This window comes from Cupressus sempervirens, chromosome 7 (assembly GCF_028749045.1).
Source record: "Cupressus sempervirens isolate cs-2001-9-10 chromosome 7, ASM2874904v1, whole genome shotgun sequence".
NCBI lineage: Eukaryota > Viridiplantae > Streptophyta > Pinopsida > Cupressales > Cupressaceae > Cupressus > Cupressus sempervirens.
The window spans coordinates 520,820,421-520,892,509 of NC_143124.1; the positions used below are offsets into that span (position 1 = coordinate 520,820,421).

Below are 72,089 nucleotides of genomic sequence, written 5' to 3' on the forward strand. Positions count from 1 at the left end.
TACCTCAGTTGAAATTTTTAATTATAAGTTGATGCAATAACATCCTAGGGAAGTCAGCAATCTTATATGCAGGGGCTTAGGGCTCAGATTTGTGGAGTTATGGTTTGCACAATTGGGGATGTGTTCGAGGCATATTGGGAAACCTTGTCCTAAGTGTACATAGATTTTGGAATTATCATCTTGGAGTTAGAGTCATTTTGGTGACTATCGGTCATGTGTTCCTAATTTACTAGCAGACTTCAGAGATTGTATTCATGAGCTTTGATCCGAGGGAATTGGCATGTGCACTCTTGGATTTGGATCGTTGGATGGAATCTGGACCTATGTCTAAGTGTGTGAACTATTATGTGGTCTTCTGATTATTTATGCATTGTAAACTTGGGGCATGTCCTAAGTATTTAATTATTTCATGTATTTAATGTTTGTTGCCAAGCCGACTTGTGGCTTGAGGGTGTATTTAATGTAAGTTTTTATTTAATGTCTATTATGCTAGGCTAACCTGTGGCTTAGTTTAGTATAAGGAGAGGGTCTTGTGGAGTCTAGAGTCATATCCATCCAGCATGGAGGAAGCAAGGAGTAGCTGAGAGAGTGAAGTTTGTTAACAAAGCTAGTAGTTGCGGCTTGGGAAACAAGTAGGTTGCTTAGTGGCTTGTGATCACAAGTTTAGATTCTTCTTGGAGTTCTCTACTAGATTGTAGATCTGGACTAGCTAGGAGTTGTATCTTGTGAGGTCTTGCAGAATTACTATTGTAATTGCTTATGTATTTGGTCGTACCCCAGAAGGCCTTATAGCTGGACATGTGGGATGTAAATATTATGATTCTATTATGAGAATTGGTGTTATTTTGGATCTAAATATTTGTGTTATTATTTATATTTCGCTCTTTGGTTGATTTTTGGGGGTTAGGACATCTCCTTTGGGGATTCTCCTGCCTTGTACTGCATCATAAGTATATATTGTAACTAAAACTATAGGACCACACAGGCATACTATGGGAAATTATATTTTATGAAGTAGCACCACAACTCATGGCAATGTGTGTAGAGAAACTATATACACTTCAATTTGAAAAGGATCCTAAGAAAAGTTTTGAGCCTATAGTTCGAGATGTGAAAAATAAGGAATATATCTTCTCATTGAGTTGTGAGAATGAGACATGCAATAATGAGGAGCGCCTCAAAACCATTGTCCTTAAAGTTGAAGAAATTGATTTCATTGTTGAGAGCAATTTTCTTCTTTCAAAAATCAAAGAGATGTGCGCTCATGGCAACCATAAATCCTAGAATGGATACAAGAAGTTACAAGCTATATTGTAACACATGATTTATATACATGTGGCACATTTTGTATAAGGTTCTTATGTATAGATCCATGCCAAGGTCTGACATGTACATATTTCAAAAAACATCTTCAAGCTTCAGTTGTCCAAATATTATTTAATGTACTTGAGATTTTGTAAGTATAGTCCTCATGTGGAATACAACCTATATGTTGTTATTATATATGAAACCCTAAAATGGTGTTTCATATTGATGAGTCATAAGGCATTGACACTATTTAGTCATCAAAATTTTGTGCCCTCTCCTACCAACTTGGCCATCAATGTCGTCTCTAGGTTTACAATATGTGCACCTTTATCTAGAGATAAATTATTTTTTTATGGATGGACATGCATTCCCTAACTATCTTTCCTGTATATTTTCCAATAATTTCATGTTTGTTGTAGTTTTTAGAATATATTTGGGATAGAGTTCACAACTATAATTCATAAAAAAATAAGATTTTTTTTGGGTTACTAAATAATTTAGATTTGATTAATAGTTTAAGATATGTTATCAAATGTGCATATTTTAAATTTGTTTTATCTTTAAAATGAAAAACATGGATAATGTCAGCCAAGAACATGACATTGATGTTAGATTAATTGAAAGTAGGAAGAGATATCAAGAATACTATTCCTGACAAAGAGAAGAAATTGTTTCGTGAAGACATGCTAGGAGATTAGAAAATAGCCAACCTTCTCCCCAAGAAATAGAAGTGTTGAGGCAATGAAATCGCATAGCAAGCCAAAATATTGTTCTTGTCATAGAAAAAAATTTGCCTCAAAGCTCTGGCACTGCCCTAGAAAGTCAAGTGGTCAAACCCCAAAATACCATTGCTCAATCCAACTTGGCCAAGAAATAGCCTTCAAAGATATACTAATTTCGTCACAACTTTAAAAAGATTTAGGGAAAGAATAGATGCCCTTTCCAACATGCGCACTTGCAATGTCTGCAAGGAGTCTTGCCCTAGAATGCAATTACAATCATCAAGCACTTATGCAACTTGTAGAAGATGCTTTGGAGAGAAAGGGATTCATCATTTCTCTTTACAGAATAACATGGACCCAAGACAACAACCTTTTAGACTAAAGAGATTGACAAAAATTGGAGAAATGCTTATAGCCAGAATGAACCCAATATTGCAAGTAACCCATGCCCTTTGGGACAATACAGATATAGTGGCCACACAATAAGGTTTGCACAAGATATAAGAATCATTGCAAATCTTCTCCCTCATAGGATAAATGAGCTAGATGTACTAATTATATGAAGGCAACATAGGGAAGGGAACTATTATGATTGTTATGTTTGTAGAGTTCACATTAGAGTTGCACTGGAATACAAAGTGAAGTATGGCCCATATTATAATGATGTTGTAACAAGTGTTGAAAAATTAGCAAGGATCCTAGAAGAAAGAACAGACATTTCAAACATGCTTCATACTATTGAGATTAATGAAGAGACAACAATACGAAACTATGAAATGACATCAAAGAAGACCAAACTGAAAGATGCCCAACACATACTACATAATTAATGGGGAGCCTTCCAAATTGGAAACCAGAACTAGATATTATTAAGCAAATACTTTAGTTGAATGACCAAATATATTCTTTCATTGATTGGCCAATGGGCTATGCTCCACTAAATGAATATAATATTGAGGGATTGCTTGATATGGCATTTCCAACCCTCTTCCCAAATGAAGCTCCTCTACACATGCAACCACACTTAAAATAAGTTAAAATGCATAAGTATAAATTGCACATGATGAGATTCCATGGCCAAATATTTGGTAGACACCCACACTTTTGATATTTAATCTATAATCTAATGATGCGTCGTCATAGCCTGGCACTCGCATCAGTATTTGTAAAAAACATATTGAAGAAAATACACCTATTACCATTGAATACCTTCAAACACACCTAAAGAATATTCCAAATGCACAGTTAGCAAAGGAGGCCATGTGCTTTGGCTCATCCATCAAAGGAACATGACCATATTGGAATCAACGTCATGCAAAGTTAACAAACATGATCAACTAGTTAGGGTCTCCTACTCTTTTCTTCACATTAAGTGTTGCAGACAAAGTAGCCTGATCTTCAATGTTTTCTCTCTAATGGTGTTCTTTCTCGAATGTAGACGAATAACCGATGCCTAGAAAATATCGTCAATAACTCCCATACGACATCATTGTACTTACTTGAACGATTTACTGGTGCAATAGCACCAAGGCCTTCAACTAGGATCGAGCACGTAGGGTGAAAGTATACAAGGACATATGGAGTTCATCAAATCAAATGGATTCTATTGGAGCCAATAATGGCCTTTGGAGGAAATTATACCAATTTAAAAAATAATGATCCTAAGGGTCATAGAACTAATTGCTAATGTAAGGGGGGTCAATCGTACCCAAGGGATATAAAATAAGTTAAGAGGACTTATAATAGTGATATAAAGTCATTTATTAAATTTTGATAGGTTAGAAGTCTCAAAGAGTTGATAAATAACAAGTTGCAAATTCAAAAATCTGAATTGTAACGGTTACCTAGATTTAGGAGGGAAAGTCTTTTTTTTAAATTATTATGCATTTGTTTTCAACTTCTAACCTTTTGGATTAATTTTGGGAAGTTGAAATACATCTTCAAATGCCTTTGTATGGACAGAAAAGCAAGAATAGTGAATATATACATGAGTGTACGACTGGAAGTGGGAGTTTTTGCAATAAAAATAAAAGGTTTTCTCATGAGTTTGGGATCTTGTTGGTTCTTATTGATTGATCTCTGCATTTGTATGGTTGAAGAATATTAATATAGTAATGTTTTAAGTCTCTACATGTTTTATTGATTTTTTTAATACATTAAGAGTATGATCTTTACTAACTGGTGCAAGGAAATCAAGGTTTTAATTAACTAGTTTTGGTAGAACTTTGGATTTTGGGGTCCCTTGCTTGAATGGATTTTTTATTCTCAATAAATGGGCTACTAAGAACATGTAAATTAATGTACTAACATGTTTCATGCAAAGAAACTAAGATTTTTTGGGGTACCCTATAAGTTTTGTGGAATAAAGTGAAGGAAACTTGAGGCTAGCCTATAGCATAAAGAGTTTTGCCTGAATAATCCTATGTTTTTATGATTAGAGAAGTTGTAGTACATCAAGAATGATCAATCAATTGATCCCAGAAGTGATTGGGGTAAGTTGAATGAAGAAACTCTCATTTTAGGGCCTATTTGAGGAGGGTTTTGCAGTTTTCATAGAAAATAAAGTCATAGACTGAAATTGAATGTAGAATCCTTTAATTGGAATCAAAATTCAATACTATCCAAGGTTTGGTATATTGGGGTTAAGTGTTTCTTGTACTTCATTTGTAAAAGTGGTGATTTTTAAGCCTAAAAGGGGGGCCATAGTGATACAGCAAGGACACAATCCAAAACAACCCACCCAAGTTTTTGATATGTTGTAGAGAAACGAAATGGGTGTCTTAAAATGTAATTTATTTTTCAAAATGTTTGGAAAAGTTACGAGAAAATAGAAAAATAGTCCCAATTATATTAATTTGAGCAAAACTACACCTACAAGGAGCAATTTGGAGTTTGAAGAACACTTCAAATTAGGAACAAAAATGTAATTCAAGTCATATGGGGAATTGGGTAAGTGATAGTTTGATTTTTGTCCTCTTGGAGCCATTTAGGTGTCATTAGGCATATTGGGTAAACCTTGTATTTCCCTTATAAATCCATAGAAGTTTGGTTACCCACCACACTCCTCTACATCATTTACAATCTTTCGTGAAAGGTGATTGAAAAATTCCTTGGAGCAAAAGACTGTGGGTATAGGTATGAATGGCAACAAAGAGGTATTGCTTGTGTGCATGGGTTTATTTGGCTCCCCAATGCACCAAATATAGATAAACTTGACTACGAAAACTTGGTTGAAGTTGAAAGGGCTTGGAAATATTTTGACATATATGTTACTGCTTGGAACCCTCATTCTACATCCCACATAGATAAAAAAAAAAATTGTTCTCCACTTAATGACATGTGCTTGTTGACCACAAATGAGATCTTTTCTACAAATCCTTCCCATGATTATGAAGAGTTAGTGAACTGTGTCCAACGACACACAAAATGTGTTGAAAGAACATGTCTTCGCAAGAAAGGGAAGAAAATGGAATGTCTATAGAGCTCCATGGAAAGAACAAAGTACATCTACTCTTATACTTGATGATGGTTGGAAGAAAAAATATGAACCTATCAGAAATGATGAAAGGTTAAACATACACAACCCTGAAATGTTTTTGATATGGAGAGCCAACATAGATTGCCAACCTATTGTTTCACGAGAACTTGTTATAAAATACATTTCTAAGTATGCATCAAAAGTAGAGAGAATATCAGAGACTTGCTCTGAAATGTTGAAGAGAATAGCAACAACGCAATATGCAAACCAACCAACCCTCGTTGCTTTTCAAATATTCATGGCTCAAATTATGGTTGAGCATGACATCGGAGCATAATAAACATGTCACATGCTTTGAAAATTGTCACTTTTCATTATCTCTTAATGTTGGATGAAATATTCCCCTTCGAATAACTAGAACAGCTAATGGGAGCCAGGTCCATCAAAGCTACTCGCAAGCCTACATGAAGCAACCTCCAAAACTAGAAACACTAACATTATTGGAATTTGCAAGATCTTACTCCTACTTAGCAAGCCAAAGCAAATGTAAATGGAAAGAAAGACATGTAAAAGCCATTGTCAATGTGCACCCAAAGTTTTATTCCATTCCAAAGTAGGATTCACAACAATTTGAGACTTTTTTTGGAGTAAACTATTGTTGTACAAACATTTTTGTCATATAGAAACTGATATCGGCCTTAACAAGGAAAAAATCATTGCTAATTCGAAGCGGATGAAAGCAACCAATTATGATGTGTGGCATGTTATTCACAACACCCATGATGAGATATGTTCAAAGAACAATCAGTGTGATAATAAAAAAAACATGTTGGAGTCAATAGATATGAATCAATGGTAGTTACTTTCTCAAATGGGCCCCCACAAACAACAAAGCCACAGATGAACTCGACTTTCTTAGTAGACACGAGTTTGATACCACTTATAGATGGGATTATATTATGGTGTTTTCAACAGTTGCATGAAATTGCAACACAATACATAAACATGAAAAAAAACATCAAACCAAGTTAAACATACGCCACAAAATTCTCTACTTCCTAACTACAAATTATAAAGAGCAAAAGTGGGTTCTCAAGATTATTACTAACCACAATGCATGCCCCTCTATTGAACCATTGCATATGATTATACAAGGAACAGTCGGTGCAAGAAAATCATACTTGATAGCTTGTACCAAACAAGCACTCAGAAACAACTTGGACCAACAAAAACACCCACTCCTAACACTATCCCTATAGGAGTTGCAGTGTTCAACATGCTTCAACAACACATTCAATGCTCAAGATTCTTATTAAAGAAATGCAACCCTTACAAGGTCAGGCATTGGCAACATTCCAAGAAGACTTAAAGGGGATCAAATATATTCTCATTGATGAAATGAGGTTCATAGGCCCAAAGTTGCTTCTCAAAATAGATAGAAAACTTTGTGAAGCATACCCCCACAAGAAACACTTGTGCTTCGATGGTGCATCTATTATTTTGGTTGAAGACCTTGCAAAATTACCTCTTGTGATGGATAGGCCTATGTATGCATCATGTTTGATTGCTAAAATGTTATGGAAACAATTCAAAATAATAGTCACATTACTTAGGAGCGATTTGGAGTTTGAAGAACACTTCAAATTAGGAACAAAAATGTAATTCAAGTCATTTGGGGAATTGGGTAAGTGATAGTTTGATTTTTGTCCTCTTGGAGCCATTTAGGTGTCATTAGGCATATTGGGTAAATCTTGTATTTCCCTTATAAATCCATAGAAGTTTGGTTACCCACCACACTCCTCTACATCATTTACAATCTTTCGTGAAAGGTGATTGAAAAATTCCTTGGAGCAAAAGACTGTGGGTATAGGTATGAATGGCAACAAAGAGGTATTGCTTGTGTGCATGGGTTTATTTGGCTCCCCAATGCACCAAATATAGATAAACTTGACTAGCAAAACTTGGTTGAAGTTGAAAGGGCCCAGAAATATTTTGACATATATGTTACTGCTTGGAACCCTCATTCTACATCCCACATAGATAATAATAAAAATTTTCTCCACTTGATGACCTATGCTTGTTGACCACAAATGAGATCTTTTCTACAAATCCTTCCCAAGATTATGAAGAGTTAGTGAACCGTGTCCAACAACACACAAAATGTGTTGAAAGAACATGTCTTCGCAAGAAAGGGAAGAAAATGGAATGTCTATAGAGCACCATGGAAAGAACAAAGTACATCAACTCTTATACTTGATGATGGTTGGAAGAAAAAATATGACCCTGCCAGAAATGATGACAGGTTAAACATACACAACCCTGAAATGCTTTTGATATGGAGAGCCAACATAGATTGCCAACCTATTGTTTCATGAGAACTTGTTCTAAAATACATTTCTAAGTATGCATGAAAAGTAGAGAGAATATCAAAGACTTGCTCTGAAATGTTGAAGAGAATAGCAACAATGCAACATGCAGACCAACCAACCCTCATCACTTTTCAAATATTCATGGCTCAAATTATGGTTGAGCGTGACATAGGAGCATAAGAAACATGTCACATGCTTCGAAAATTGTCACTTTTCATTTGCAATCAACCATTCACATCTCTTAATGTTGGACGAAATATTCCCCTTCAAATAACTAGAACAGCTAATGGGAGCCAGGTCTATCAAAGCTACTCGCAAGCCTACATGAAGCAACCTCCAAAATTGGAAACACTAACATTATTGGAATTTGCAAGATCTTACTCCTACTCAACAAGCCAAAGCAGATGTAAATGGAAAGAAAGACATGTAAAAGCCATTGTCAATGTGCACCCAAAGTTTTATTCCATTCCAAAGGAGGATTCAAAACAATTTGAAACATTTTTTGGAGTAAGCTATTGTTGTACAAACATTTTTTTCATATAGAAACTGATATTGGCCTTAACAAGGAATCAATAATTGCTAATTGGAAGCGGATGAAAGCAACCAATTATGATGTGTGGCACGTTATTCGCAACACCCATGATGAGATATGTTCAAAGAACAATCAGTGTGATAATATAAAAGACATGTTGGAGTCAATAGATATGAATGAATGGTAGTTACTTTCTCAAATGGGCCCCACAAACAACAAAGCCACAGATGAACTCGACTTTCTTGGTAGACACGAGTTTGATACCACTTATAGATGGGATTATATTATGGTGTTTTCAACAGTTGCATGAAATTGCAACACAATACATAAACATGAAAAAAACATCAAACCAAGTTGAACACATGCCACAGAATTCTCCACTTGCTAACTACAAATTATCAAAGGAGCAAAAGTGGGTTCTCAAGATTATTACTAACCACAATGCATGCCCCTCTATTGAACCATTGCATATGATTATACAAGGAACGGTCGGTGCAAGAAAATTCTACTTGATAGCTTGCATCAAACAAGCACTCAGAAACAACTTGGACCAACAAAAACACCCACTCCTAACACTAGCCCCTATAGGAGTTGTAGTGTTCAACATGCTTCAACAATACATTCAATGCTCAAGATTCTTATTAAAGAAATGCAGCCCTTACAAGGTCAGGGATTGGCAACATTCCAAGAAGACTTAAAGGGGATCAAATATATTCTCATTGATGAAATGAGGTTCATAGGCCCAAAGTTGCTTCTCAAAATAGATAGAAGACTTTGTGAAGCATACCTCCACAAGAAACACTTGTGCTTCAATGGTGCATCTATTATTTTGGTTGAAGACCTTGCACAATTACCTCTTGTGATGGATAGGCCTATATATGCATCATGTTCAATTGCTAAAATGTTATGGAAACAATTCAAAATAATAGTCACATTACAGACAATTTTTCATCAACAAGGAGAGTCTACAACACAAGCATAGTTTTGCAATGTGTTACAAAACATAGGAAACGTCGAACAAAAGTTGGATGATTGGGAGCTCCTAATCACAAGCACAGATAACCACCTCACTTTGATGGAGAATGAACAATTTGAGAAGTCGATGCATTTGTTTGCCACAAATGATTTGGTTGAACTACACAACCTAAAAATGCTAAAATTGTTGGAACCACCTAGTTGCATTGAGTCCTGCAAGAAGCGCTAGAAATATAGCAAAAAATATGGGTGTTGATGAACAACTCGAAAAGCATGTTCTACTATGTAAAGGGCAACATGTCATTCTCACAGCAAACATATGGGCAGAAGCAAGACTTGTCAATGGTGCTCTAGGTGAGGTTATTGATATTGTATACACTCCTACTTCAAAACACCTAATATTCTAATAATGTACATTGTTGTACAATTCGATAATTATAGTAGTCTAGCATGGAACAAAGACAACCCCAGAACAGTACCTATAGCTCTTATTTCATTGGGAACTCGGAGGCAGAGACCTCTCACAATGGCACGGGCCATAACTGTACATAAATCGCAAGGCCTAACATTAGATGAAGAAACTATTGATATTGTTAGCATGGATAGATAAGGGCTAACATTCACTGCAGTGTCTAGAGTCAAATCTTTATATGATATCCACATTAGAACAAGTTTCAGCTATGAAAGATATGCCAAAATTCAAGGAAATTCATATACAATTCCAAGAAGAAGAAGAAAAGAGGCCCACTTGCAACAACTCTCTCTCTCTCTCTCTCTCTCTCTCTCTCTCTCTCTCTCTCTCTACCAAAAATAGAGGTAGTAGATTCTATACTATACGTCATCAAAATTTCCACTCCACATTCACTCTGCAAAAAAATGACAAAGTTACTTTTTTAGTGCCTTATACAATTTATTGCATTATTATTATTTTTGCTTCCTATTGCTTAACATTGATCTTTACAGATCTTATTTTGTAGATATCAATTGCCATTACTACAACTTTTATACCCAAAAAAAAAAAAAAAAATGTGGCAGACCCCAAGAGGTGACGCATTTTCCGCCAAATGTACACAATCCTCTTCACTTATTTTGAAAGAATTGTGGTTGTATTGATCATCACCTCCACATAAATCATTGTTTGGACACAATCTTGCACCAAAAAAAAAGGTGTAATACATCTTACTTAATTTTTGCCTAAATTTTGGTTTTTATGTTTAGAAATTTTAGCAATTGTACTACAAACATTACCTCAAATCACTAACATTTATTTTGTTTTTCCCTCTTCCCTATGTCTACAACAAGTTTGCAAATACAAGATGTTGGTAAAAGATATTCAGTGATAAATTTAAAAAGGAGAATGGAGCAGCAAGGTGACCGACAACGCAAAGCCCTCAAACAAAGCAACAAAGGTTAGCTATATGTTACCTCCAACATTGCAACACAAACTATTATGGTAGTACATATGTGACGAGTCAATGTAGAGTGTGTGAACAGGGCAATATTAAGACACAAGGAAGAAACGGTCACAAGCATGCCCCAAAGACAAACATATTCTACATTACCAGTTTATCCTCTTTCTCGGCAACTTATTTCCTTCCATTCAAACTATAATTTTGTTCAAGCACTCAAACACAATTGGTCAAATGAAAATCTCTCCCTTTGTTATGCTTTCTTCGCATATCTACCTATTGGTGTAACCATTGCACCTTATTTGGTGCAATTGCTAATATAATCAATTTCTTACTCTATGCCTTAACGACACGATGCAAGGCAAGGGAATCCCCAAAGGAGATGTCCTAACCCCCAACAAATAACCACACAGCGGAAAAATAAATAATAACACAAATAGTAAATCCAAAATAATGTCAATTCTCATAATATAATCATAAGATTTAAATCCAACATGCTCTGATGTAAAGCCTTTCAAGTTATGACCAAATACATAAGCAATTACAATGGTAATTCTACAAGATCCCTCGAGATCCAATCCCAACTCTAGCTAGTGCAAATCCACGCTCAAGCAATCTCCTTGTTTCCCAAGCCACAACTACTAACTCTTAAAAGTTCGCTCCTCCACATTCTCTTCTCCAAGATGGATGATTCTTAATGACAAGACAACATCCTCTACTTATACCAAACCAAACCACAAGTTACATTTAATAATGTCACCTATTAAATGATTTTTTTCCTCTTTTCTTCATTTTTTTATTTTATTTTATCTTCTAATTTTTGTCACGCCACAATTTTTCTTTTTGAAAAGCATTTTTTTCCCCCTTTAATTTCTGATGCGTGATGCTCCTGCATCACTTAATCTCTTATCCATAATACAATTCTTAATATAATGAATGCATTATACTTAAAGGCATATGAGGTACATTTGACTTGAGTTAGTAACTCAATATGATATGTGTTATCACAGGTTTCTGAATTTGATTGTGTTTTGCATCAACGTTTCAGATCACTCTGTGATCCATAGCAAAAGATGTATAGCAGAGAATGATACGTCTTCTAACACCAATACGGCAGTATATTTATTCTACATACAATCTTTTCACCATCAAACTCTGCAATTTGAATACTGACCAAAGATTGCTTGGACATCTATGTTCATTGTGCATTCTTCAATCAGCGGCTCGACACCAGGAGTCATGTCCTGAAGGGTGTGACTCCACCATGGAGTCACGTCCCATCGGGTATGTAGCTCTAGGTCACACCCGATGGAATTTGACAAACATTCTTTGCCTTTGTAAACCGTAGACTTAAGTTGCCGGGTTTAATTCTGAACAGTCCCACCAAAGGAGATTGGCTACAAGTTCCTATCTGGGACTACTATAATCAGATCACCTTGTCACATAGCAAATATCACTACAGGAGTCCAAGATGCATCATATTATACTAAATGAGATTAATATAACTCAACAGATATCTGTATCATTTCCTTTGCATGTTATTTGGCAATGAAATGAAGCATAACATGTCAAGAATAGAAAATCCATATCAGATTTGATACAATATCCTACTACAGGATATTTCACAATAATATTAATGAAATAGATAGTATAAAAATGGAATATTCTGCAACAATATTGTATGTTATTGTGACATATACAATAATTATTATATTAATGACAGAGTATCAAAATGAAATATAATGCAAGATTATAGAAATTATTTGCAATATGCTGCAGAGTAAACTCGACCAAATGGTGGAGCATGTGGTAATTAACACCACAAAGTCTATACTACGCAAAGGCTATGTTTAAAGCAAATGGACAAAATTGCCTCTTGTTCTTGAAAATTTGACAAGTGACTTCAACGGCTATGAACAAATTAAATTATGCAGCCAACTGTGAAATACTACAGAACAGTGTTCTCAAGTTACTAATTGTCTCATCCTCTACTAACATTTAGTTGCTTCAAATGGCTAAAAATAAACTGCGTAAAGATTAAATATAAGATCGAACAAGACAGTGTTAACAAGTCGTTAATTCATCCTCATAATAAGCTCATTGATTTTATCCTCACGATTTCCAGCATCTCCACCCTCAATATAATGGTTTCGCTTCATTTCCATGCCACCTGATGGAGCACTGAGCTTAAATGGCCATAAATAGTTGTTTGCCTCTTTAAAATGGGGGCCAAGAGTGGTAATCTCGTGAATGAGATCTTCAATACAGATGATTCCATATTGACCTAGGACCTGTCAACAGCAATTGGTTTTTTAAAAAAGGTGACCAGGGAAATAAACCTATAAAAAGCAGAAAAACATTCAAATACCTTTTCAATAACAGAATTGTCTGTCAACGGAATACGCTGCTTGTCCACCTTCCCATGACCTCTCTTATATATCAGCTCACGGATGCTCTTCAAGTTAGGATAGCTTCAGAAAATTAATAAAAAATTAAGCATTGGCTCAACAAAACAAGACATCTAAAGAAGACTGACTGTTATAACTTCAATTTGCTCGGTAGATGCATCTCACTAACTCTTACCCATAAGTCACATATGGCTCAACCTTACGCAGCATATTCATAGTTGCCTTGTTAACTTTAAGGAAGATTCCATTAAAGATCTACAAAAGAGAAAAGACATGTTGAACTTTGGACACAAAATTGTGCATTTCACAAGTTTAAGAAATTATAGACACAACAATCCAATCATAAAATATATTACCTGCCTCAAACGCAACAGATGTAAAATCTTTTGTGTTTTTGGATGCATGTCATTGATACTAAATTAAGCAACAACAGAAGCCAAGAAAATAATCAGAACTGGGATATATTTTACAATGCCAAAGCATAATTCATCAAATATTTAGAACTTATAGTAAAAACTATGATATGTTCTCTCCTTACCCACGAATCCGAATGACGAACACTAGCTTTGCTTCGGGCTCAACAAAAAAACTTCCTCTTAACTTGGCCTGTCGCTTCAATCTTATTAAATCCCGTTCCTAAAAACATTTTGAGATGTTAAGCATGCATACAAATACAGTATAATTGAGGCCCAGGCATTCAAGCCTATCATATGCAGTGTATATGCTGCATTGTCCACATTCCCACGACCTCTCTTATATATCAGCTCACGGATGCTCTTCAAGTTAGGATAGCTTCAGAAAATTATTAAAAAATTAAGCATGGGCTAAACAAAACGAGACATCTAAAAAAGACTGACTGTTATAACTTCAATTTGCTCGGTAGATGCATCTCACTAACTCTTATTCATAAGTCACATGTGGCTATCGTATGCAGTGGATAGCCTATCATAGGCATTCAAGTCCAAAAACATTGTATAGCCTGCCTATCATATGCAGTGTACATTCCTCTAAACAAGCTAGCAAGAAAACCATCCAATGACAGGTTTAACAAAACAATCACCTGATCCCTGTAGTCCTTAATGTAGTGTTCAGCCCTCTTGAAAATAAGCTTGCGATTTTGGGCATTTCGAGCTTTAGCAACTTCTAATTGTTGTTTCTTGTTCTTTGCCCATTCATCACTTCTTTTCCTCTTCTTAAGCACAGATTCTGGCACGGTCTTTATTTCTACTTCAGCCATTTCTGAAACAACAAATTGATTTCACTCAGCCAATTTGGAACACCTTTAAGTCAATGTTTCCATAGAACTAAGTAAATTACATCTTGAGACATTCTAAACTTAAACACAGTTTTTCCAAATACAAGTTACAAAAATTCTGATAAGCTTTTACAATGCTTAGACAAGCTAATTTAAAAATTTAAAACGGAAATAGAAACATTGTTAAACTTTTGAAATGATACAAAATTTTATAAAATTACTTCAGACAGCTGGATCCAGATATATATATTGAAAATTACAAAGGGTTTAACTAAATGGTTTAACCAAGAACACTCAATATGATTATTAGTATTTAAACTATATGGAGCCAGCTTCTAATACAATGTTTATGAACGTATTGCCACAGCTGTTTCCAGATGTATGTTTTGAAGATTTACCAAAAGTTTACACTCAAATTTGCCAGGAAGCCTAGACAAGGCCAGACCCATCAGTCAAAAAATACAAAAAATTGGCCACGTAAAGAAAGTTCCTGCTGCCCCAAAACTTCAATCTGACTTTAAACGGCTAAAGATATTAATTGTTTTTTATTGCACTTGATGAAAAGGCAGGTTTTTTTCAAAGCTTGTACACTTAATCCCATGAAGTTGTATATCATTTATACATTTGGTTTGCCAAATCAATCCCAAATTTGAAAAACACTGTCATGATAAGACCATTTTGATTTACTTTAAAAGGTTAATATTTATGATAAGACAGTTAACATTGTAATATTAATTACCAGCTGGGTTCTCAACTCCATTAATTTTGTACATTTTGTGTAGTTTGAACTTAAAATAAACTAATAAAGATATACTAATATATATAGTACACCTGAACTGAGTAATGCCGTCAAGGATTTGATTAGACAATAGACATTATAATGTTAATTACCAGCACTGTTCTCAACTCTACTAATTTTGTACATTCTGTGCAATTTGATGTTACTAATAAATATATATATAGTACACCTGAACTGAGCAATGCCAACAAGGAAATGTTAATCCAAACCCCAAATGTCATGCCCCAGCCATGAACAGGAGTAAAAATATCCAAATTGCAGCCTTCAACACCAATTTATTGAAAGGTCACAGTATAACAAAGAAAAACAAGGTCACCAGGAGTCGGGGAGACTTCAAGGTCTCTGATACTGGTACTGGTACTGGTACGGCAATTTTTCAAATAGTAGACAAGGGTACTTGGAAACGGCAAATTTTTTATTTTTATTTTTTTAACAGTTTAAAGAGTCTAATACTAAAAGCAAATACAAAATTTGAAAATAGTAATACAGTAAGACTAAAAGACTAAAGTAAATAATAATAGTAATGTCACATTATAAATTAATAATAGACTCATAGAGTCAGAGATTTCAAAACTCACATGATCACAATATTGTATCTCATAGACATATTTGTTTTTCAAATATTGCATATGATCACCATCATATCAGATTGATAATCACTGAGATTATCATTACAAATTCAAATTTTGAATTCAAAAAAGTATAGTTTGATGCTGAATTGCCGATATGCAAACAAAAATGAACACATTGTACAATTAACAAAAAACAGAAATATCTCTAGTATTAGTATGTCGATGGTACTATCATCTACTCCACAAGGTTGTGATCATCCATCTCAAGATCTTCAGCTATCATGCTCTCCAAAAAATCATCTCTCCAACTCAGGTTCCTCTGATGGTAGTACAACCGGGGGCAAATCATTAAGACCATTTAAAGTTATTAATATATTAAATAAAATATTTTAAATGATTTAATCATTTAAATTGTCGGTGGTCTTAATTTTTGCATTAAAAACATTAAAATGAGGGCTAAAATATATAAAATTATTTAATATTATATTTTATTAGGAGACTTCGAGGAGACTTCACTTTTTGGATTAGGAGACGAGGAGACTTCAGGAGACTTTGTCATGAAGTCTCCAACCTTTTTTGAGGTCTCCAAAGACGCGAAAAGTCTCTGAGATGCGACTTTTAGGGGGGAGACAGGTCTCCCCGTAACCATAAAGAAAACAAATGATTAGCACTCATTTAATTACAAACGGGCAATGATTTGATGACAAGTAAAGATTTAAAGTAGCAATGCATTGGAAGGACATCCCTTAAACTTTAAGGATTATGACCCCCACAATGAAAGATATAAAACAAGGATGCTTTATTTGAGAGAGGATCATATTGACAAGAACTAATCTGCAATTGAGTTATTAGGTTATTTATAAGAATAAGTAAACTACTATTTGAATTAGGAGGCCTATATTATTATCGGCCATATTTATATATATAATTCTAGCAAGTAATAAAATTATTTAATGACCTAATGCATCTTCGTTAAGAGGCATATATCAGGATTTAATTATCAAATTCCTTTAGCAATCTGTTTTGAATTTATCAAAATGTCTTGCAAATAGGAAAGATAACCAGCTTTTTGAATTCGCGAGAGTTAGGACAAGAAATCCTTCATGTATTTTATCAAGTACACCACCTCACAAGATGGACCAGAAATCCTGCTATGCTTGTTGGCCAGCAAGTGAAATGTGTCAAAACTCCTTTCAGTGCTCCTGGGCTTAGTTGAGGAGGACAATGTTGTGAGGTTCTCACACCATCACCCCAAAACTTTGGGGACCCCCTTTTTTTTAATCGCCTTGGACACCTTCAGGCCAATGGAGAGAGGTTTAGCCTTATTCTCACCCACTTTCAACTTGATTTTCCAAAACAACCAATTTCATCCTTAGGCCGAACAATTTTCAAAAGCAACACTTGGTATGATAAAATTGTAAATTTGTACTTAGATGTTTTCTTTTGAAAATTTGGATATAATTGTGTAAATTTGAATAATTTTCAAAAGGGAAATTCTGTTAGACTTGAGTTTTGGAAAATCTTAAATTTTTCTTTGGTGAAAAAATTAATTTTTGTTATGATGAAACCATAGTAACACGGGGACGCGTCCCCCCCCTTTTTGCCCGACGTCTCGGAGACTTCAACGCACCGGAGACTTGGGGACTCCGTCTCCCCGTCCCCAGCGGTGCCACTAGATTCCACCACCTCCACCGAGGATGGGGGACATCCTGCTATTCACTATTTGCAAATTCGACTATTTATGTTTAATGTTCGATGTTCCAATTCAATGCAATGTTTCAAGTATTCACTGTTTTACATCTTTACATCCTATATTGCAATACATATTTTCATAATTAACATTTTTAAATACCATATGCATAGATATATACACTGCTCTTGTCCCCTGCCGCCGTCCCCCCACCGTCCCCCCGCCGTCCCCAAATTAAGGCCCCTTTGTCCCCCCGTCCCGGAAACTTGTCCCCTCGTTTCGCCGTCCCCCCGTCCCCCAGGGTGGTGTAACTATGGATGAAACCAAACTGCAAAACCAATTTTAGACTTTAGAGAAATAATTTTATTTGTGTCAAAAAACTAAAATTGCTTAGCAAAATCGATTTGAATGGAATTGCAAAAAATTGGCTTTAATAGATTAAAATTGCCTTGAAAAATTTTAAGCCTTTAATGAAATTGGTAATTTAATATTGAAAAATGGCTTTTGGTTAGCCAAAATCCAATTTTAATGACGTATTAATTACTAAATCCTCATTAAATGAAAATATTTAACATCCCCAAGGCATTATTTAATTTCTTTTTTGCAATTTGGAACTAATTGGCAATTTAAAAAAACAATTTATTTAGCAAAGTATTTAATTATGGGCCATAATTGTGCATTAATTATTGCTTTTCTTACTCCCAAGCTCCTAGTCGGCCGGCTATGGAAAATAGGAAAGTTGGGTATAAGCGGAGGCCTCTCTCCCCTTTCCTCCTACTTCTCACTCTTCCTCCTCAAGGTGTTGGCGATTTTGGCAAGAGCAGTCCTCTCCATTTTGGGCGAATTTAGACTTGGAGCAGCTCTTCTCTTCCTAGGCGATTTTTTTTTGGGAGGCAGATTTTTTTGCATTTTTGGGCAATTTTGCTTGCAATCAAGCATTTTCAGACCTTGGTGATTTCTCTTGGAGGCAGATTTTTGCATTATTTGGTGATTTTTCTCCTTCTATTAGGGCTGCAGTTTATGCCCCAAGTGACTTTGGAGGGCAAATTGGAGACTTCCCATGCTTAGGCGAACTGATTCGAAGGCAGAACTTTCCACTCTTAGCATTTTTTCAAGGCAGACCTGATTTTTGTGCCATAGGCGATCTATGATGGAGGTCTGATTTTCTCCATTTGGGGACTGTATTTTTCACATCAGACTTACGCGACTTTATTTGGGAGGACATACATGAGGAAAGTCTGATTTTTGTGGACAAATGGTGGACAGTTTCAAGTGTTTAAATTTCTAATTTGCAAGAGGATTTGAAATTCTCAAAGTCTGATCCTAAATTCTAAAAGAGTCAAGATCCGGCTATTGGTAGAGGTGACTTTTAATCATTTAGAGTTGAAAAGGGTCCTTAATCTGACTTCCTTCTTTCATTCTAGTCTAAGGATTGCCTCACTTGGTTCTGCTTGTCTAATTGTCCACCACTTTACCATCCCGTAATAGGGCGACGAGATGGAGGATGTTAGTACAAGCAAGAATCCTAAGGGGACAAACACTAAGAAAGACAGAGGATATGATGCCCAAAACACCTTTCCTCTCGAAAATGAAGCAAATAACTGACACCAATATCGGTATAATAGACATGATACAGGTAAAGGACAGACTAAAGGAAGGACAATCCCCCTTGGCAAAGAAGATATACAGAAGGTGGTTGAACATCACAGCCCAGGCATCGACACTTCCATTACAACCAGAATGAGCGACAACAAAGCAGCACTTGATTTTGAAGACAGCAAAGAAGGAGACATTGATGAGACAAAGCTTGGATCAAGATTGGATGAGTTGGGAAAGGTTGCTATCAAGAAGAAACATTTGAACACCCTTTCCTCCCTCAATGCCTTTATCGGATTTGCAAAAAGAGAATGAGAAGGATCACGGGAAGATACTACAAGCAGCAAACAGCATGGTGAAATCAGCTAAACTCAAGATGAAGTATACACACCTTGTCCTCCCATGGAGGAAGTCAACGAAAGGCTAGCTAAGTTCATTACCTTAGCTAAAAGAATGAAAGAAAAAGGGAGGGTTATATTAGAAGATCATTTAATGTAAGCCCAAGTGGCAATTTCTCTTTCTTCTAGAATAGGACAAGTGTCTATTTTTGGTTAGCCGCCATTTTGGTGCCTTCTCATTGGTCCATTGACGAGGTGGCGTCTTCTCATTGGTCGATCGCGTGGCAACCCTAATTAGGATTTCTAGGATCCAATCTGGATCATCGGTTTTGCCTTTAATATTTATCGTCAGTTGTAATTTTGGCATCTATAAAAGGCCATTTGCTCTCATTTGTAAGGGTCGAAGAAAATTGTTGCATAAGATAATACCAAAATTCGCTATTTCTTTCTCATTGTTGTGACTTGCATGGTGATTAAGGGCCTTTGGTATTATTGCATGGTTTCTACTTCCAAAAAGTTAGAGTAGATTTCTTTTCAAGTTGTTGAAGCAAATTTCATTTCAAGTTGCTAAGTAAAAGTAAAGTAGATGGATAGTTGTATGGTAGCAACAGTAGATGTTTGATAGGGATCAATACTAGACCACTAGCATCCTAGCGGCTTGTTGGGAAGCCTTGTGTGGCAAACTAGTTTAATTTTCCTTTGAATGATTGCACCTGTGGAAGTGAGGCCGCTGGTTAACTTTCATTAGGTTCGATCCCAGTCCATTTGCTAGTCTTCCATCCATAGGAGTAGGAGTAGGATAGCAAGTAATTTAGGACTTAGAATTTAGGAGAAGAGAGTTAGAAAAACACCAATCGTAAGAACCATTCACCCTCCACCACCATCACTTTCCGATCAACATCATCTAGCATTCACACCGAACCACCATCTCCATCATCCCACCAAAACCCAAGTCATCCTCAAATGAATAGCGTAAGGCCGCCTACGTGAATACCAGCAAATCACATCGATAAAACTAAGCGAATATCCACAAGTGTAAGGAACATTAGAGTTATTCTCATATCCCATTAGCATTAACTTTTCAAGAGAGGAATTGTGTGTTTGATACTCTGTATCAGATATTCAATTACTAATATATTATGTAGTGGTACAAAAACTCGCATCAACAGACAGCAAGCACCCAAGGTGGACTGAGCGATGGAATGGACTAGAAATTCTTCCATGCTCTCTCTCAGACTTTTCTTGCTTCTTACCAGAGGGGATATAGTAGATTGGTACCCCTTCATCTTGCCGTTGTGATCTCTATTACACAATTATGACATTATGTGGCTAAGGGGTAGACTTCCTAAACCAAGGTTTATTCCTGGTCAAACCTGATGGAACTCTAAATTTTGCAAATTTAGAGTCCCAAATGCCATGCCAAGGGGAGAATCTTCATATTCACTAAGTGTAATCCTCGTCTTCAAGTATGCCATACAATTATTCAGTTTCAGTTGTATTGTGCATATTGGAACTATTGTTCAAGAAATTTGTTGAACCTAGAAACTGTTGGAAGCATGAATGCTGATGATATTCTTATGGGAGAGTATTGTAGAAACATGATTAGATCATTATCATGATGATATGTTACATTCATAACTGTGTTTGTCATTGATGTCAACATAGCAGTTTTTTGTGGTATCTAATAGAAAAACAACGGAAAGCTCAAGCTAGTACGGACAGATCGTTGAGTACTTTCAATAGTGAGGTTAAAGGCAGATTATACTATGTATCTAGTATACGATTAAGTCTAGAAGAAGTTATGCAAGTTTCGGTGAAAACTGTTCTGAGATAGAGTTTACAAAGGCATGTTCTAGTAAACTCGTTATATCTCTTAGCACAATTGTTATTTTGGTAAGCCGAAGTTAAAGGTGTGACGAAAACATGTTGGTGATGACGTGGACAAGCTCGCTCGTCATAATGTTACGTGTACGGAAAGTTATTCAAGTTGCAAGGCGAAAGATTAATGTTATTGCTAAGTGTAACGTGTTCTTAAAGAAGGTGTAACAGCCAACTCAAGGAATTGTTTATGGATTTGGTATAAAGGAAGGACATTTTCCTTTATCATGTAATCAGTATGAATGAAGGATGTATGGTGGAATGTGAATGATTGAAGAGTGGAAAGCGAATGATTGAAGAGTGGAATGCAAAGTTAAGCAGAGCTGAGCGGAAGTGAAGGAAACTTCATTGTCGAGGTTTTATTGTGTGATCCGAAGTTTGATATTTGGATCCGAGGTTCATGGCCTGGTCTACAAGGTCTGACAGTGATTGCTCTAGTTGACAGGATAGAGGAAAGAAGTTTGAAGTACAATACACACAATTATTCTGCAAGGAATAGTTGAGAGATCAGTTGAACAATGAGTTCAGTGGTCTTGCTCCAGAAGCTATTTAGACAGTGGGTCCTTCTGTCTTCTACAACTCCTAACAGAGACTTTTGAGTATTTGTGAGGTATGCTAGGGGTTATGCCCCTTCCTACATCAAAGTGAAAGATGCAAGGATGCATCAATCTAGTGTAGCAGAGCACTATTGTTTGTCTAGATTGACTGCTGATGCTTCCTATATGGGGGAGTATCTGTGATGGACAAATTCATCTAGGACTCTTGTTGGATGTTGTTTTTGAACAATGTCTTTGGACACTTTAGCTAAGAAAGAATCAGTTGTTGTAGAGCTTGATGGTTGCTGAAACCTTTGACATTGCTGTCAATAGGGGAGAAGTACTGCATGAAAAACAGTTTGAGTACATTGAAGGGAGAAGTTTAGCATGGAAAACAGTTTGGGAGAAGTACAGTTTGGAAGAATGATTGATGAAGAGGATTTGAAAAGAAAGGTTAACAGTCGTTGCAGTTGGTATTCTTGGCACTAGATGTTTTTCATCTATATTGTCATCAATGTCAAAGGGGGATTGTTGGAAGCATGAATGTTGATGATATTCCTATGAGGAAGTATTGTAGAAACATGATTAAAGCATTATCATGATGATATGTTACATTCATGACTGTGTTTGTCATTGATGTCAACATAGCAATTTTCTGTGGTATTTGACAGAAGAACAACGGAAAGATCAAGTTGGTACGGACAGACCATTGAGTACTTTCAATAGCGAGGTTAAAGGGAGATTATACTATGTGTCTAGTATACGAAGGTAACCTCAGAAGCATAAGATATTAAGTCTGGAAGAAGTTATGCAAGTTTCGGTGAAGACTGTTCTGAGAAGAGTTTACAAAGGCATGTTTTGGTAAACTTGTTATATCTCTTAGTGGAGTTATTATTCTGGTAAGCCGAAGTTAAAGGTGTGAAGAAGACATGTTGGTGATGACGTGGACAAGCTCGCTTGTCATAATGTTACGTGTATGGAAAGTTATTCAAGTTGCAAGGCGAAAGATTAATGTTATCGCTAAGTGTAACGTGTTCTTAAAGTGGTACTATAATAATTAATTGAGGTGGTGTAACAACCGACTCAGAGAATTGTTTATGGATTTAGTATAAAGAAAGGACATTTTCCTTTATCATGTAATCAATATGAATGAAGGATGTATGGTGGAATGTGAATGATTAAGAGCGAAATGCGAAGTTAAGCAGAGCTGAGCTGAAGTGAAGGAAACTTCATTGCCGAGGTTTTATTGTGTGATCCGAAGTTTGATACTTGGATCCGAGGTTCATGACCTGGTCTACAAGGTCTGACAGTGATTCGTTCAATTTACAGGACAGAGGAAAGAAGTTTAAAGTACAGTACACACAATTATTCTGCAAGGAATAGTTGAGATCAGTTGGACAATGAGTTCAGTGGTCTTGCTCTCGAAGTTGTTTGGATAGTGAGCCCTTTTGTCTTCTACAACTCCTAACAAGGTTGGCACAACTCCTAACAGGGTTGGAATCTTCTAACAAAGATTCATAGTCTCCTAACAAGGACTCATATATACGAAATGTTGTAATAGACTCCTAACAAGGTCCATCCTCTAACAAGGAATATTTATATTAGTACATCATCTTGTGGTCATCATTCCCACCGGAGTTTTCCCTCTGATCAAGAGTTTCCCTAATTAACATATCTGGTGAAATTGTCTATGTGCATCTTGTTATGGTAATTGTTTACTTTGGTTGAATGGATAAGATTGTTTAAGGTTGATAAATGTTTTAATTATTTGATGATGACGTTAAAGACTACACACCACCAATTGCCTATTATCTGAGCAAAAGTATATTGTGTTGAGGCCTGGAAAATATGTATTCTCTTGCCTTCATGTTTGTTTCAGACGTATCATGTTTAGACTGAAATAAAAAAGAGATGTTATTTTGGAACCTTTCTATAATGATCAATTAAATGTTTTTCAGAACTATGCGTCAAAACCCAGATGGAGGAGTTTGGTAGATTAAAGATTTTCTTTTGCAAATGGCATGGTACCTAATGATGAGGTTCAATCACTGGAAGTTGAATGTTCGGGTTCATATAAGAGGACTCCATGGTAACATTATCGATGATACCTGTATGTTGTTGATACAAATTGTGGCAAATCCACAAGTCAAAATCACATTGAAATGGTAGTAAGAAATGCATAGAGATGAAACGTTGAGAGCTTCAGAAGCATTGGAAAAGCGTGGATATGTTCTAGAAGAAACTACAGGGCTTTGTGGGTTTTCTTTCCCCAACAATATCGTACTATTAGTATCTAATGTTATTGCATATTTGTTGCAAGTTGGAAGAGCCCCATTCAGATAGAGTATGAATACTGCTAGCACGTGATGATCACTTTTTTCAAGGCAGAATGATTGAATCAGCGTTCTATGCATCCTTGTAGTAGAGGAGGAAATTTGAAAGCAATATATACCTAACACTACTTGCACCATGAAATGGCGTGCCATTTTTATACCGGTGTTGCAAATATATGAGAATGGTCACGAAATGTCTAGAGCATGTAAAATATATCATGAGACTTTGTTGGCTATTCTGCAATATGTGATTGCCTATTTAATCTGCAAGATGAAGGATTTGGAGACATATACAGGTTTGCTTGGAAGCCATCTTTATTACTAGGAGTTGTTAGAAATGGAAGCCCAAATATACTAAACAGGTTGAGGGATTCCTTACGGACCTAGAGTCTGGAATATTGCGAGCATGTTATAATTGTTCCTTGGAAAAACTGGAGAGATTTGAAGGCCACCTGTATCATTGCTCGTGATTTAGTGTCGTTCAGAATATATCAGAATGGTCATGTAGTGTTGGCTTTAATCCTTTAGAATAATACCAAATTATAAATTAAAAGCTCACGCTATGTAAACAAGTATTTAGTTATTTATTTTGAAGCGATGTGTCATTTTGGAAATAACCATATGACCCATCGTTCTCTATAAATAGGAGATTGAAAGCAAATGAAGAGATATTATTCATATTCATCTATACTTTCCAAAAAAAATCATACTATACATGTGCATTTGATGTATTTATATTCTTTGATTGGCAAATGAATGAATGTTTGAACTAAGCCCGAGGATTGTGGACTATTGAATAAATTCTTATGCGATTCGAAAGTCAAATTGCATTGGAGGGATCATCCGTAAGGAGTGTCTCTAGTGTAATTTTATTTCAGGCATGATCAATAAGAAATATTTATTTTATTTTATTTACATGAATATTATATAGTTTCATCCTTTATAATTATTATCAATTTATATGATAGATAAGTGGACAGGATCATTTATAGCATTTTAAAATCAAACATCATAGATATTGAGAAATATTTAATTGTTTCTAAATCTATCTGGTTTGTCTCCTAACCACATGAGTTGAAATAACATTGTAGACTATTTTAAAATTGCTTTCATATATTTGATCTGTCACATCTTGATTATTAAATTGTTTATAATTGATGTGCGTAGAATTTTATAAAGTTGTATGTTTTAAACTTATAATATTGACTCTATCACCCTATGGCACTGGTCTTTATATTTTTTAATAATTCATAATCCATATGCTGGCAATCGTTTCATATATTTCCTTTGAAGAATTAATATATTCATTTGTTACATTAATCTATACATATTCTTATTTTAAAAACATACATATATTCATTTATTATTCTCAATTCATAATTTGCGAATTTAAAGTTTTCTACAATTCTTGCCATTTAGAAAACTTTCATTCACATTCTAATCGATCTGCTATAAGTGTCTTGGACTCCAATGTTTTGTTCAAGATTAGGTACACCCGCCTTGGTTCTGCAGAGCGAGAAGTGCAAGGATCTCAAACTAAATAGTTCAATTCCGTTAAGTTGGCCATAATCGGTTCGATATCCCAGCATTGAGTTGGCAAAACTCTTAAGATTCCAATCTGTGGTTTTGGGAACCAACAATACCGATATGTATGTCAAAGTTACAGGCCAGCCAGGGCCCACATGGCAACTTGAAAGAAAGGATGAGAAAGGAAGAAAGAAAACAAGTCATTAATTGTCTTGCACCAAAAATAGTGCCTCAGAACAAATATATGATAGTGTGTATCGATATGATACTAGTGTGTATTGATGTAGATATGAATGATGCTTATATGCATTTTGAAGCTATCATGGATTCTTGATACTAATATTTTTAATGTCAATATTTTGCAGGCCCTGAACCACGAATATCCCATAAAGGGCATTACATATGGTAATTATATTATTCAGTTATGTTGGTAAAGATAATAATAGTCTTATATTAAGTTGGGATTCCTTTTTCTGGACTAAATTCAGGTACATCCCGAAAAGGGCCATTACAACCAAACCTAAATCAGCAACATTAGGTTAAAGCAAATAATGGACAAGAATTATTCAAAATACTAGGCCAAATCCAGAATGTTTTTCAATTTTGAATGCTTCATTTTTTTAATAACAATAGTTTATAAACATTGCACCAAACCATCAGTCTTGTCTATATCTGGGTAAATAATCCTCCAAACAGCAAGTGAAAAAAAATCAAATTTCTGAAACTTAAGAGCAACATTAAGAAGAAGAATGATTTGTCAGCTTTTGCATTTTTAATATTAGAAACTATGGAGAGTCATCAGATAACTCCTACACATACTCACTTCAAGACAATTGCCTTTCTCATTCCTTTCAATCACTAAACTTACATCTATCAAGTATTAGATGATTTTCGCCCAACTTATTGTCACTGGGCCAGCACTATGTAGTGTGTTCCAAATAAACTCAAAGTAAAACAATAACATTAGGATTAGAACAACATTTTTTAACCCTTACTTTATCAAAAGACACTAAAAACCCAATAACAATTTGATGTTAAGTCACCAAATACTAGGGTATATGTCTATAACAATATACCGCCCATTAAATATGGACATGCCATAGAAAATTTTAGGCTATTGATTGTTTCATATGCTTTAACTGGCTATAGTACAGCATATGAAGCTGTACAAAAAAAGTGCAATCCAATCTTTCTTTTAAACATACTATTTCCATAAATATATCCATATGGTATCATATCCTAAATACCAACATACTGACAAAACCAATGTTACACAGGTGCGTGCACCGGGTTCATTCACATCTCGAGTGCAGGGACATCACGCACCTGCGCTCCGCCACCACCACCCAAGCAATGCTGCACCGCAGCCGCACTATTGAACACACCTAGACAAGATGTGGGTGCTTCACGGGTGAGCCCATGTTGCACACAAGGTGTGTTCAGCGGCCACATTAAAAAGTCGAAAAAAAAAAAAAAATTTATATTTATTTTTATTGTTATTTTTTAACATAGAAACCCTAATTGGGTGTGGGTCCCATGAGGTCTCTTTCAAAGTTTAATAAGGCCAATACACCTCATTTTCATTTCACATTTGCATTTCATTGTTTTAGAGCAGCAAGCAGTTAAGTGAGAAAAAGAGCTTGGAGGAGTTTGGAAGAGCTTAGTGAGTGATTTTGCAAGGGATCACAATATCAAGAGGAGCAAGGAGAGCAATAAGATTTGATTTTGCAAGTGGTTCATTAAGCACAAGGTAGGTTTTTTATTATACTTTTCTTTTGTTTTAGAAATTTAGATTGTAGAATTTATTTTTACTTTCAGCTATGCATTTAATTTTTCAATGTTTCATTCTTGATTCTTGTTGATACTAGATAGTTCTATGTTATTGTTTTTTAATTTTACTATTAATATTGTTCTATGATTTTTATTTTTGTTATTAAAAAAAGCTGAAACATATTTAATTTACTATTTTTCAAATTTCTAAAGTTTTAAGTACGCTGAAACTAGTGTATTTTAATGTTTTTAAAATAATTAAATAAGCTGAAATGTATCATGATTCATAATTGTTTTAATTTTGTGAAATGCAATTTTTACTTTCTCAAAGGCAAGTGTAAAAGACATGGAAATCAATGAGGGGAGTGCATTTGAATATGAGCCCAAGGTAAGTGATCGTGAGGCTGATGTAAATGCCCCATTTGATTCAAAGCCTCCTTGTGTTGCACCAGGGGTGCCTTTTATTGATTGCCCTTAAGAGATTTTGGCAAAGTTTGCTAGGGGTCATTTTCATCCAAAGTCCCCTCTAAAACAATTTGCTATCAGAATTACACTCCGTATACCTGCAAGTGGTGGCACATATAAATGAAAGTGTAATGTGTGGTGCAGAATGGCATGGGAGCATTTCAAGAGTTAATGTATGCCTTCTTTTTAGGACTAGGTATGGTGTGAGCTCATGCCTATTCATCACAGATTCTAAGATTGTGAAATACAGAATTGAAGTGATCAAACTATGAGGCATTCCTAATGTCCCAGTGTCTAAATCCTTGGCTATTAAGCAACAGGTACAGAATATACAACTGTTACAGAGGTAGCAAGATATGTCTACACTATTTACTATATAGGGTAAGTGGATACTTATCGCATGTAGTACAGTAAGATATAACACAGAACAAATACTTTATTCATATACGCAATATGCACTCCAATGCTTACAATATGCTTATGATGATTCTCATGATGTCCCAAAGTCCCTTCCGGACGGTGTACATATACTTTCCTAAAGGGGTAACTCGCGCATCCTTTCAGATATAATTCTACCTATCGACTATAATATAGAATTTACTGACTACATCATCCCCCCCAAAAAGTAAAGTCGTATCTGAACGACAATTGCAAAATATCCGAGACAGAGTAACAAAACAAAACAGATCTTTTTCTGTCACATCACATTCACATTCCGCTCACGCCTGCACCAACTGGTCTCTAAAACACATTGCATCTATAGCCTCTGCTAACACAATACTGTCTCCCTAGCCAAGTGAACCTTGATAGCCACCCGTGCTACCTTCTCTACTTCCAACTCCTGGGTACACTGAGCCAAGTATCGCTCTATTGCTTTCAACTGGATGGTCAGCTCCTCCCGAGCTCTCTATGCATCCATCAAGACAGTCTCAAGTCCAACCAACACCTACTCCGAGTGCCTCAAAGCTTAGCATCCCTCTCGAAAGGCTTGGTCTAGTGCTCTCTCCACCTCTAGCACACAAACACTATATGCCTGCAGCAGCTCTAGGTCTCATCAACTGGTCACACTTCCCGCGACTGATAACTAAACTGACCGGGGGTCTAGGAGACAATGCCCCCAGCGAGGTCGAGGGGCAGCACCCCTGCAAGGTCCTGAATGTTTTGATTTGTCGTTTTTTTTTTAAAACCTCCTATCACCCTTCTTCTATGTTCTTACGGTGGTCTATTCGATCTACTTTCCCTGCTTGCATTCGATTTCTCCCAGACTGTATAATGGTGTTTTATAGCTTTCCCACCCTTGCCTTTCTTACCATACAGTGCTCTCTATTCTCTGTCTGTAATGCTTGATCCGTACTCCCAGGTTGTACGGTGATCTCTCCTCTTTTATGCTTTTGTGTTATCGTACAGTGCTTTTCTTTGTGACATTCTTAGTGTTGTCCATACGGCCATACGATGGTGTCTGTAGGGTCTCTTCTTCCTTCAGTCCGTACAGCTTTGTCCTTCAGATACTACCATATGGTGTCCTTTCGCAATGTAAGTTTCCTTGTTATAGAAGGTTGTACCGTATCGCCTATTGTGTTCTCAGTCGTACGTCGTATGGTGTTCCCTTATGTTCGTACTAAATGCCCATACGCATTCATAGTCATACGACACTCGCCTTCTCACTATGGTACTTGTGGTTGCTTTCTCTCTAACCGTACTGGGTTGCTTCCTCTACTGTCTTCCACCCTACTTTATGTTGTACGATCTTCCAAATTGCATATATCATTCGTACAGTCTTCCATGATTCATTGACTACCGTACAGAATCCTTCTTTTGTCTTCTGGATGGCGTACTCTTGAATTGTGCTTTAGTCCTTTTATTTACAGTTGTACAATGCTATGTCACTATAATTTTGTCATTGCTCTATTATAATTCTCCTTTTATACTTATATTTACTTATCTTATATATATACATTACTAATTACTATTTTTTATTCTATCTCTAGTTGTTCGTCCGCATAGGCACATTATATCTTCCATGATAGATTTTCAACTTTGACCCATTCACTACATCAAGCACTTCCTTCCCATCCAACGTCCATAATTTGATTGCTCTATTATCGCTGACTCTGCGTATCTTATATGGTCCTACCCACTTCACTGTGAACTTTCCTGGTCTGATCTCATTATGCCCATTATACTTTAAAACTAATTGGCCCAGTTCAAATTTGTTCAATTCAACCCCTCAAAACTAAAAGTGTCCCACTCTAAACCCTTCTATCCAAACGATTCCATGAGTTGGAATGCTTGGATGCCGGCTTAGAGCTCCCTATCCATGGAGTGCAAGAGAGTATATTTCAAGAATAAGAAAGCTCTCAGATGAGCCTTAGAGATACTCTTCTTGCTAGTAAACCATGCAATGGGAGGTTCCAAAGACAAGATGCAAGAATGCAAATGTCTCAAGGAGTTCCTCAAGAATGCAATGCAACTAAAGATTAAACTAGAATGAATATGAAAAGTGCAGCTATTCTAAGCATGGATGAGAGTGTTACAATCCAAATATTAAGCTATGTGAGATAGATTATTGCAAAATAGAAGCTAAACTAACATGCAACATGAATCTAAGCTAAAATGCTATGGTATGAGAGAATGTAGACAAGAAATAGAAGTTCTCCACAAAGCTCCAAAGAAACCTGTTAGAAAACCTGCAGCATAACAATATTCAAAAGATGGATTCATTGAGGGGGAAAGCTCTCTCCCTTTTAAAGATGTATGGATGGTAGAGATCAAGATGAAGATGGTGGATGATCAACGGTGGAATTCGAAAATAGGAGTGATCCATGTGCACACACAAATCAACCAATAGAATATAAGTTGACTTGTCATATAAGACAAAAGTCACAAAGCCTTTTCTTTTAATTGCAAAATAGAAAAAGGACTTTATGTGTGCACTTTAAGTGGGTTAGAAGAATGGGGTCTTTTATTTAATTAAAAGGGGACATGTTCTTTTAATCAAATAATGAACTTAGGATAGCATAGTCAAACTATAGGTTATAATCAAATAAATTGATTATTAGCAATTTGGTCTAGGTAAATGATTAAATTAATTTAGCCAAAATGCTGAGAAGGGGGCTAATAGTCTAGATGACCATTTTTAGGTGATTACATTTGCCCCTCTTTGACTAATGCGTGATCGATCTGGGAACACATTATGTCAAAGAAAATCGAAGCCAAGTAGGCGATGATAGATATAGATGTCTAATTCCGAAGAGTGAAATGTAGAAATAGATAGCAAGTCCTGAATGCACAGCCTGATAGCAGTAGTACTGAACACTAGGAAGAGATGATGTTAGAATTCAAGAAGAATACTAACACTTAGAAAAGCAGATAGAGTAAGAGCAAGTGAGAAGATCAAAAAAATGCTCCTAAGTAGTGATAGAGTATTTATGCCCCCTCGGGATCGAAATTGAAATGAGGTAAGGGGATGCAAAAACTGGCTAGAAATGAGAAAATTAGAATATAGCAATGTCCAAGATGACAGATAGATGATTAGAACCCAAGAATGACTATATAAAAAAATTGATAAAATGCCCCAGTTTGACTAGAGTTGACCTTGAAGGATATAGCATAAAAATAAGGTCGAAATGAGTAGAAAGGTGATTTTAGACATGAAATAGTGAATTTAAGTAGATATGAAGTATGGAAATGATGAAGACATGAAGAAATGAAGATGCCCCAGTGATGATTTAGAGATTAGACCTCAAAAGGTCAGCTAACTGCTCAGAAGAAAGTAGAATTTCAAAAGACAATTTTGACCATCAAGGTGAACTCGAATTTGGATTTCGATCCCGAAAATGAATCTAGGATGTTGAAATTATTTAAGAGGTCAAAACTTTAGATAATGTGATGACAAGATAGAAAAGAGATGAAGCGAAAGATTAAGAAGGTGAAAAGACATGAACAAGAAGAAAGTAAAGAAATATATGAAAGGAGTTAGCTGATATGTCCACAAAAAGATGAAGAGAGAGCTCTCCCCATATGCAAGAATGCAAGACTAAGCTAGAAAATGAACCTAAAATGCAAGCTAATATGCAAAGTGGTTTACCAGCAAGAAGTGCATAACATTTAGACTCTTAATTTCATCATTGAGCATTTATTAGGGACATCATGAGATCATACAACCATCACTAGTATAACTATGAGGATATGAATATGATCGATATTAGATAGGTATGTGGAAATCCAATCTAAGCATCAGAGACATGTAAGTCAAGATAACTACACGATTAGATTCCCTACGTTTAATTTAGCAAGATTACACCTGTATCAAGGCATAAGCGCCAGGATAAACCCTGAGTGCGGTCTTGCAAAACAGTCAAGGATGATACATTTGTAAGTCAATGTGTTGAATAGGACAAGCATGAATGCTTACAACACTATAGACAAACAAAAGTATACCCACAAGCAGAAATCAAGAAAATATGTCCCATGCCCCCAGTCTTCTAGTCAATGACATCCTTGAAAGACTATTAGGGAGGGAATACATGGCGAAGAAATCATCATAGACAGCACACAAAGTAGATAAATGTCAGCATAGCTCAGTCGTTTAAGTGTTAAAGTGCGTGTGTGTAAGTCACTTGGCCATTTCTTCCAGACTTGATTCTGATAGTGAGATATCGCAACATTGGAGACCGTAGGTAAACTATCTGTAAAGTGTTAAAAAACACTTGATGTCAAAGTGGGGGAAGTGTTGAGAAACACTATTTTGTGAGTTGTCCAAGAAACCCTAATGCACAAGAATATCTCAATAGGCTAAGCAGTTATGCCCCCAAGATGAGGACAAGAAACAATTCCAAGCTAGGAAATGTGTAGCAAAGTGGATGATTGAGACTGATAGACATAGGTGCGAGGGTTTCAAGTAGTGCCCGTTTCCAGGTTTTCACCACTTGACAGATTTTTTCAGGACTTTTTTCAATTTTTGTGTTTTTTTGAATTTTTAAATTTTTTTTGGTGATACATCAAAGTGTCTATTGCTAGGTTTTCACTAAGATGATCATTTTTTCAGGACATTTTCTGATTTTTAGAATTTTTTCAGCATCATATATGATTTTTTTTGGAATTTTTTAGAAGGTTTAGAGATCACTAGTTCTCAAGCAAGATCGCATCATTTTCTCCCAATGTCTAGCAAGGTATAGGACATGATGGAGAAACAAGCCAGTGGATAAGCAATAATGCATAAGAAAGGAATGTGAAGCAAGTGAAAGTGATCCTCAAGAACTGACTCCTCAAGAGTACCCAAGCTAGGGAAAGAGGTGAAATAGTCATATGAAGCATGTTTTGGATAAGCAATGAAGAAATGAGCAAGATAGCATGTAGGATAAGCAGTGAAGCCAACAAGTGAGATAGCATGAAGCATGTAGTCCAAAAGAGTAGACATGTCAAGAGACCTATGAGAACCATGTTTCATTTATTATGATCAGGGTCAAGGGGTCAACTAGATAGTATAGCAATGGGATAGAGCAATAAGAATAAAGCTCAAGATAGAGGCTATGAGTGAATGGGAGAGCACAATAGAAAATCTGGTGGATAAGATAGCCAATATGCAAAGATAGCTCAACATTGTCAAGATCAAAGAGAGAAGAGGGGATAGATGGATGATGGAAGAATTACGCATGATGCCTGTTTGCCAGGTTTTCATCATGGTACTTATCCAAGGTACCACAAGATGTAGGTTTCACCATAGGATGCATTTATTTCTCTTTAATTTTGCTACCAAGGTGCCACAAGAAGTGGTTTTCACCAAGGCACATTTTCTTTTTTTTCCTTTTTTTTTTTTTTTGAATTTTTAGAAAGTGCTCAAGCTTTTTGAATTTAGATAATGCTCCTATAGGAAAGATAAGCCATGATAAGCCAAGACCATAGAAAGGTATGCTCAAAGATGTTGATAGGGTGATGAAAGAGAAATGGTAGTAGGAAGAATATATGGAGGATAAGAGTTCATGTATAGAAAGGAGGTGTAAGCTTTCGAGGATTTCATGTGGGTAGCTAAAATATTGGACAATATCAACATTGACACACACCTTGAAGGGTATTGGAACAATGGAGGAATCACAGATGAAATAGCTTGAGATTTAGATGTATGAGGTGGTAGAAGAGATTTGGAAAAAAGTGGAGTGGAAGGCTTTGGAATATTTTTAGGAAGATTTTTGGAAGAAGATGGAATGGAAGCCTTTGAAAGTTTGAATGTCAACTTTGAAGTATTTTCAATCTTCAAGTCTTTTAAAAGAGACTTGGGAATCCATATAGCTTTAGATTTTCCTTGTTCTTTGGGTGCTTGAGATTGCATTTCTTCAATGATGGATTTAGGAACCCACATTTGCTTTGATTTAGCTCTCTTAACAATGGACCTTTGTAGTCTCTTTTGTGCATTTTCCTTCTTAGCATTCATATGTCGATTAGATGGGACATAGTGATCTTTCTTTTTCAATGGATTCTTATGTTTATTCTCACTTCCAAAGGAATTGGGATTTGTGGATGAATAAGGATGATATGACTGGTTTAGATGTATAGATGGGTGAAAAGTCATCAAGGATGAGTGTCTTTGTTGATCTTTAGGTATGATGGGAGAGCTAGGGAATGAGGTAGGAGTGAATGTAGGAGATGGAGGAACATAAGGCCCCAAAATGGATGGAAGGTTTGAATGCTGTAGCTTAGATGGATAAGGACCAAGGATAGATTTAGAAGATGCAAAAGGATAGTGGGAAGGGATATCAAGATCTTTCGAATGAGCAACATGGTCAAAGCCATCAATAGACTCATAAGTACCTTTGATAGGAACAACATTTTTAATAGAAGCACTTGAAGCTTGAGCACAATTTTGAAGTGGATGTGGAGAAGTAGAACATGAGGGGATGCTTTGATCTTGACAAGTAACCTTGGATAGCATATGAAGAGAACTTTTCTCATAATTTTCACTAAGCTCAAGGGAAATGGAAGTGGTATCTTCATCATACTTGGGGGATGAAAAAGACATAGGATATGGAGGAGTGAAATTTTGAAAGAGATGAAAGGGTGCTTGATCTTGATCTTTCTTGACATTTATAGCTTTTTCTTTTTGAGAATCCTCTTGACATGGAGCCACTTCTAAGGACAAGGGAAAATGAAGAGTGAATGGAGTAGTGCTTGGATTAGGCATAGTAGTGCATGAAGGTTGAGGATGTTTAGGATTAGTAGCATGGAAAAGGTTTGCAGCCAAGTGAAGGTTAGCTTGAGTTTCTTTTAGAGGTAGGCCTTGAGGATACACGTAGTCAATGTGGAAAGCATTAGGTTCTTTATTTGATGGAGGCATGTTGGAAAGCTTTGAAGTGTTGAGAGATGCATGAGTGTTGGAAGAAGTGGAAGATGTAATAGAGCTGCTACTAGACATAGGTTCATTAATGTAATCTTGCTCAAGAGAAGTATCTTCAACACATGAGTCACTAGAGGTTCCAATAATTCCATTATCAATAAGATCTTGGATTTTATGTTTTAGCTCAATGCAATCTGAAGTACTATGCTCATTATGTTGATGATAAGCACAATAGATATCCAAGAATGGGTTTCCATATGAGCTAGAATTAGGTAACATGATGATCTTATTGCTAAGAAGTTTTTGCAAAGTGTCATCATAAGAATCTTCCAAGGGAGAAAAAGTTCTATTAGAAGTATGTCTAGAGTCCTCTTGTTGTTTCTCAAGTGAATGGTATGCATCCATGTCTTCATCATTATCTTGGTCAAAGATAGGTCCTCCATCATGAAATTTTGGCATAGGCTCAAGTGCTTGTTCTCTACAAAGGTCTTTAGATCTAGAAGATGAAGACATTTGATGTCTTGAAGTAGAGCATGTAGACCTAGAAGAAGAGGATGACCTCAAAGAAGGTGTCTTACATGCATGTAAAGGCCTTAAGGAAGATTCATGTAATGATGCAATCTTCTCCTCTAACCTTTTCTCAAGTTTAGACTTCATTTCTATCATGCGCTTAGAGAGATGAAGGTAAGAAAGATCATTTGTCTCTTCTAGTCCTTTGTATTGTGCATATAGATCTTGAAACTCTTTAGTAACATGGAGGATATCATGATAATCTAGATTCAGTTGAAGTTTGGTAGCACAAGATTTGAATTCCATAGTGGTAGATGCAAAGCCAAGCATAAAAGAACCTAGAAGATAACTTGATGTTGAAACTATAGGAGGTAGAGTGTTTACTTGCCAAGATAGTATAGAGAGATTAAAGTGACTTGTCAAACAATATGTCCAAGAAACTTACGACATGAATGACTCAAGTCAATAGCTAGGCAAGATGCCCAAATAGCCAAATAGATAGAGCAAGCAGGGTGACAAGTGAACAACTCTCCAACCCAAGAGTGTAGTCAAGAAATCAAGGTAACCATTTTAGCAAAAGGATAACTAGCAAGCATGCATAGACCATGAAGACAAAAAAAGACCAAGAGCACTAAGACCAAGGAACCACTTTAAGCATGTTCAAAAACTAGAGACATAGCAAATCAAAGTCAAATGATGAGACTCCCCTTAGCAAGCAACACAAGAAAAAATGTTAAGACTTGATGCTTTGACTTGGTTGACAAAGTTTGACAATAGTTAATAGCATAGCAAGTTTGATGTTCAAAAGCAATTTCTTTCCAAGCAAGATAGTGACACATGGAGTATTCTTCAAACAATCAAGCAAGGGACAAAGCAACCTTGCATGATACAAGCATATGTGAGGTCTTAAAAGAATTCTCTAGAATTATCGTCATGTATATGTTCAAAAGATTTTCACAAGTATACCACATTCGAGAACACATCAAGCAATATCTACCTAGAAGTCATGGTTCATTACTCAACAACTTAGCCCACGCTTGATGCTCCTTCGCCTCACACCAAGTGGTTGCCCACAAGAGATATTGGCTTTGTCATGGAAGTGCCATAAGCACAACCAAGGGAACACATATGGTGAGTGTAAAATCTTGGGGTGATCCGGGTAGTCCACTAGGATCAATCCTTGCACCAAGAAGTTGAGTGGCTAAAAAAGGGTAGTTACTAACTTAGAGTGTTTATATAGGGCTTCCGTTCATAGTGTTCCTCTTGCTCCCAATTACGGGACACCTCACCTTGCGATGAGTAACCGATCTCGCGATCACAAGAGTACCTTAAGCATTCTTGCCTAGTGATCTCCCTATGGTCGAAATCCCATAAGCGATCACACTAGGCGAAGACAAACACTATGTCTACCAAAGTTTTGTATCCTTGGTAGCCTTGAGTTTATAGTGGGTTGGAAGAGCCAGGTAATCGGCTTGTCCCCACTTGGGTCGTTCCTCTCAGGTTGTCCGAGAGCAGGCCCTCTAAAGGATTCTAAACTACACAAAGAGTGGATCAACTTTTGGAAGTCAAGATTTCTGATTCACCACAAAGGTGAAGAGCATACTCTCCTATTCCAATCATTTTCTCCCAAACACGCCAAGAAGATTCAGTTACCCCTTGCTTTTGAAACCAAATGGCAAGTCAAGATTTCTGATTCACCACAAGGGTGAAGAGCATACTCTCCTATTACCAAAAGACTCCAATCACAAGTTTTATGTGCCTATGAAAAATGAACAATTATTCAATGCCACACATGAAAACAAAAAAGCAAGAAATTTGGGTTTTTATGCTTTGGGCAGCCCTGCAAACAATCGTTAGTAGCCCTTGTGCATTTGAAGCTTTGACATGCGTTCTTTTTATGCAATGTTTCAATTTTTTTCACAAGGATGGCAACCTGAAATCACAACTTATTAGCAACAAAAGTTAGTGTGAAATAACATAAAAATCTGCAATAAAAAGTGGTGAGTTGCTTCAAAAATCTAATTTATCCTCCAACCAAGTACATGCAAAGAAAGTGCAAGTTAATCACAAATGCTTTCATTTTTACTCTTCGGTTTTGACCTAGTCAACAAGATTGGACTTTTTTGCTATGATTTCGTATCCAAAAATGAAAATGAAAAAAAAGAGACCCCTGTTAAAAATCAGAGAGCTTTCCAAAAATGCAAGAAATTTTAAAAAATCTCTTCATTTGCTCCCTAGAGATTGATTTTGTCAAAATAGGCCAAATTTATCAAATCGAGTTTTTTATTCTTAATACGATCTCAAAATTAAAAACACAAAGAAAGAACCCCCATTAGAATTCGAAAAGCTTTCTGAAAATATAAGTTTTTTCAAAAAATGCGCTGATTTGCGATCAAAAACGGCTTTTTATGAAAAATAAAGAAAATATCATAACTTCCGAAAATCATGTCAAAATGCTCTGAAAATTGGACTGAGACATTTTGAGCATATACGCAACCTGCAAACAAAATTTCAGAACCAAATTCTAAGCGGTTTAAAAGATATGATCAAATCTTTAAACCAACTAAGTTTTTGGCCTTCAAACCAATTTACTTATGGCTTGGCCTTAAAACCAAAGTGAAAATTCTACAAAAGCATTTGATTAGACCCAATATGCTGCTGTAAAAAACCAGAGATAAGAAATGAAAGCAAATGGAGCTGAAAATGTGATTCAAGCCCCACGGTGGGCGCCAAAAATGTACACTCGAAAGTGTCCCACTCTAAACCCTTCTATCCAAACGATTCCATGAGTTGGAATGCTTGGATGCCGGCTTAGAGCTCCCTATCCATGGAGTGCAAGAGAGTATATTTCAAGAATAAGAAAGCTCTCAGATGAGCCTTAGAGATACTCTTCTTGCTAGTAAACCATGCAATGGGAGGTTCCAAAGACAAGATGCAAGAATGCAAATGTCTCAAGGAGTTCCTCAAGAATGCAATGCAACTAAAGATTAAACTAGAATGAATATGAAAAGTGCAGCTATTCTAAGCATGGATGAGAGTGTTACAATCCAAATATTAAGCTATGTGAGATAGATTATTGCAAAATAGAAGCTAAACTAACATGCAACATGAATCTAAGCTAAAATGCTATGGTATGAGAGAATGTAGACAAGAAATAGAAGTTCTCCACAAAGCTCCAAAGAAACCTGTTAGAAAACCTGCAGCATAACAATATTCAAAAGATGGATTCATTGAGGGGGAAAGCTCTCTCCCTTTTAAAGATGTATGGATGGTAGAGATCAAGATGAAGATGGTGGATGATCAACGGTGGAATTCGAAAATAGGAGTGATCCATGTGCACACACAAATCAACCAATAGAATATAAGTTGACTTGTCATATAAGACAAAAGTCACAAAGCCTTTTCTTTTAATTGCAAAATAGAAAAAGGACTTTATGTGTGCACTTTAAGTGGGTTAGAAGAATGGGGTCTTTTATTTAATTAAAAGGGGACATGTTCTTTTAATCAAATAATGAACTTAGGATAGCATAGTCAAACTATAGGTTATAATCAAATAAATTGATTATTAGCAATTTGGTCTAGGTAAATGATTAAATTAATTTAGCCAAAATGCTGAGAAGGGGGCTAATAGTCTAGATGACCATTTTTAGGTGATTACAGATTGCTCTATTATCGCTGACTCTGCGTATCTTATATGGTCCTACCCACTTCACTGTGAACTTTCCTGGTCTGATCTCATTATGCCCATTATACTTTAAAACTAATTGGCCCAGTTCAAATTTGTTCAATTTTAAATGCTTGTCATGCCATGCCTTATGCCTATTTTATATAACTTACGTGCCCCATTGTGCCTGCAGTCGTTGCTCATCAAGTTCATTTAAATTGAACAATCTTTCCTTCAGGCTTTCCATATCTCCCAGCTTGTTTTCAATCGCAATCCTCAAACTTGGTACCATGAATTACATCGGCTGCCACTCCTTGCCGTCAATAATTGTATTCTTGATTCTAGAACCTTGAGTCCGTACTACTAAAGTTTTTTATTAAGCCCTTCCTCTTTGTTTCTTGTGCAAACCGTACAATGTGTTTTCCTTGCTATTAGTCCCTTTCTACTAAATCCATGGTACGGTGTAACCTTTTCTTTCCGTGTGGTTCATTCATCGTGTACCGTACAGTGGAATCTTTCCTTTTGTTGGGTTCATACGGCATGTTCTTTCCTTTAGCTTCAATCGTAACCGCCTTTCCTTCTTTTGCTTCTCTGTATTCCTTCGGACATTCATTTTCCTCTCCTTTCTTACCTTCGTTGACCCTTAACATATTACAGCGCGGAAAGAGCTCGTAGTCCTCCATTTGCCAATGGAGTAGGTCGTTCACCGAGTCTAGGTCGTCATCGTTAGACCCTCCTTCCAGTCTCAATACTCCCTCTTCATCAAGTTCCATTCTCTTCTTCCTTTCGTCATCCCCTTCACCTTCACCCTCAGAATCCAACACTGCTTCCTCACCTATCATCTACGTAAGTCGATTACGAATCTTTGGCCTCCGCGTTCCATGGATAGGATATTTTGTTTCCAATCATATTTCATTTTCGCTTGCACCAACCAGCCCCATCCAAGGATAGCATCATACCCTTTTCTTTTTAGCAGAATGACCACGAAATCTAATAGAAATGGTTGCATTCCAATAGTTACCGGTTGCGCCATCAAGGTTCCCAACTGCTTGATTCCGTGCTGATCCGCAATGAGCAACTGAAATGTAGGTGGCCACAACGTAGGTTGTCCCAACTTTTTCCATATATCCTCTGGTAACACGTTTACGCCTAACCCTCTGTCCACGATTGTGTCCTTAAGTATGATTACAAGGATACCCGTCTCTACTACTATCAGATCTTCCTGTCGTGAGTGTCAGTAGCATTGGGTCTGTTGCAGTCGTTCCATTGCCATCCTTAACTATTTCCTCTATTGCTTTCAAAAGTGGTGTCATATTCAGAATCGTCGTCCGTAACTAAGGCATTGTAAGAAGGTTATTTAATTTTATAGGGACTTCTATTTGCATTACCTGTCTTATTATGTATTGTTCAGCCAAGTTCCTCTTCGAGGTGTCAACAGTGTCTTTTGCTTGCAACTTTCCTATTTCCATTTGTTTTCCCAACTCCGTTCGTGCTTGCTGCAACCTCTTCTTTTCTTCCTCTGCATCAGGGTATTTTGCCTTCTTTTCTTGCTCACGGGCAATGGCTAGTATTTCCTCATCATATGTTTCGATGCTTAACAAGTTCACCCCCTACTTCGGGCATTTTGAATCTTCGTAGTCTCCCAGACCACACCATCTGCATAATAGCTGCAGCATCTCCTTCGTGGTACAATCTCTGGCGAAGTGCCCCCAGAGGTTGCACACACGACATTGTATCATTGGCCGTCCACTCAAGTCGTAATGTATTCGACTTCGACCTCCATTGTTATTGTTATTGTTATTGTTATTGTTATTGTTATTGTTATTGTTATTGTTATTGTTATTGTTATTACCACCTCATCCGCGCCGATTATTGTTCCGATACCCTCTTGAGGTTGCGCCATTGTTTGTGTTCGTTCCTACTCCTACAGTGGACACTTCCTACGTCAGTAATACTTGCTGGTGTCCCTTTGTCTTCATACACCCCAGAGGGTTGCTGAAAACTATCGGACCCAATCATCCTCATCCGTTACACCATTTGTTGTCCATATTGTTTCACATGTCTTGCAGAGTCTAATCGGATCTGTCGTCCTGTCACCATTAAACTTCGGCAATTTCTCCTTTGGCCCTGCCATTGCTACTTTCTTCTGATTCTGTGGTACCTGTTGTGTATCAGCATTGTTTTGAGCACCCGCGTTCGTTGTTCTGCACAACCGCGCTGCTTCGGACAACCGCCCTACGTCCAACAACCGCATTACCTAGTGAGAAAAGATCTTCCTCAAGCGAAGTTTTTCGATTCTCTGCCTATATTCATTCGTCGAGTGTATCAGGAATGAAGAGTTCACTCCATGCTCATGCTCCTTCGGCACTTCGAGCCATGCGAGTTACTTCCCTTCCGTTCGGATTCTCTATCCTCGGTGTATACAAATTAAGGAACTCCTCCCTTGTCTCTTCCACCAAATTCAATCGCTGTCGAGTCTCTTCTAGCAATTCCTCGACACTCCTCGATCTGCTAGGTGAATGCACTCCCTCCATCTGTGCTCCTTCACCCCCTCGGTGCCCGTCGGTAAGTTGTTGAAGCTTTTGTCTGCGCTCCACCTGTTATGCTAAAATTAAGACTTCTTGTGTTGTGCGTATTTCATCCTTATCTTTTATCTCATTCCTATCCTTGTTAAGTAGATTCGGCATTAATCTTCATAACACTTCCTTCCTTCCAAGTTCGACTGGCAATGGTGCCAAATGTTTACCGTACAAGGTAAATGGATACTTATTGCATGTAGTGCAATAAGATATAACACAAAATGAATACTTTATTCATATACGCAATATGCACTCCAATGCTTACAATATGATTCTGTTGATTACAATGATGTCCCAAAGTCCCTTCCGATCGGTGTACCATCACGCGTCCTTTGGATTCAATTCTACCAGTCGACTACAATATAGAATTTACCGACAACATACATGTATCTTGCATCAAAGAACAGAGACTATGTCACCTACACCATCCATTCCTTCATCTTTACACAGTTTAGCAAGGGATAGCAACAGGGGAAACGGAAAGCAAGTGCAAGTGCTAGTGGTAGTAACCCCATTGCTCAATTATTTAACATGCACAAAATGCAGCGGTTAGATGATGTCCTTGGTGATTTCTTCTTTGCCAATGGCATCCCAACGCATGTGGCTCGATCTCCTTATTTTGTGAGGATGATGTCCCTGGCGGCAAAAGAGGGAGGGCCACCATATTTGCCACCAGGTGATCAAAAGTTGAGGACTAGAGTGTTGGATAGGGACTATGACAAGGTTGGGATCTTGATGGAGCAGATGAAGGCATGTCAGATTGAGTCAAGTTGCAGCATTATCGTGGATGGGTGGACGGGCATTAGTCATCATCAACTCATCAACATTATGGTCACATGTAGTGAGGGCCCATACTTTTTTAGGGTAGTTGATTGTTCAACACAACGTAAAGATGTTGATTTTTAGTTTGTGTTCTTAGGAATGCCATTGAGGAGGTTGGGCCACAAAATGTGGTCCAAATTGTGACACATGCAACACATGTGTGCAAAGCTACAGGGAGGCAGCCTATGGGCATATTTGGTAGACTCCACGTTGTGTGCATGACATGAAGAATGCACTCAAAGACGTGGGAAAAGTTGATTGGATTAGACGGGTGGTTAATGATGAGAGAGAGGTGCAACTTGGAGAGAACAATAAAATTACAAGAGCCATTACAACTCATGGTTATGACACAAGAATGGAATCAATGGCCCCAGATCATAACAGTGCAGAGAAGGGGGTGAAGAAGATGATGAAAAGCAATCAATTTTGGAGTGATGAAAAAATACAGTCTCCATCATTACTCTAGTGTTCTAGATTATTAGATATGGAGATGCAAATACACCTAACTTTGGACAAGTTTATGAGTGCATTGAATCCATGATTGGGCAGATAAGGTTGTTGCGCGTGAGAGGAAGCCCACTCTAGCATTCTATACATTGCAAATTCAGCCTATCATTCACCACAAGTGGGAGCATTTTGAACACTCCTTTGCACATGGTTGCCTGTGCATTGAACCCAAAATGGTACTTGCCTAGGCTTGGTAGAGTCACACCACTTCAAGACGATGAGGTAAAGGCTAGGTTCTTTCGATGCATTGCCAAGATGTATGACAGTGACACTACTAGTGAGATTTTCTCCAAGTGGTCAAAATTTGCCAGTATTACAGGTAATCCTTAGTTCTTGATTCAGTGTTCTAAGTTCTTTATAATTATAAGTTACAAATTATTTTAATATTAGTTTTGAGATCCAACTTTGCAATATCTCAAAACTATAGCATAGAAGAATCCCTTTTTGTCGTAAAAATGTCATGGATCACAAAAGTCAAAGATTGCCTTACTAGCCATCTGATTCCTTTCTCAGGTTTGTAGGTCCATCCCTTTATAATGTTAACTTCAAGAGTTTTACTTTATTGATTTATGATTCATTGATTATCATTTATGAATCATCATTTCTCACAATTGAATGAACATTTGTTTGTAACTTTCAACTTTGTTATTTTAGGTTTCTAGCTCCTCACTGGTAGAGAGGAACTAGTCTACCCATAGCTTCATCCACTTTGTTAAGAGGAACGGACTTACCTCTAAGAGAGCGGAGAAGTTTGTTGTTGTACATGGTTTCTTGCGGATTAAAGATTGCAAGACACACGAGTACAAGGAGAGCCCAACAACACAACGAGATGTAGAGCTTGAGGTTCTGGCTCCAATTGATGAGGATGACTATGCAGCAAAAGCTGATATAGCAGAAGCTGATGTAGGGCTAGTTGGTGTTCCTTTAGACGATCTTACCCATGAGCAATATAGTAGTTATAATGATGAGGAAATCAATTTAGGGGATGATTAGAGAGCTCCTGCCCTTACATTCTCAATATTGACATTTTGTAGTTTGTACTCACTTTGATATGGCCATGATACATTATTTCATTTCATTGTTTCATGCTACTCTACTCATTGTAATCATGAGCATCTTTATGATATATCATGACTTGCCTCTAAGAGAACGGAGAAGTTTGTTGTTGTACATGGTTTCTTGCGGATCAAAAATTCACAAGACACGCAAGTACAAGAAGAGCCCAACAACACAATGGGATGTAGACTTGTAGATCTAGCTCAAACTGATGAGGATGATGATGCAACAGAACCTAATGTAGAGCTAGTTGGTGTTCCTTTGCAGGATCTTACCCATAACGAGTCTAGTAGTTCTAGTGATGAGGACTTCGGTTTAGGGGATGATTAGAGAGCTCCCACCCTTACATTCTCATTATTGACATTTTCTAATTTGTACTCGCTTTGATATGGCCATGATACATTATTTCATTTCACTATTTCATGCTACTTTGCTAATTGTAATCATGAGCATCTTTATGATATATCAAATTTGAAAAATTAATTTTGAATCTTTCATCTTTGTCATTTGATAGTCAATGGTTGACTTACATGGTATTACATATGATTTACATTTTTCATTTATCATTATGTTTAATGTTATTCATGTTACATCTTACTATGAGTATGTTACTAAGTTCAATGGCCATTGGGTAAGAACTTTCAAGTTTGAACTTTGAACTTTTGCTTCATGAATCACGATTCAATTTTCTATATTCAACTCTACTTAAAATGTTATATTTTAGTACCATTTCATAATTAACATTTCAAGACATATATGTATACTAGGCAACCTAATTCCCCATAAAATTACCAGCATACATATAAATATTGTTATAACTTACAAAAGAAGCTTGGTAGAAAGAGAAATACAAAACAAGGGGCATAAGCAATAAAGCAGCAATTATACAATTTGAAATTGTGTTCTTGACTGAAATTCCCATTCAAATATAAATATTGGGGAAAATACATTAAATTTGCTAATTTGCACACTTGCTGCATACTAAGGCAAAAGAAATTAAAAAGATAGCAGTATTTTTTGATTTGAAACAATTCTCTTTGTAAACCTAAAGCCGAGAAACCCTGATTAGAGGAAAATTTATTAAATTTGCTAATTTGCACACATGCTGCATACTAAGGCAAACGAAATTAAAAAGACAGCAGTATTTTTTGATTTGAAACAATTCTCTTTGTAAACCTAAAGCCAAGAAACCCTGATTACATAAAAAAACTGAACCACCCACTGATCTACTCTAAGGCCTTTATTTCTCCAAACATTCCACAAACTAATTTACTTCTAACATCTGCAAATAGCCATTTAAGTTGAGGTGCTTATAGACATACACTGCCTACAGGTAATTGATTCAAAGAACACCCACTGCTTTAAAAAATTACTTCTGACATCCAGAAATTGCCATTTTAAAATGAGGCATTAAAGCCAAACACTGGCTACAAAAATCAATTTAATGATATTCCAATTAACAGTTGTTCAAAAGTCCATCCGAGAAACTGGTCGACATCAGCAATAAAACTTGTCCCAACACAGGGGTTTCATGGTAAGAAATGTGAACTAAATTAGAAAACTAAAAACAAATATAAAGAGGTTTGAAACAAGACGAGCTCAACTGTTAGAAACAATTGGGTCTTTCCTAAATGTTTTCTAAGATCAGATCCAAGGAAGCATGATAAGTGATGATTTTTTATTAAATTCATCTAACAGGTTGGTAGAAACATACGCCAACTTACAAGGCTGGGCGCATGCAGATATGCTTCAAGAATTTGATCGAATAGATGCACAAAGTAGCACCAACTACAGAGAAGGTTATTATTGGCAAAGTAATTACATTATTGAATAAATCGGTCTCAGACGATGTCATAAGGAAAATAAAAAGAAACGGCTTTTTATGATTATGGAAGTGCCCAACAAACAGAAGGGCGCATCTGAGTAAAGTCGGTATCCCATTTTAAGTTGTAGAAAATATTTTACGTAAAGTCAGTCTGGGCAATGTCCAATATCTGAAAGCCCATCGAAAGAAAAGCGAAATTGTGGACGATACGCAAATGCGCGATAATCAATTATGCATGCACTCCGTTCACAATTCAAGGTTTCTCACATCTCACAAACTTAAACACAAAACCCTAAACCCCCATAAATTCAATATTCAGGCCACCGATTATACATAAATTAATGAATGGCAAACAACAATGTCGAAAGAATAATGAAGTATACAGACCTGGAATGGATAGCTCCAGCCTCTTTGTTATTCAACAAATAGATATTTCAAAGATAATATGAGAGGAAGTGGAAGTAAGCACGCTATGGGTGAAAGTACCCTAAAGCCCTAGTTCAGAATAGTTTTCCTCTGTTTTGTTCATACGTAAACCTAGGGGAGAGATTTATTAGTTCCTCCCTTGCCAATAACTTGTTTTCATTTGATTCAATTTTCATTTAGACGCACCAATCATATTTCATTATTTTTTTTATTTTTTCTATAATTTTATTATATTTTAAAAATTAAAAAAAATTGTTATTTATTTGCAATTCTATTACCTTTGAATAAAAAAGGCAATCACAAAATTAATTTACGTCTTAAAAGGTTAGTAAAATTGCAGAGTGCATCTGACAGGTTTTAATAAATGAGCAACATATGACAAGTGCATATTGCAATGAAATTAAATTTGTACTAATGAGTTGTCCGGCAGACTCATTGAGCAAATTTTATTTAATTTTTCCATCAAGTGTCCTTCCCAACTACTTACTTTGGCTTCAACACAACTCTGAAAAGTTTCAGTACCAAGTATTTTTATCCAATTGAGTTGACATGTTATTCAGCTTTGTCTATTTGCGAAACATGGATTGTTGTGGGTACCTGAACTTCTGTTGACTTATGAAATCTCAAACCCTATAAAATTCTTTGTTTTCCATTTTGTCTCGAGGTTCTAAATTTGGTTATTGCTAAGTATTCTCTTTCAAGGGTGTTGATCTACTTGAGGCCTTACTCTGTTTGAGGAACATCTATCACTGTGGGTATGCTTCAACTCCTTTGTTTTCTTTTCTTCTTTTTTTATCTTACCTCTGAAAGTAAGGTTTGTAATCCAATTAATGTCTATTTGCCCTCTTTTTATCATGTTCCTCTAAGGAGTTTTCTACTTTCAGATCGTATTGTAGTTGTTTTTGCTCATCCCATTTTTTGAAATGGGTTTTTTAATGTGAACATATTCAGTTATTTCCTTAAGTTTGTAAATAGGTAAACATGCATCTTACAAGGAAGTATTGGTAACCTTAGTTATCGTTAAGTTGGGATAGAAAATGGCACTATAATAAATGTTGAGGAATCAAATAAATAATGGTGTTTAGTTTAAATTTTGATATACAATAATGGTACTTAGTATAAAATTTGATATATATTTGTTTGTGAAATGTGAGTTGATAAAGAATTAATAGATTGAATTTGTGAGTTCAAATGGTTCGTAAGGTTGTACTAAGACTTTGTGCTTGTCTCATGTAGGTCTAAGGTTCAAGTCTTATCAACCAAGTTTATCTATTGGTTGTAGTGTTTGAGCCTACATAGTTGGCTCGTGGCCACTAGTCTTGCTCCAACCAAGCTTCTTCATCACCCCCAAAACTCGACAAAAAGTAAGGTTGAGGGAAGTTGTCGCGTGGTCATTGGGTTGGGTTGCAAGGATATTCAAAGTTTATAATTAAAAAAATTTAGAATCCATAAATATTTTATTTGGTATTAGTATTTAATTTTGTATATATAGATTTAATTTTCGTAATTATATATTTGATCTATATGTCCATAGATTGAAAATGTGCATTTGAAAATATTATGGTAAAAATTGTTGTTAGGAATCTAGACAACTTGATTTGTGCATGTGTGTCTCCATTCATGATTGGTGTCAATAAACATCATTTAGAATTTGTTAGGGTGGGATTTTTTTTTAGGCTTTTGGACTATGGAATGGACTTTCTTCATGGATATGAGCCAAAGATGACCCAACCTCACACAAATTGGTAAGAGATAGGGATGATAGTTAAAGGAACATCTAAGTGTTTAAACCCAAGATAAACATGAAGGATGATGGAACCAATGATGGGGCAAGTGAGATCATCATGCACTTTAATCAAGAGTTCAAATTTGTTGTAACCATCTAGATATAATTTATTTGTACAAATATATTCCTCTATAATCACAAATGTACTATACACATTGGATTAATAATTGTTAGGATAAACCACGGACAGAAATAAAAAACTACATGCAAATATAACCAATAACAAAAATAATAGAACACACAGAAATGAACACAAGGCACCAAGATTTAACGTGGTTCACCCAATCCCTAGGCTACGTCCACCAAACAGCAAGTCCGATCTTATTACAATCCAGTGATTACAACCTGATTACAATCCGTAATCCCTTACAGCTCAATACCGCCGCAAGAACCAATTTTGTATCACCACACATAAAAAATACCCAACTCTAAGCCCTTTTTATACAAGTATTAAACCGCTTTAGGGTTATAACATGTCGGCCATATGTCGGCCATAATATGTCGGCTACCATGTCGGCTACTTCCAAAAAAAAAAAATTCCCCACTATTTATGAAGTATGTACAGTACTTTCCTGATCAGTCACCACAATCTAACAATAATCACCCACATATGTGTTTGTTATTGATTCTAGTAGTAATGTATAATGGTCCATCGAGTAGATTCAAAATATCACTTGAGGTACATGTGATACTACGTTCACATTTAGGCTCAAGTTTCTCTTGTTATATCCTATTCACAAATTTGTTACCTTTAAATTGGAGAAGTTATATGACTATCATCATTAGGCTCAACAATATTTGTGGAATATGAAGGCAAATGATTAATAAAGATTGTAAAGTTTTGATTAGGTGTTGTGATGGATTTATTCCCTTTATCATTCACTCTAGTTGGAAGAATATTTTGTAACCAACAATTTTGGAAATTGCAAAATAGTAGTTTCAACCACCTCATGTGAGACATCATCTCTCTTACTCATAAGGGTAGGATCCCCTTGTTTGTTGCTACTAAAAATAACTAATACTAAATAGTAACATAAGATTATGTACACTAATTTAGCGAATTGGACATTATATTCACCATATTCTATTTATTTAGAATATGTATTATTCATTCATTGTATCATCTTCTTTTAGTACTTATGATTTTTTCTTATAATAAACTTCCAAGTATAATCTACCAAATCAAGTGACCAAGAAGGTCGTGAAATCTCAAAAACTTTTCATAATTATTTATGTGAATTCAAGAATAAAGATGGAATATACATGCACTTTAAAGATTGCAACATATACTACACCTTAAATATACAAACATGGAAAATCAAAATAACACAATGACTACAAATTAACTCTTATCTTGGGCAAATGATGTTATCCCTAATTGTAAAATTTGGCGCAAAGACTACAAGATCAAGTAAAAAAACATATCATTAAATATAACACAATATGCATCTCAAATATTATGAAATTGAGTTCAAATCACCTTTTCAATGACACCACAAGACTCACAACCACTTATAGATAATGTCATCACATCACTTTTTTTTCTGCACAAAGTTTGGAAGTTACTAATCTCTTTTATTGACTGTGATTTATCTTTGCATCCAAAATCAAAGTCTTAAAGTGAGCATATTGTTTAGCTAAAAAATGGAATCACTTAAATAAGGTGTGTAGAATAAATTCAATGAGAGAGAAATAAATTAATAAGAGTCTTTATCTTTCTTCGCCCATGCCTTGAGTGCTAGTACAGACTAGGATGGGAGTAGAGAGGATGCTTGGTTGTGGCCTTACTTCATTAGTATTCCTTGTCAATATGAAAGGATACTAATGTCGCATAAAGACACTAAGGGGCCAAAGTATTAAAAGACTGCCAGGGTAACCTTAGAGTTGGCTCATGCGATGACACTTGCCCACTTATATATTAGATTCCCTACATGTCTTTGTTTGCCTCTGGGTTTAGATGTCACTTGTGTCTTGGTACCTTGAGTTAGATTGCTTTCAAGTTTTCCTTGACCTAGATATTACTTCTGGCCTTTGGGATTGTTATCCTATTTGGCACTTGAGACTATCTCCTTAGCCAGTGGGAGTGGACCCTTTTCGGTTACCATGAGCTCAGGTGGTAGTGCTTTTTACTTTTACCATTGAGATCTATCAATTCAATGTTGTGGCTAGAGTTCCCTATTCTGCATTTATTTGCATTTTATTCTTGTTTACTATGATGGATGGTTATACCTATTGTATTGTATTTTATTCTTGTATCTTAAAGAGATGATGTAATCTATTTTATGATGCATATTCTTTCAGCCTTTTATACCCTGTAACCTGTACAGTGGATGATTGTGCATTCTGATTATTGTCAAACGACATTTGGGATTATTGTATATTATTTAAATGGATTTGTAGTTGCCATTATTCTTTAATGTGGATGTGTTATATATTGGTTTTAGTATTAATTAAACTTAAATGTGATTTAATGTCATGGGACCCTTAAGAATTGTAATTTGTTTTATGGTATGTGTTTCTGTGTATGATATTGCTTATGCTATTTTATATCTATTGTTGTTAAGTTATGATCTTCAACAACAACAAAAATGTTTGGCAAACTTAGTGAAACTTTAGGTTAATTTATTTTGGGTTGCCTGGCAGGGTGTTACAACCCATGCAAGCAACAAAATATAATGCAAATACAACATGTATGCACAAAATAAAGAAACATATAAGCCATAAAGAATGAATGAGTCCCCTTGCATAATAAACTTGAAAACTAACATCAGTCCTAACCCATACAAGATACTCAGAACAAAAATATTGTACTGAAGGATTTGGCTGCAATTTGTAAATTATATAATTTACACTTTCCATTGTTGGGAACATCAAACAACAAACCATTCTTCAGCAAACAACAAACAACAACATAAAAGTAGATGAAGAGCAAGAGGTGGACTTAAAAGAAGCCTTTGATTGCTGACAATATGTAGTAACAAATGCCATTCTAATAAATTAAATATAATTAATATTTAGTGCTTTACACAACTTGCTATAGACTTGTAGACATAAACAATTATAGAATGAAATGTTCACTGAGTTTTATAAACAATATAATGTCCCCTTCTCCGTGCTAGACCTATTGGCACCTAGTTGGTCTATCTTTCCATTTTGATAGGCTGACTACATTTGTTTCGAGGATTCCAGTCAGTCACAGGGATATACTTGGTTTCAGTGGGGAAGACATTTAAGTGGGAACTCCTAAGGTTAAGTCACCTTATTCTATTAAGTCAACCACTTTATGACATAAACAACTTAAGTGACTAAAAGACAAAATAGGCTTTTTATCCCACATTACTTTGTTCTTTGCACCTTCCCTCACTTTGAGGCTATAAAGCAAACATCTACTTTGGGATTAACACAATGAAAAAAAAATATTAACATTTTGCTTCAAAAAGCAGTTGCTTGAATGTGACTGATTGCTTTAAGGAAGCAAACCCTTAACAATAAAGTGAAAGAGCTGGACGTAGCCCCAAGTGTTTCTTGGAGAATCATTTTGGCAAGAATTGGTGGAACTTGGGGTATTCATATTTGGACAGTGATTGAAGACTGAACAACTAAACAAGTACGACTTAATGGAGATTAGGAGTGCCTGCAGAAGTTCATTGTAGATGCAGTATGGCAGTCATAGCAATTGGGAATAGCAATACTACCACATCTTGATACACATCACAGTAATATTTTTGCGAAGACGGGAGACATAGTAAACAAGGAAAGCACTTGGGTTGGAGATCACATGATTTGCAAACAGTTGCAAGTGGTAATACTTCTGTTGCAGAACTTCAACGCCATAATCTGATAGGTAGGAGAGAAAGACAACTAGCTTAACAGGTCTTTCACAGCTAGGTCAAGCAGTCTATAGGTAGTGTAGGGCTTAGATGAGTGGGTATCTGAGATTGGACGTGGGGCAAGAACACACTATGTAACCAAATCTCCATTGTGGTGTCCTCCATTCCTAACAATTTTGTACTAAATTTACCTAGTCTGCATACTAGTTACTGTATATTTATTCATCTTTACATGAATTTGGGATTTTGTCATATGTACATTGTATAATAGTATTTGCTTTCATTGCTTTACTGTCATGGTTATAAATTATTATTACAACTTTATATTTTTGGGCCACTATCCATGCACTTGCTTGAAGTCATGGTTGCATTGATTAACATAGCTATTTCACGGTATTTGTGTTGATAATCAACAAGGTGGTATTCTAGTAGTAACTTTGCTTAAGGTCTTTGATGCGTAACATCTGTTTGACAAAATTCTGCTAGACAAAGTCCAAATTATATGATCAAACCAAGCAGGGGTTATTATAGTGGTATCAGAGCCATAAGTCCTACCAACTTGTGGAAAAAATTATCATGTAACAGGCTGAATCAAATAGGAAAAATGACAGTTAGGCATGAGGAGGAAAACTTATAAATTTAGTCACTTCCCACTTGAACAGGCAGAATCTTCAGATCATATTGACATTGAGGATAGTTATTCAGTTGATGAGGAGTTAACTTTTGGGGCAGGTGAATAGGTTGAATAGGCTTAATAGATTAAGTAGATTGAACAACTTGAACAAGGTGAACAGGTATAAGACAGTCACATGGCTCATAATGAGAATGAACAAGAGCAGGAAGTGAGGGAAACCTTGAGGGCTATTAGAGATGGATAGAACAATATAGCTACTGCACTTCAATGACTTACATGTGCTATGCAATAGTTAGCTCCACCTCATAGGGCAACCCCAAGTCATCACAATGGAGGTGGTAGTGTGGCAGGATCACCCCGAGCTACTAGGCCCCCCACATGAAACAATGACATACCTTTAATGCCCATTTTTAATGTAGAGGAAGAGGTAGCACCACTTGCGATGAAAAACTTACTGTTAGATAACGTTATGGCAATGTATGATGAATGGGATTTATTCCCTAATCTGGTTAAGAAAAATTTGTCATTTGTTCAATACTTGAATCAAAAAAGGGAGACAAAGAGACCACAACATGACAAGAGACCTAGAACACAGAACAGGGACTTCAAGCATGCCATGAACAAACTATCTCTCCCTACTTTTGATGGCAACAGTAAGACATCAGCAAGAACTTGGATTCACAAGCTAGACACCTACCTAACACTTAAGCCCATGTCAAAGACAAAAGCCATTTGATTCACTACGATGCATTTAGAGGGAGTAACATATGATCGGTAACATCATGGGCTGCTCACCTAGGATCACGGTCTTATTATGTTTTGTGAGATTTTTAGCTCTAAGTTGATTACTCGCTTTGACAAGAAGTATATAGAGGTCTATTACAAAGATTTGGCGCAATCGCGACGTAGTGGATCTCTAGATGATTTCATTGATAAGTTTTAGCGGATTTCAGTGATGGTTTTAGATATGTCAAAACAAAATAAGATAATGTTGTTTACTGAGGGTCTACAAGACAAATATAAAGGTTTGGTTAAGGTACTTAAGCCAAACACCTTGAATGATGCTATCAAGATCGCACGTGATCTAGATTCACCCTCTTTGATATTAAAGCCTCCTAAGAAACCTTGTAAGGGGTCCACTTTGTTCCAAAAGAACAAGAACCAGAATAAGGCTACACCACCCAAGATGGACTCTGAGACATGGAATGAACTCACGGGGAAGAAGCTATGTTTCACTTACAAAGAGCCATGGACATCGGATCATAGATGCCTTGGCAAAGGCAAAATACATTATGTCAAGGTACTTTTAGAGGAGGATGAGCAGCAAGAGGGTAATAATGTTGATGGCAGTGATAAGGAAGAAAGTGAGGAAAGGCCACCTAGAGAGAGAAAGAAAGAATCCGTTCAGGGACAACCTCCTATCATAGCTTCCCTTTCCAGTGATCCCATATGACATCCCTTTCGTTTGAAGGGAATAGTTAGGGGGCAGTGTATTGTGTGTCTATTAGTTACAAGGGCATCACATAACTTCATAAGCTCACATTGGGTTATAAAGAGGAAGTTACAGATTGATGACATTCTCGAGTTTGAGGTTAGAGTGGCAGGACGTGAGAGATTGGGATGCATAGGGAAAGTGTTAGGACTTCCAATTCATTTTGATGACTTCCTTCTTGAGGCAGATTTTTATGTGGTTGATTTGGATGGATTAGATGCCATGTTGGGAAGACAATGGTTGCAAACTATTGGTAGATACATAGTTGATCGCGATAAGATGCAACTGGAATTCTTATAGGATGGCTGACAGGTGATCCTCAAGGCTATGCTAGAGGTGAACCCAGGCTGATGGCTATTATGAGGCATGATGACATGTAGTGGGCAACACACTATTTCATTTCCTCTAAGGCTACCTTAGACTCATGACAATAGTTTCATATTGACATTTAGCCAGTGCTTGATAAGCACAAGAGGGTTTTTGAGGACATACCTCTGGGCATTCCCCCATATTTGAGCATATCATTAATTTAGAGGAGGGTGCAACATTTGTTATCACTACACCTTATTGTCATCCCAAGCACTATAAAGAGGAGATAGAAAAGAAAGGAACTTTTAAACATGGGACACATCAGGCCTAACTCTAGTCCCTTCGCTTCTTCAGTCGTATTGATGAAGAAGGATAGCACTCTTTGCATGTGTATTGATTATTGTGCTCTCAACAAGAGGACCATCAAGAATAGGTACCCTATCCCTCGTATTGATGAGTTAATGGATGAGCTACACGGACTAGTTTACTTCTCGAAGATTGACCTCAGATTGGGATACCATCAAATACGGGTTTGCGAGGAGGATGTGCATAAAAGAACTTTCTAATGTCACTATGAACACTACAAGTTCTTGAATATGCCATTTGGACTCACTAATGCACCAACTACATTTCAGTCATACATGAACCATATTTTTAGAAAATATTTGTGAAAGAGTGTGTTAGTATTTTTTGATGACATCCTAGTTTTCAGCAGAACTTGGAAGAAGCACTTGCAACATTTAGATGAGGTACTTAGTATTAAGGAGTAGCACTCATTGTTTGCGAAGGAGTCAAAATGTGAGTTCAAAATGATCGAGATTCTTTACTTGGGTCACGTAATTGGTGTAGACAGGGTCAAGGTACACTAGAAAAAGGTTCAGGCAATCCTAGATTGGCCACTACCGAGGAATGTATCAAATTTGAGGGGCTTACTGGGTCTTTGCTCTTATTACAAGAGGTTTGCTAGAGGTTTTACATAGACAACTGCTCCCCTCACTGATCTCACATAGAAAAGGGCATTCAGGCGAACAATTGATGCAATGGTGACCTTTGATAAGCTCAAGCAAGTGATGAGCACATGCCCAGTCTTGGCACTACCCAATTTCTCTTTGTCGTTTGTACTAGAGTGTAATGCTTCAAGGAGTGGGATTGGTGCAGTTCTAATGCAGGATAGGCATCTGACCACTTATGAGAGCAGGAAGCTCAAGGATGGTGAGAGACTGTACTCCACCTATGACAAGGAAATGTTGGCTATTATGCATGCTTTAACCAAGTTTAGATAGTACTTGGTGGGTGGCAAATTCATAGTTAGGATAGACCACAACAAGTTGCACTACTTCTTAGAACAAAAGGATCTAAATGAAAGACACCAAAAGTGGGTCAACAAGATTTAGGCCTATGATTTTGACATCGAGTATGTCAAGGGTAAGAACAATGTAGTTGTTGATGTACTTTCCAGGAGACCTTTAGTGGTAGAATGTTGTGTTATTTCAAAGATATCAACAGATTGGAAGTCCCAGTTGCTGGTTGAGTATTCTAAGAATACTCAAGCATGTTAGATTATGGATGGACAACTTCAAAAAAGTAGGTGCAAGGTAATAGATGATGTGATTTTTTATAAGGATAGGATCTACCTTATACTAAGATCTAAACTCAAGGGTAAGATTATGGAAACTCTTCATGATGCACCATCAACAGGACACCCAGGTTTTTTCAAAACCTAAAGCAAGTCAAGGAAAGGTTTTCACAGAAGGGCCTCAAGGACGATGTCCTCCAACATATCTAGGAATGCTGGACTTGTCAGTTAAACAAGTCAGAGCCCGAGTTTCCAACTAGACTATTACAACCTCTTACTATCCCAGTGGAGAAATGGGAGAGTATCTCCATGGACTTTATTATAGAGTTGTTGAGGGTGCAAGGTAGAGATTCCATTTTTGTGGTGGTGGACATATTAACAAAATTCGCTCACTTCTTTGCCATAATAGCAAATTGGTCGGCTTCTCAGGTAGTAGAGTTATTTTTTCAAGAGGTTTTTCGTCTACATGGTCTTCCTCACACCATTGTGAGTGGCAAGGATAGCAACTTCCTCAACACTTTTTGGCAAGAACTGTTCAAATTGACCGGTACAGATTGACACCCAGCATGAGTTACCACCCCCAGACAGATGGACATACTAAGATAGTAAACAAATGGGTGGAGGGTTATCTTTGAAGCTATGTAACAGGGCAACAAAGGGCTTGGGTTAAGTTGTTATATCTAAGGGAGTATTTCCACAAATCCTACCACATGTCCATCTAGTGGACTCCATTTTGAGATCTCTATGGTAGCGAGCCTCTATTGTTCATAGATATGGCTTTGCAGGATAGTAGGGCACCACTAGATGGGGATTGGATATAGGATCAACAAAACATTCTCAAATCTCTTCAGGAGAAGAATTTACAGACTCAGAATCAGCAAAAGATGTATGTTGATCATCAATGGACAAAGTAGAGTTTTGAGTTGGGTGATGTGGTTTATCTTTGTCTCCAACTTACAAAGTTCCTTAAAGAAGAGTGGGTCTCAAAAACTTCAGCCTAATTTTTTTGGTCCCTATCATATTACTTAGATGGTTGGGGAGGTAGCTTATGAGCTGGACTTACTAGATGACAGCAGAATTCATAACATTTTTCATGTTTCTTGCCTCAAGAAAGCAATTGGTTAGCATGTAGTACCCTCCATTGGATTGCCTCCACTAGATGAGGAAGGGAAGCTAGTATTAGTTCCAGCAGAGGTGATAGAGGTCAGAGAAAGGAAGTTGTGTAACAGGTCCATCAAGGAATATCTAATTCGCTGGAAGGATTTTCTCTATGAAGATGCCACTTGGGAAAGTAAGTCAATCTTGCAACATCCAACACTGAGATTGCTTGAGGGCAAGCAATCCCAAGAGGGGAGGACTGTAATGTCCCCTTCTCCACGCTAGACCTATTGGTGCCTAGTTGGTCTACCTTGCCATCCAGATAGGCTAATGAAATTTGTTTCGAGGATGCCACTCAGTCATAGGGATATACTTAGTTTCAATGGGGAAGATATTAAAGTGGGAACTCCTAAGGTTAAGTCACTTTATTCTATTAAGTTGATTTATAAAGTACTTTATCTTTTAAAAGTCACTTTATGACATAAATGACTTAAGTGACTAAAAGACAAAATAGGCTTTTTATCCCACATTGCTAAGTTCTATGCACTTTGCTTTGGGATTAACATAATGAAAAAATATATTAACATTTTGCTTCGAAAAGCAATTGCTTGAATGTTACTGATTGCTTTAAGGATGCAAACCCTTAATAACAAAGTGAAAGAGTTGGACATAGTCCCAGCTGATTTCTTGGAGAATCATTTTGGAAAGAATTGATGGAACTTGGGGTACTCATATTTGGATAGTGATTGAATACTCAACAACTAAACAAGTACAACTAAGTGGAGATTAGGAGTGCCTGCAGAAGTTCATTGTGAATGTAGTATGGCAGTTGTAGCAATGGGGAATAGCAATACTAACACATCCTGATACACATCATAGTAATTTTTTTGTAAAGACGAGAGACATATTAAACAGGGAAGTCACTCGGGTTAGAGACCACATGATTCCCAGATAATTACAGGAGGTAATACTTGTGTTGCAGAACTTCAACACCATAATCCGACAAGCAGGAGAGAAGGAGAACTAGCATAACAGGTTTGTCACAGATGGGTCGGGTAGGCTATAGGTAGCATAGAACTTAGATGAGTGGGTATCTAACATTGGACACGGGGCAGGAACACACTATGTAGCTGGGTCTCCATTCCAGCGTCCTCCATTCCTAACAAGTTTGTACTAAATTTACCTAGTCTGCATACTAGTTATTGTATGTTTATTCATCTTTACATGAATTTGGGATTTTGTCATCAGTAAATTGTATAACAGTCTTTGGTTTACTATCATGGTTATAAATCGTTATTACAACTTTATGTTTTCGGACCACTATCCATGCACTTGCTTGAAGTCGCAGTTTAATTGATTAACATAGCTATTTCACAACATTTGTGTTGATAATCAGTAAAGTGGTATTATAGTATTAACTTTGCTTAAAGTCTTTGATTTCATAACATCTGTTTGACAAAATTTCGCTAGACAAAGTGTCCAAATTATTTGATCAAACCAAGCAGGGGTTATTACAAGCAACTATAGAATGCCCATTTTCCCCATTTTGTGCATACAAAGGATCAATATGCCCCTCCCTTATGCATTTCAACTAGCAATCTGGGGGATTTGGGTTTACAACTATGGTCAAGGGAATTTGGGTTTACACATATGCCCCTCCCATATACATCTTACATGTGGACCCTAAATCTAGGTACAAATATTAAGAATCCTATCAAAGGTGAGAATCTACAGGTAGTAAAATATTCTTGTGAGGAAAGTATTTTCAAAGACATACATTCAAGATGTGATTTAAGGAAACTCACTATCACCTAATATGAATACCGTAAGCAAATATATGGTTGTGAAGAAGCGAGAATGATGAAATGTGAGTAATAACTATGTACCAACTTCAAAATCTACAATTACATAACATTTGTAACATGTATAGATAGATCCAATCTAGGTGTAGAAATAGTTAGTCATAATAAAAGCAATAAAAAACACGGTTGTAAAAAATAGTCAACTAGTGCCCTTAATTAACAAGATTATTTAGGGGCTTCTACATCACAGTAGTAGATTATTTCTAAGGTTTAAGCATAATTGTAGGTGGTCACAACAATAGTCATGCAAAAATATTTGTTTTTGTTCCTCATTAAGATGACAGTACATAAAGGCAATGCACTACATTTGAAAGATCATTTGTGGAAGTTTCCCAGATCATTGACATCTTTGTGGATCATCCCCTGATGGATAAGTTAGTTTTGGTGGCAATCAACTCCATTATACAGTTATAAATTGTAAGTCTCAATAGTAACATACATACAAGAAAATAACAAACTACAACATAAAAGATATTTATATGAACTCCATGATCATATCATAGTTATAATTTTTGGGCATGGAATATACAGTCTATACACTGTGTTGCGAGTAAGATATTTATTCAAGATATTCAAAAACCACATTATTATGTAGGAACATAAACATAAACAAGATTATAATTAAAATAAATTTTTTCATTCATTGATATATTTACATGAATATCATGCATCATTCAAAGACCATCCTAATGTATAACATGTCATAAATATGATGGCATGTATAATATGTCTCAAGTACAACTAATCTCAAGATTTATAGTCTTCTCACATCCTTCATGCTATTTCATCTCGAAACCTCCCCCAATCATCTCTATCTCACTGAGTCATTCCATATGTCTCAAGTATTGGTACATTTACCCCCTACGCTCATCATCCTCTTCAACGTCAACTTTAGATGGAATGTCGTCTTCTATTGTAACAAAGTTGTGCACTTTACAACACACTAAACAATCTTTGTTTGTGTCATGATTGCATAGGATGTTGCATGCCTCGAGATAGGAAAATGTTGCTTCAAAATGCCAAATGTATGCCCTATTGTATTCCTAAGTGAGGATTGTAGGTGGTTAAATAACTCTTGTGGAGTATTTATCGGATTTTCTCTATAAAACTCCTTAAGGCGGTAGCATATACACCAATAAGGGGCGAGAAATCCTGGTACATTTGGATATCCCACATCAACAAATTTTTGTTTTCCTATACAAATGCACATAAAGTATATTGTTATAACCTTGAAACATTTCTTGTAAACTTAACTATATAATTAAATAAAAGATGATTCCACATACCGTAGGGGACTACTAGCAAATTCGATCTCAAGAGAGTAGAAGCAAGAATGCCCATAACATTTTGCGATAGATTGTCTTTCCTATCATGATAATTAGCTTGTATGTCTACATCGACAGTCATAAGTATATGTGATCCATCAATTGCTCTAATACAATCCTACAAATTGTCAATTTATAATTAAATTTTAACATATAGAATTTCAAGTCAACAAAAGAAATATGTGCCAATAGTAGAGTTACCTTGAAGTAGGGATCAAAACAGTCCTTCCCAAGAATTTTAGGAGGATTATTTGGAGCAAAAGGTATCAAGTAATCAACATGTAGAGCTAATGTAGCCCTCAATACCTTGTGGAAGTGTCGATTTATTGTCTCTCCTAAGTGACCAAAGTTATGGGCAATCTTATGATTCCTCAAATTATGGCTAAGGGTGTGGAGGAACATCACTAATTGTTCTTCTAATGACATGTTTATCATATCTTTAATGCTTCCATTTCTCTTAAGAATTTTTGCTAGGCAAAAAAAGGCTCTCCTACTCATGCAAATTTGGTCATGACAAATTGTCTCATTTGAATGGATAATATGTTTTAAAAATGGAATTTCATCTCTTCTACGCTTACGCCTCTCTCCTCTAGCTTCTTGTGTAGATGTTCCAATAGATACTGCAAGGGTGACAAGAGCATCTACAACTGCAAGAATGACTCTATTCTTCCTAGAAATGAGTCCATGAACCCTTGGATCATTAGCAAGATCCATCAATGTAATGATCCCATCTTTTAGCCTTCACGTTCTCCAAAGTCTAAGTGGAGGATAAGAAAAAATTAAATTAATTTCTTATAAAGTCATTCAATTTAAAGGTGACTTTGTATTTAATTAATTTAATTATTAATTACAAGGGAGTAGCTTCTAGGGTATGTATTAATTATTGGAAGGAAGGAAACCTCTCGATTTAATTAATTATTTCTAGGGAGGAGTTTTTAGGGTATGCATTAATTATTGGAAGGAGGAAGCTTCTAGCCCTTGCAATTAATTAATGTTTTAGTTCCTTCCAGAAGGATGAAGAAAAGGATAAATAGGGCAGAAAGTCTCATTGTTGAGCATGGGATTATTGTATCGGATGATTATGACTTGCATTTGATAAGAGCTTGGATGTGTGAATCACACTCCCTTCTTTTTGGCAATAGAGAACATTCATTCTCTGTTGTAACATTCTAGACGTCATTCCCTTAGGGTTTGGCCTTTGGAATACATCTCTTTGTAATTGATTGCAACATTCACAACATTAATATAATTTCAGCCTCGGTTCAGCTTTTGGGCATTCCTGGGTGCCCATTACAATGGTATCAGAGCTATAAGTCCTGCCATCTTGTGGAGATCATATTGATAGCCGGATAAAGATGTATATTAGTCCAGATCAAGATGTGATGCTCAGACAGTTATTGGGTACATTAGAGAAGAGGCAATGTATGCAACAGGAGCAGAATAGGCGAATGGATATGATGTTGCAACTTATGGCTAGACAGATGGGCATCAACATTGATGATTTGTATGTTGCTCCAGAGTAGAAGGTAGTCAATTTCTCAGGTGGGATCGAGACATGTATAGAGCTAGCCAGCTATGATATGGGCATTTCGACAGAGTCAGTAGAGACATGCATGCAAAGTTAGGAGACCACATATGAAGCCTTGTCAGGGGATGATGACGTAGCAATAGTGGAATTAGGAGAATGTGAGGATACTATCATATCAACAACCACTTCTATGTCAGTTGAAGCGTCCAATGAGGAGTTTAATGGTATAAATGCAGTGGTTGATGTATTTTCTAATGAAGCCACACATGTTAATGATTATGAGTTTTCATCAACTACAAATTCAGTTCAGTTTTCTGTTGCAACAGTTAATGTTGTTCTTATGTCCATATATTTTGATGCGGCAACACCTATTGTTGATACAGTTAGCATGAGTACATATGGTTCACCTACAACTACATCTTTTTCAATGCATGATGGTGATAATATGCATTCCAGTCCAATATATATTATGTGGATGGATAAAGGGAAGAAGACGTTTCATAGATCTTCTATGGAGTTGCCTTATGGTGACATTCTGACTTCATCAGCACAAGTTTTGAATGCTAGGCTACAGGGGTTGGTCCTGATGATGCGGGTTTGCAGTTGGTTTAACTTCCATATGGATATCACATATTGGGATCCAGGTGGAGGTTGGAGTCCATTATGTTACTTAATTGCTTGAGGACAAGCAATTTCAAGGAGGGCGGATTTGTAATGATCCCATCTTTTAGCCTTCACGTTCTCCAAAGTCTAAGTGGAGGATAAGAAAAAATTAAATTAATTTCTTATAAAGTCATTCAATTTAAAGGTGACTTTGTATTTAATTAATTTAATTATTAATTACAAGGGAGTAGCTTCTAGGGTATGTATTAATTATTGGAAGGACAGAAGCCTCTCGATTTAATTAATTATTTCCAGGGAGGAGTTTTTAGGGTATGCATTAATTATTGGAAGGAGGAAGCTTCTAGCCCTTGCAATTAATTAATGTTTTAGTTCCTTCCAAAAGGATGAAGAAAAGGATAAATAGGGCAGAAAGTTTCATTGTTGAGCATGGGATTATTGTATCAGATGATTATGAGTTGCATTTGATAAGAGCTTGGATGTGTGAATCACACTCCCTTCTTTTTGGCAATAGAGGACATTCATTCTCTGTTGTAACATTCTAGACGTCATTCCCTTAGGGTTTGGCCTTTGGAATACATCTCTTTGTAATTGATTGCAGCATTCACAGCATTAATATAATTTCAACCTCGGTTCAACTTTTGGGCATTCTTGGGTGCCCATTACAATCAATGACTTAAATACACATCAGAAACAAATATTTCAAGATTCATTCATTTCCACACAACATTGATCATTGTCTAAGTTGACAGAGTATATTATTGATGCCAATAAAACATTGGTGTGTACTAATGATTTAGTTCCAACTATACTATATATTTTGATACAAAAATTCACTGATATATTTTGAGGAAATCATTAAAAGTAGGATCAATAATCTCTTTCAAACATTAGTGAATCTAGATAGGTTTTAGAGATTTTTTATTTAATGTCTACAATGCTCTTTCATATAGGTTTTGAAACTACATAACCCATAATAACTATTAATTACATTCTTAAATAAGACCACAATTATGTTTGTAACTTATATGTTGTCTATTCAACCTACCATTTCATGGAAAATACAAATACCTATTATAGTCACAACAACAAAGCATGTAGTCAAAAATAGATGTGGGGAACACTTCCATTGGAATCTTGCTCCTTGCCTACAAGAGAGATAGTGGGTGATTAAGGCCATGTTCATGCAACCTCATGTTTTGGTAACACAAAAGGTGAATTGGACATGGTTAGGTATCCCAACTCCACTACAGAAAATGGGCAACTATCTAGAGTGCTGAAGAAAGAAACAAGTTGGAGACTATAATCAAGCTGAAGAAATTGTAAACTCTTACTCTATGACTTGCACAATAGAAGAGTCTACCTTAGAAAAAGTTTTTGATACAGGGGAAATGGGTATAGAACAATTGCATCAGAAATCCATGGAAGGTATCTGTAATGAAAAAAAATTAAAGAGACCACTTGCCCCTTTATTAAATCACTCAAACATGCAATGGTTTACAACTAACTTACTAAACAAGCCATTAATTACAAAATATTCCCACTAATCACTGACTAACTAATTTACTAATTAATTACTAACTATGACTTGGAAGAGTATCAAGGATAGAATAAAAAACTCAGCCATATCAGATTAGACAACAACAAGTAGTAAAGTTCCATGCTTAAATGTCAAGATATTTTTACTAATGGTAGTATGGTATAATGCTACTAGGAATTATGAAATGGCTTTATAATTGATTTTCTCTACATTTTTGTCTTCATTTGTTGGCATTAAGTTATGTTTGCCATTAGTGAACACTTATTCATAATTTTGTATGGTTACCGAGTTCATCACTCAGTCTCCAGTGTTTTCTGAGCAATTCAGTGGTTATCAGGTTTCATAGTTCATACCGAGCATTCCAATGGTTACCAAGTGAGTTGAGCAATGCAGCAATTTAGACTGAGCAGAAAATGATTACCAAGCTTAGCAGTATTTATCGAGTCATTAGTTATTGTGATGTGAAGCCAATATCAACTGAGTGATGGAATGAGTAGTGTTTATCGAGTGCAAGCAAGGTAAACATAGTATTCAATTCTTACCGAGTTGCATCATATCTACTGAGTCTCCAATGTTCATCAAGTTCGAAGCTACATTGAGTGATTAGTATGGACCAAGCCTCTACTTCTACCAAATGCATGACGATGCCGAGTAATGCAGTGGACACTGAGTATCAGAAGGTCACCAAGTCAACTATTTAGAACTCGAGTTTGTACATTTGGGCCGACTCAGTAATATTTGTGTTAACTTATGTTTTGGCCGACCTTGTAAATATGAGAATTGGGATGGTATATATGTATTGTATTGTATCATTTCCAAGAATGATAAGTAATGTTTTGAGAAGAGTGAATGCGAATCAACAACAGAGCAGAGTATTCAGTAAGGTCTATAAGGAGCAGTCAAGTTACATCTATCACAAGAGGTGATCAGCATTTCAAGGATCTAATCATCAATCAAGGTGTAAGTCAAATCTACTATTTCATCCTAACATGTGAATTAGATTTAAATCCTTTAACAAGGTAGACTTAACAATTCTTTCTCTAAATCTTCCTAATAGAGTGCATACTTCATTATATGTTTGTAAAACCTCTAACAAGGTGGACCTTGTAGTCCTAATTGCTCTTAATAGAGAAGATTATCTAAATTGATCATTGTAAACCTTAACAGGCCAACTTTATACTGCAGTATTGAAGTTTTGTGGGTATCATCCCCACCCCAATTTTACTTTCTATTTGGAAGGTTTTTGGGTCACCAAATATTGTGTTCATGTGCTATGAATGTTTATCTTTTAGTTTCTCATGCATGCAGTAGATTGGATCAATTAATGGTGAATGGATTATGTTGATTAAGTGCTAAAATTGATAAAATTTTTGAGGTTACTAATTCACCCCTCCCCTCTCAGTAACTTAGCTAGTCTTGATTATTTCCAACAATTGGTATCATAGCTTTGTGGTTCTCAAGATAAAGTTTGATAGCTTGAGCAAAGATCAAGGACAATGGAGATATTCAGACTTGACAAAGCTATTGAAAATGAGAAGCTAGATTTGGAAATGGCCATAGCTCAACTCAAGGAAGCAAAAGAGCATCTTTCCCAAGCCCTAAAAAGAAGGAAGGAACTTGCAAAACAGATGAATGACCACCAGTATGTTGAAGAAAAGATCAAAGATTTTTTTCCCTTCAAGCAGTTCAGATGAAGAAAATGAGGCAATTAAAGAACTCCTAGAAAAGAATGGCTCTCTGCAAGAAGAGGTAAGAAAATTGAAAAGAGAACAAGAAATTCAATCAATAAGATTGTGTGAAATCTTGGAACAAAGAAATAAGGCAGGTGAAGACTTGGAGGCAAGGAACAATGAAACTCAAAATCAATCCTTTCAGCAAGAAAGTCTTATCAATCAACTCTCCAATGCAAATGAGGAAATCATGAGTTTGAGATCTAAAAATGAAAGGTTAAGAAATGACTTAAGCATTGAAAGACAAATCAATGAAAGATTGAAAGTTGATCTAAATTCTGAGAAGTAACTCAATGAAAGAATAATGAAATCCCAAGCAGACATGGATCAACTAAATCAACAAAGTGAGCAGAATCTTTATAAGCAAAAGGGTAAAGTAGGACTTGGATACAAAGAAGAAGGTGAATCCTCCAAACAAGGTGCTCAAAGGAATCAAAGACCTACGTGCAATCACTGTGGTAAGATAGTCATACATCAAACAAATGTTGGAGCAATGGAAAGGCAAAATTCAATGGAAAATGCTACAATTGCAGTCAGCATGGTCATAAAGCTAATGAATGAAAGGAGAAACCAAAATTTGAAGGTAAATGTCACGAATGCAAGAAACAAGGTCATAAGGCATTTGAATGTAGATCTAAACCATTCAATCCAGTTGAATAATTTGTAAAGGCAATATTTGGTTGGGACTACAATACTTAGTGTAGATGTCATTACTGTGGAGAATATGGACACATTGGCATAAACTGTGCAAGGCATCACTTGAGAAAGAAGGATACAATAATAAGATGTTATACATGCACTAAACTTGGTCATATAGCTAAAAATTGCATGAATATAGGTAGAGTTGAAGATGAAAAGAAAGCTAAAGTTGATAACATTAGGAAGTAGATGAGATAGCAGTGGATTCCCAAATCTACTGAGCAAGCCGGTTCAATTGATGGTCATGTCACTAAAGAAGTGGGTGACTCCACCATTTCCAATTAAGTTCTCGAGGAAGAATTAGAATTGTATTCTCAGGGTCATATCTCAAGCAGTTCCAATGAATGAAAGCAAAAGATCCAAATCAGTATTGCAGATACAGAGGGATCACAGAAAGTTTAGCATCAATATTCATCGAGTGAGGCTAGATCATACCAAGTGAGGTTGGGAGTAACAAGATTTTGTTTGATCATCGAGTTACAAGGTTCACCTGAGTTATCTAGACAGATAGTGGATGACAGGGCCTATCAAGCACTATGTCATTATGGCTCTAATTGTACCAAGCATTAATGGGATTTTTTTTAGCAAAATGGCAAAATTTCAACTTCATTTTCACCACAAATTCAGTATATCCAGAGCAAAGAAATTTATAGAGCATTCAGGCGATCTTGAGCATAGTTTGCAGTGAAATTTTCAAAGAAGTTTTTCTCAGTCTGCCGAGTGATCATGGCATCCACTAGCAGTAGCAGCAAGGTGAAGAAAGGTTCTAAGATGTTGGTGCAAGGTGTCAAATGGAAGGCTCCATATTTCAAATTGGTACCAGCAATTGCAGAATCACTCGACCCTAATGGAGCTCAGTCTCAAATTCAGCCAAAGGTACTTCTTATAAATGATATTCATACTCATTTCAAATGTGTTGTGCAAGAAATTAGAACCCTAGAAATGGACGGTGCCTTAGGAGAATTGTGTGTGGATGGAACCCTCAAACCCGAGCATAAACATTTAGAGGAGAAAGATTTGATCCACATTCCACACCTGCCAAGAAACTTCCAAATCAAGTGGATTAGGTATATTTTGAGTTGAGTGCACAATGGTTAGTTGTGGTTAGAGCAACCCGTCTTAATAACAAAGAAGATGATTCATAGAATCACGAGTCTCCCTATGCTTAATAAAGTTAAGGCTACCAAAACCCTAGGTCAGGATGAGCTACAAAAGAAAAGCCTAGCTAAGTGGGATGACAGAGGACTAAAGATCAGTAATGTATTTGATGCGGAACTTAGGTTTGGTATTCATATCATTGTGTACAAGATATATAGCTCCAACAAATTGAATAGCATGTCGTGTAAGGCTATGGACTTAGCGTACAAAGTTGTAAAGAAGAATTTGGAATATGATTTGGTAGATTTGGTGTTGAAACACCTTAACAAGAACATGGAAAGTATCAGGACCTCAAAGAATAATCCATATAAATTTGGTTCTTTATTTACCTGTTTGTTCTTTTATGTACAAAAGTTTTTCCCATCCAAAGGATCAGTGGTATGGAGAAAGGATACTCCAATTTTGTACCAAATCAATGAGTTTATTGTAGAAATGGGTGAGAATTTTGACAATATAATGGACAACTATTTTGAAGTTTTTAAGGAGAAAATGAATAACAGGTTCTGAATTCCACCAAAATTAGTTGAAGACTACAAGGATGATGTTTGTTTCATGGTTGACTATGATAGAGTATACATTTAGGTTGTAAGGCCTAGAATAGTATGGGTGAAACCTCTTTACTATGAGGTTAATATTGATGAAACAAAAGAAATAATTGAAGCCCTAGTGAATGAACCTATAGATCCAAAGTTACCCATCTTTGGAACTTATGAAGAAGCAAAGGCTAGAATAGAGCTTGAGATCAAGCTACCTTAGGTGATAAGAAAAGGTAAGAGGAAGATAACAAAGCTGAAAACTGCAAATGCCCCTCTTATGCTTACTGAGGGAAAAGGAGAAGATAATGAAGAATCTGAGAATGAAGAAGAAGAATAAAAAAAAGAAAGGTAGGGTGATTATCACCAAGCCACCCAAGGCCTCCACAACTGTGCTCATAAGAAGATCCAAGAAGAAAGGAGAGAGTGAAATTGTGTTTAATAAGCCTCCTCCCACTTTTCAAGAAAGACTCAACCAATTAAGAGTAGGTGTTGGAATCAATAACTTCAAAGCACTCAAATATGAAACCAGGACCCCAGTAGAATAGAAAGAGGTTAAAGATCTAATCATGGAAAAGTTAGGAAGATGGAAATTCTCTCCTAATCAGTTTGCTTCACAAATCCCTGTAGTTTTGTTAGACAAGGTCAAGGTTAGATGGGAATCAACTATGCAAATTGCAAAGGATATATTTGAGAAATCTCTGAGACAATTGCTACTGAGTCTTACTAATGTAGAGGTTAAGGAAGCAATGAAGAAAAATGAAGAGAAGATGATGATGAGATTTCATACTTGTTTGATTTTGGTCAAAGATATTGAGCATGTAGTTAAAGATACTACAACTATGTGGAAAAATGTTTATCATTTGCACAAGCCTAGTGTGGATCCAATGGAGATAAATGATTATGATAGTAATAAGGATGAAGATAATGAAGAAGATAACACACCTTGTGTCACTATTGATGATGAGGATTATTAGGTAGTGATGAAGGATGGTGAAGAAGAGAAGGAGGAAGAAGCTGAAGAGGAAGATAAGGAAGGAAAAGAAGAAGAGAATGATCCAGTAAGGATAGTTGCACAAGTTATAGCCTCCCTTCTTCACTCTCCACCAAAGACTGCTACATCATCTGGTATGGAGATAGCTTCAACAAGTGTGATTACAACCACAACAGATACATCATCCACTCAATCACTCTTTGCTCCCTCTCAACTCCAGGTATCTCTAATGGAAGTGTCTACCACTTCATCTATTGAGTTGCAGCCCTCCTCTTCATCAGCTCCCGATTAGGGACATCAACAATGTGTTCAACATCAAGTTCTATAATTTTGTCTACTTCAATTTTGCATGCTCCTGTAAGTACTTCATCTGAAAATACTTCTATCAGTGCTCCTATTGTATGTACTTCACTTAGTGTTCCACCTATAATTACTTCAATTTTGGGTAGCACATCAATTTTGGATTCTATTAGCACTCCTGTCAGTATTCCTTCAGTAGGCCCTATTCAAGTTTTCACAACAAGTCTTACTATTTCTACAATTGTTTATGTTTCTAAGTCCAAGGCAGTAATATCAGAAGTAGAACCAAGGACACCTCTTAAACTTCTGATTACTGGAAAAGAAATTGATGAAGATATAGATTTGGACAAAGAGATTGAAATTCCTAAGTGGGATTTTGATAGTGCTACTATGGAACAAATGAGATTGGTCAACCATCTTCTGGAACAGAAGGCTAGATAGAAGCAACTCAAAGAGGAAAGGGACAAAGAATTCAGGATAATTGAAAGTGCAAAGAATATCCTAACAGAGGCTATAGGAGTGGATGTTGATTCATCTCAACATATTTTGCTACAATTAGAGGAGCAGTCAATAAATTCAATGAGGACTCTACTAGTCAAGAAAAATTGAGAAAAAGTTTGACAATAAAGTGCTTGAGCACATTGCTATTCACCAGGTAGAGCTTTCCTCAATTTTGGCTAATCTTGAAAATTCTTTTACAAATGTAACATCTCTTTTTGCCAAAATTTGTGATGTTATCGAGTACACTAAGAAAATAAAAGAAAAACATAATAAGATAGATGAGGATCTGAAGGCCATCACCCAAAATTTGAAGCTTGACCCCAGCTCAAGCTCAACACATCACATAAAGGTCAAATTTTTATCAGACATGTAGGTTGAATTGCTAAGAGAGGAAGCAAGGATTAGGTCTACATTAATAGACATCCAAAACATTATCTTGCCAATCATGGACATAATGCATAAACATATTGCTTATTCAAAAACATTGATCCATGATAATAATTTTTCTATTGAAGACCATATGATTTAACTTTTAGCACAAATTCAAGTGGCACTTCACACCTGTAAAATTTTGCAAGATAATTGGGATAAGACATTAGCTCTTATTCTTAAGGTACATTATGAGTTTCTCTCACATTTTAGTGCCTTTGTATAAAGTATGTTGTGCATAATTGTTTGGCATTACTATAAAAAATGGGGAGAAAGAGATATTTGTGGAGAAACATATGTACACTACCTAATTAAGAAGAAGAAATACTTGTATATACAGTATGGTACTATGCCTTATATAATATGTACACTATATGGGGGAGATATGTGCAAATGTATATACAACAGAATTACAAAGATAATATTTGAAAAAATAAAAATAAATCAGCATGTCATTATACATAATTTTAGGCTAATAAGTGTTTTTGTCACTAATGCCAAAGGGGGAGATTGTTGGAATTAAGTTATGTTTTCCATTAGTGACAACACTTATTCATAATTCAGTATGGTTACTAAGTTCATCACTTAGTCTCTAGTGTTTGCCGAGCAATTCAGTGGTTACCAGGTTTCATATTTCATACCGAGCATTCCAATGGTTACCAAGTGAGTTCAACAGAGCAGTAGTTCAGACCGAGAAGATAGTGGTTACCGAGCTTAGCAACATTTACCAAGTCATTAGTTGTTGTGATGTGAAGCTAGTATCAATTGAGTGATGGAATGAGTAGTGTTTATTGAGTGCAGGCAAGGTAAACATAATATTCAATTCTTACCAAGTTACACCATATCTATCGAGTCTCCAATGTTCATCGAGTTCAAAGCTACGTTGAGTGATTAGTATGGACTGAGCGTCTACTTCTACTCAATGTATGATGACGTTGAGTAATGCAGTGGACACTGAGTATCAGAAGGTCACCAAGTCAGCTATTTAGAACTTGAGTTTGTATATTTGGGCCGACTCAGTAATATTTGTGTTAACTTATGTTTTGGCCGACCTTGTAAATATGAGAATTGGGATGGTATATATGTAATGTATTGTATGATTCCTAGGAATGATAAGTAATGTTTTGAGAAGAGTGAATGTGAATTAGTAGCAGAGTAGAGTATTTAGCAAGGTCTATAAGGAGTAGTCAAGTTACATCTATTGCAAGAGGTGATCAACATTTCAAGGATCTAATCAACAATCAAGTTGTAAGTCAGATCTACTATTTCATCCTAATAGGCGAATCAGATTCAAATCCTTTAACAAGGTAGACTTAATAGTATTTTCTCTAAATCTCCTAACAAAGTGCATACTTCATTGTATGTTTGTAAAACCTCTAACAAGGTGGACCTAGCAGTCCTAATTGCTCCTAACAGGGCAGATCATCTGAAGTGATCATTGTAAGCCTTAACGGGCCAACTTTAT

The 72,089-nt window shown here is 36.2% G+C and overlaps 1 protein-coding gene across 1 annotated transcript; it reads right to left on the minus strand.

Moving 5' to 3' along the window:
* Window positions 1-12,522: 12,522 nt before the first annotated feature.
* LOC149547815 (large ribosomal subunit protein uL30y-like) lies at window positions 12,523-46,684 on the minus strand. Its single transcript, XM_089791854.1, has 7 exons — window positions 46,641-46,684; window positions 14,262-14,440; window positions 13,740-13,837; window positions 13,558-13,615; window positions 13,377-13,456; window positions 13,162-13,264; window positions 12,523-13,084 (listed from the first exon to the last, which is right to left on the minus strand). The coding sequence occupies exons 2-7, from the start codon at window positions 14,436-14,438 to the stop codon at window positions 12,869-12,871; spliced, it is 732 nt and encodes a 243-aa protein (XP_089647980.1). The 5' UTR covers window positions 14,439-14,440; window positions 46,641-46,684; the 3' UTR covers window positions 12,523-12,868.
* Window positions 46,685-72,089: the final 25,405 nt, after the last annotated feature.

Bases quoted from the DNA above. Each gene is read 5' to 3' on its own strand.
- LOC149547815 (XM_089791854.1), bottom strand. From the start codon at position 14,438: ATGGCTGAAGTAGAAATAAAGACCGTGCCAGAATCTGTGCTTAAGAAG. The intron at 13,457-13,557 runs GTAATATATTTT...TCTCTTTTGTAG, and splicing joins ATCTGTTGCGTTTGAGGCAG to ATCTTTAATGGAATCTTCCT. The intron at 13,085-13,161 runs GTATTTGAATGT...TGCTGTTGACAG, and splicing joins ACAATTCTGTTATTGAAAAG to GTCCTAGGTCAATATGGAAT.